Raw genomic sequence first — 72,089 nt, 5'->3', positions numbered from 1 at the left:
TGTATTACCCTCCAGTCATATTTTTCTGCCATGTCCGTCTTTTTTGTTAAGTGTATCAGCCATCCTTGTCCTGCCTAATTACATGGTGGAGTCGTGATGGTCTCTTTTCTCGTTATTCTAATCCAATTCCTTGCCAAATTATTTGGAATCTGTTTGAGAAAGAACATGGGGACTCTTCTTTCTTGTGAATTCATGCCATTCCTCCAACTCAGAACCCCTAAAGTTCTTCCGTGAACCACTGCCAAATTCACTTCTATCTTATACTGGTAGCAACTATTAAATCCCGGGCTTATGGGCACCTGGGGGGCTCAGTCAGTTAGGCGTCCGACCCTTGATTTTGGCTCAGATCATGATCTTGTGGTTCATGGGTTGTAGCCCCACATCGGGCTCTGCTTGGATGGTACCGAGCCTGCTTGGGATTCTCTCCCTCACTCTCTCTGCCCCTCCCCTGCTTGTTCTGTCTCTCTGCCTCTCAAAAACAAAGAAATGAACATTAAGAAAAAAAATAAAACTCCAGGCTTAAAACTTTTCAGTGTCCATAGAATAAAAGCATGTTTCCCCGGCATTCGGTGCTCTCTTGTTTTCTAGTTTCCCCTCACTTTCCATCTTTTCCTCTCCTGGGCTCTAAGCTAAACACTACCCAGCTTTCACATACTTTTAACTGATCTACCGCTAGAATTTGGAGTGTTTTTTTCAGTTACATGGATTACTTCCTGTTGTGGTTAACTCCTTTTTCTCATCCTACTCTTTCCCATAATCTCTGACACGGGTGATGCTTCATCTCTGGCAAATGTCCACATAAATTTGGCTGAAAGGTCTCAAGATTATTATTGCTTTTTTTGGTTTTCATTTTTGTTTTTTTATTTATTTTGTCCCTTCCTCTGTCCTTCATTATGTGGCCTTCTGCTTTGCCGTATAGAGTAACTGCTGGGATAGGTTTTATCCTACCGCCTCACAAAGTCCTTCAGAGTTAAATCTACGTACAAGCTACCATTTCCACCCCTATTTCCAAAGATAGTACTTTGAAACAATATGCCAACTGCACAGTGTGCGTTAAGCAAAGAACAGTTCTGTGCTCAGCAAATGGCTTGTTCCTCAAAGAGGTGAAATTACTAGAGAAATACGTTCATCATTTCAATGACTTTAGAAGAACAGGCCAGCGGAAAGGGCTAGCCCTCCAACATCCCTGCTGTTCAGACAGTAAAAGTGTTCCTTGATCACTTGCCCTACTCTGGTCACATTTATCAGATGTTCTGCCTGCATGTGGCGGGCGGGGGGTGGGGGGCGTCTGTAAGCGAATGTTCATTTTCAAGTAGGGAAAGCACAGACTCCCACAGGGGGCTCCGATCAAGGAGGAGACACGTGCGTACTTGTAGGTTAAAAGCCCGTTGCAGAAATGGCTCTATTGCTCTAACACTGGAGTCAAATTTCTTTAAATTTTTTAATGTTCATTTATTTTTGAGAGAGAGAGAGAGAGAGAAAGAGAGTATGAGCAGGGGAGGGGCAGAGAGAGGGGGAGACACAGAATTTGAAGCAGGCTCCAGGCTCCGAGCTGTCAGCACAGAGCCCGACGCGTGGCTCGAACCCACAGCCCGTGAGACCATGACCTGAGCCGAAGTCAGACACTTAACCAACTGAGCCCCCCAGGCGCCCCTCACATTTCTGTAGATCAAAATCCTGACTCTGATTTAGTCCTACAAGACTGCACAGGGTCTGTCCCTGCCTGTCTTTCCCCCTCTGTGTCTTGCTTGGTCCTGTCCGGTGCCTGTCACACTGGCCTCCACCCAGATTCTCCAGGATGCTGAGGAAGCCCTTCCTTGGGGAATTGCCCTGCCATTCATGCCCACGGGTATGTGCTTCCTGCAGGTACACTTGGGGCTCACCTCCTCAGTTCCTTTGTATCTGCACTTAGACACTCGTGTCCGTTTAGCTAGACAGGACCCTCCACTCATCCTCTGTGTTACATTTTCTTCCTAATTCTTTTTAACTGGCATTCTCTTGCTTATTTATTTAAAAATTTGTATTGTTTTGGGGGCACCTGAGTAGCTCAGGCAGTTAAGCATCCAGCTCTTGGTGTCGGCTCAGGTCATGATTTCATAGTTTGTGGGTTCGAGCCCCGTGTTGGACTCTACACCCGCAGTGCAGAGCCTGCTTGGGATTCTCTCACTCCTTCTCTCTCTGCCCTCCCCTTCTCTCTCTCCCTCCCTCCCTCTCTCTCTCAAAACAAATAAATAAACTTTAAAAAATAACGAAAATAATAAAATCTGTTTTATTTTACTTGGGGTATAATTGCCATCTAACATTAAGGCAGTTTCGGGTGTACAACATGATTCGCTGCGTGTGTACGTTGTGAAATGACGACACGGTAAGTCTAGTCGGTACCTTCCAGCACACACAGTCACAATCTGCTTTGCGTTTGCTCTCCACAAGGATCCTCAAGGTACACCCTGTCCACAACTTTCAAATATGCACTACGATACTATTAACCGTAGTCACCGTGCTGTGCCTTATATCCCAGTAAGGGGGTAAATCCCTGGTTTCTTGTAACTGAACGTCTGTTCCCTTTGACCCCCTTCACCTGTTGCACCTGCCCCAAGCCCCGCCCCTGTCAACCACCAAGCTGTTTTCTGTATCTCTGAGCATGGGTTGTTTTTTTGGTTTTTGTTTGTTTTTGTTTGTGTTTTGGGGATTTTTTTTTTACGTCATTCACCCTCTTCTCTGTTCTGTTCCCTTCATAGTTCTTACACTTACCTGGCATTATATTGCATATTAATTTTAAGTTGTCAGCCTCTCTCTATCTACAGCATAAGCTCCTTGAAGGAGAGGATGCTCCCTGTACCGGGAACAGTACCTGTCCTACGATTGTGTTCAGTCTGTTTGTTTGGTAAATGGATGGATGCCTGGTGACTTTCCGTAAATGGTCCTGTCCCTGTGTTGCTGGAGTAGTTTTAGTTCTTGCCAGCCCAGCAGAGCATCAGTGCAGCGGTGTAGGAAATCAACGATCACCGAGAAGTATGAAAAGATCCCTTACGATACAATACAGGGAACAAGATATTAATATGGGAAATTGTCTTCAAGGTCCAAGCTCCCTGGAAGGAAATAACCATAAAACCTTTTCAAAGATGATAAAGTGTCCAAAACCCTAGTGCTGTGGCTGTTGTTAAGAGACACTAAACAAAGGCGAAGGCAAACAATTTCCTCTTACTGCAGTCTTCAGAGGACAAAGTAACAGGAGAAAGGAAAGTCACAGTGCGGGTTCTGGCACTAGTCAGAGGCCAGCAGTAATGGGAGGACAGAAGGCAGAGAACTCCCCAAATCTTTGCCCACAGCTGTCGCATTCTTCCCGTAGTCTTGAAGTCTCAGTCTCAATTTGCTGAACGACCTCGAGACTGAATTTTTTACTTTTAGTCAGGTCAACAGTGTTCAAAGGAAGAGGCAGGTTTGAGGCTTAGCAGAGTCTTGCCTACCGTGGCCTCCCTGCAGGTCACCCCCAGACCCTCAGGATAGACCCTCCGTCTCCAAGTCCAAGGCCCAGGTCCAGCAAAGAGGGCAGGGTCCAGCCCTGTCTCTGAATGGGCAGTTGGGGCTGGGTTGGGGGACAGTGAGCTGGCAATTCCAACCAGGGAGTTGGATAAAGTATCAAGCAGCAGCTTGGGGAACAAAGCCAATGAATAAAATGAGCACTGGGGGAGTCAGCAAGGAATAATTAGGGTGGAACTGGCAGTGAAGGACACGTTATCCATCAGCCAACACTCTGGATAAGCCACAGTGCAGATTGCGTGGCTAGGAGCCCAGGTATAATGACTGTTTCAGACCTCCGATAATATGCTGTAACCAACCACTTGGGATAGAGCATAAACACTAAACAGCATGTTAGCATTGGTACCTGAGCACAAGGTGAGAGAAAATGGAGCTGGTAAAAGTCCATAGTGATACAGGAGATGCACCGGATTGGTGGTCATTTTGTCTACACCTCTCGTATGTGCCAACCCATGTCCAAATACTCTATTGAGAGCATTGTGCCCAATTTTTGCGAGTGTTATATACAAGAATGTGTAGCAGTGGAAGATTACATAAGTTAATAGTACACATTTTCTGTACAGTCTCAAGGACCTTATTACTTTTAAAGATGAATATTTGAATAATATTTTGGAAGAGTTACTTAGAAATTGTTGGAAATTTTCTAAGGAAATAAATGACTGTACCTCTTTGCTTCTATACAAAAAAAGGGGTAAAGCAAATGTCTAAATAATGAAAACCTTTTTGGCAAATCCCAAGTCTCCATAAAAATGTGGAATGATGAATTAAGTTGGATGTTTCTCCTTTCTTTGGCATTCAGGTTATAACTTTCTCTTTTATGATATGCAGTTAACATTTCTGTCCTTATAATAACTTTTTCACTGGATAAGTAGGTGAGGGCTAAAATATAGTATAGAGAAGTCTATTTATATAAGTTCAAGGAATAAGTAATCGTCAAATTTTAAAAGTAAAATGAAGATATGAATGAGCCTGATCAGCAACTTAACAATATATGATCTAAAATATAGTAACTAGGATAAGGAACATCAGCCAGAAACAACATCGCCATCTGAACAAGTCAGGCTTATGTGACTGTCAGTAATTTTTTTAAGTAGGTCTTTGAAAGAATACAAGATATGCTAAAATGACATATAACACTAAAATATTATTTTCAAAACTGGAGAATATAATGGGAATAAAAGAAAGAGGCAAATCTTATAGTCGCACCCTACCCACCTGATTGTGCTGTATTCCTAACCCAAGGAACATAGGAACAATCAAGGAGGTTCATTTCTACATATCATGATCAGAGGGAGGTGAATCCAATGTGATCAAATGACACTTAACCAAATGTGGTAAATCAGAGTTTCATCCTGGGCACTTTTGAGGGTAAGAAACAAAGGATGCCATAATTTGAAAAGATAATGTGCTTCCTGTTTCTGTCGTGACGGCTTGAGGGTTTGAGAACTGATGGATGATATGGTATGGGACTCTGCAATAAGGTAAGCAAAGTTCTACAAATACAACAAATGCTGGAAATCAAAAGGTTACCGCAAATTATAAATAAGAAGAGAAAATAGCATAAAATGTCAACTAGATTCTAAAAATTGCTTAAGAACCAGGAAGCAGTAGGTAGTCTCATACTACCATAGGTAGTAGCTTAATTCACTGCAGTATAAATATACACGTTTAATCCAGAAAACAGGAAACTGTTAACCTCCTGGCCTAATTCACATAAAACAGCTTCTAGTTGTGCTAATATAGCCAGACTAGAGAGGAGGAAACACAGTTTTGAAACTTTGTGCACAAGGACGTGCTGGCACGGATCATCTTCGGGATTTAGTCGAGGAATAGCCTGGACTGCCAACACCTCGTTGTCCAATAATGAAGAGCGATGGGCAGTATCCATGGTGGACACTCTCCCTAAGGGGTGGGGGTTGCGGGATGCTGGAATTGCAAACAGGAACAAGTGTAGAGAATGTATATTGAGTATCCATGTAACATACGTCATAATTTAAGCCATTAAAATCGAGATAGTAGCTCGGCACGGGGTGGGGAGGGGGGGTTGGTGGGGAAGAATAACCAGTGAAAGCTAACAGCAGAAGATTCAGAATTCTAAGGAGGCGGCAAAGGGAGGAAAATCTGCACAAAGTATAAGAAACTAGATGGTTAAGAGGAAAGGCGATGAAGTATCTTTATGGAAGTCAAGGATATATAGAATACCAGGAATGGCCACGTACGTGCAGTTGACAAAAATGCAAAGATAACGGCTACACGATCGCTGGATAGAAACTATTTTGCTATGGTCAGATGGTGACTAACATGCCCTATGGGCAACTAACGCATGCATTCCTAAAAGTTCCTATGTGTTTTGCTCGTCTTCTCTCATTTTTCTCTTAGATAAACAATTACATGAAACACACGCAAACATACACATATATCAAGTACATTTGAGAAATATTGAACAGTATATCCTGCACCCTACAGTAGGGCAGCAGATAACATCTGTGACCATTTAAATTTATATTAACACTAATTAAAGAGCAAATAGAACTAAAATCCAACTCCTCAACTGCACTAAGAGTTCAAGTGTTAATAGCCACATGTAGCTACTGGTAATCCAGCTGGTGAGGGCAAATATAGACTGTTCGCGACACTGCAGCAAGTTTCATTGAATGGTGCTGGGTGGGGGGGGGGGGGTTCACAATGAATGTTATCCTGTTAACTGTTCTGAGCAGGTGTAGAGGCAAAGGAAAACAAATGATGGCATGTTATTCAGTCGTAACAATGAATGACTATCAATACAACCACATGCTCAAGATAGTGATGCTGTGTGAAGGAAGTCACACATAAATCTTTTTTTTTATTTAAAAAAATTTTTGAATGTTTATTTTTGAGAGAGAGAGAGAGAGAGAGAGAGACAGAGCATGAGTGGGGGAGGGGCAGAGAGAGAGAGAGAGTGAGAGAATCTGAATCAGGCTCCAGGCTCTGAGCTGTCAGTACAGAGCCCAACATGGGGCTCAAACCCACGAACTGTGAGATCATGACCTGAGCCCAAGTCAGATGCTTAGCCAACTGAGCCACCCAGGCGCTCCATATAAGAGTCAACCTTGAATGATTCCATTTGTATAAAACACTAGAAAATGCAAATGAATCGATAGTGACCTCAAAGGGAGTAGTGGTTGCCTGTGGAGAGCAGACTTGGGGAGAAACAGCAGGGGAGATTGCAAAGGGCCCAAAGAAACTTTTGGGTGGGTTGGGTATGTTCCCTCTCTTGATGAAAGTGATGATCTTATGGGCATACATATGTTAACAATTTGTAAAACGGCACGTTTTAAGTACCCTATTTATTGTCTGTCATAAATAAAAAGTGATTCTTAAGATATGCATGGAAGATAAGATTTGGGAGATCAGATTTGCAAATGGTGTAAAAAAACCAGGAAGAGAGAGCATTCATCTACATGGCAGGGGCCAGTGGTGCTGATTGGGAGGTGGGACAAAGGGATGAGAATAGGGAGGAGGGCACTAAATCGTGTAAGGGATCCCAGTAATATTTGGGATGATGGAAATGTTTTGTATCTTGATCTGGGCTTTGGCTACAGAGGACCATATATGTGTAAAAATTCATTGAACTGTACATTCAAGATTTGCTTATTTTAGTAGATAAGATGTATCCTGATTAAAAGAAAAAAAAACACAATGGGGAATAAAAGACCATAGCATGTGTTTCAGAGAATGGTGGTGGGGGTGGGAGGGTGATAACTAGAATTTTTAGGAAATAATGGTAGGAGTATAAATGGATATCATTAAAAAATTGTCAGGGTCTACCAACCATATAACCAGACCATTCCATTTGTAAGTATATTCTTAAGAGAAGTGCTTTCTTGTGTGCCCAGGAATCATGGGAGATAATATCCATAACAGCCTACTTTCTTGTTTTTAATGTCTATTTGAGAGAGAGATACAGAGTGTGAGTGGGGGAGGGGCAGAGAAAGAGGGAGACACAGAATCCAAAGCAGGCTCCAGGCTCTGAACTGTCAGCACAGAGCCTGACGCGGGGCTCGAACTCAACCGTGAGATCATGACCTGAGCCGAAGTCGGACATTTAACCAACTGAGCCACCCAGGCGTCCCTTTAACAGCCTGCTTTCTAATGGCCAAATCGGGAAACAACCCACATGCTCATTAACTGCAGGTCAGATGAAATAAACTGGTATATTCATGTAGTGGAATACTACCCAGCAATAAAAATAGATGAGCTAGAGGTAAATGCACTTTGGGAGGAAATTCATAAATGTAATAGTGCCGGAAAGAATCAGACGTAGTAGAGTATTGTGTGATTAAATGTACATAGTGCTCAAAAATCATCACAACTTATATAAGGTGACAGAAGTTAAAAAATGTATTGAGGTGTATGTCAGCTAATGAGTGGATGTGAAAGCTTCTAGAATCTTATTGATGTCCTATTTCTTAATCTGAGTGTTGATGATGCAGATGTGTGAGCGCAGTTTTTGAGAATTTTTTTTATGTTGCACAGTGATGGTTCGGGCAACCTTTTAAAGCATATGTTTTAAATCATTGAAGCTTAAGATATTTTGAATTTGTTATAGAATTCAATATTGTTTCTACCCAGTAAAGTTTAGTCAGGCCCATAGTTCAATTAAGAAATTGACTTGAATGATTATAATATTGTAAAACACTACAGTGAAATTGTTCCTTTAGCTCTGTTATGGACTAGGAGTTTGTGTCCGTCTAAAATTCATATGTTGACATCCTAACACTCAGTGTGATAGTGTTAGGAGGTGGGGCCATTGGGAGCTGATTAGGTCATGAGGGGGGAGCCCCGGTGAATGGGATTTGTGCCTCTAAAAAAAGAAAAAAACCCAGGGGCTCCTGGGTGGCTCACTTGGTTAAGTGTCCGACTTCAGCTCAGGTCATGATCTCACGGCTTGTGGGTTCAAGCCCTGCGTTGGGTTCTGTGCTGACAGGTCAGAGCCTGGAGCCTGCTGCATCAGATTCTGTGTCTCCCTGTTTCTCTGCCCCTCCCCTGCTCACGCTGTCTCTCTCTCTCTCTCTCTCTCTCTCAAAAGTAAATAAACGTTAAAAAATTAAAAAACAAAGCGAAACAAAAGAGTCATCTAGTCTTTTCTCTGCCACGTGAGGACACTTGAACAAAAGATAGCTGTCGATGAGCCAGGAAGGGAGCCCTCACCAGACACTGAATCTGCCAGCAGGTGCCTTGACCTTGGGCTTTGTCTCCAGGACTGTTACAAATAAATGTCTGCCGTTGAAGCCACCCGTTACTTTTTACATTTTTTGGTTATAGCAGCGGGAGCAGGCTGAAACAAGGTCTTATCTCACAGAAGTTTAGAGATGGAAGAGGCTTTTAATGCAACTTTTGGGAACTAATCTCCTTACTTTTCAATATGACTCTGCTGCTTGCTGCCCAGGCAGGCTAAGTCATGGTGATAAGTTCTGAAACTGAGGCTAGACAAACTCCCAACTGCTATTCCAGTGCTGTCTCTGCATAACTGTTACCACGAGGAACTCTGTGCAGTCTGGTATAAATGTACAGGAGTAACAGGAAACAGTTTTCACCTCCTGTTCTTTCATGGATTTTTGTAAAGCTTAACCAGCAATGAATTGATTCCAGTATTTAACTTAGGACTTAGATTTGACACATTTTAGGCTTAAGAATATGCATGAGGAACTATGGCAATTATATCCATATCCATTAGTCAACCAAGCTGTGTCCTAATTTTATTCCAATAATGTCTGTATTCTAATTTTATTCAAATAATGAATTCAAATTATACAAAATATTGTGTACAGATTTGTGTGGTTTGTCATGGGTGGAAACCATTGAGTAAATACATTTATATTTCAGCAAAACTGTGAGTACTTGTTATATAGCAGATAGTGTACAAGTGCTGGGGATACATGATGAGCAAACTGGATCCTGCACCTGCCCCCACAGACCTGGCAGAGTAGTGATCAGTTCAGAGAGTCAACATAATCACACATGCACACACACAGAAACACAGACTAGAAAATGCTATAGGGGACAACTGGAGGGGTATGATATGGGCAACAAGAAAAACAGGAGCTTAAAAAGTTTCCTGAAAGGAGCAATTTCTATCCTGAAGGAACTTATACCATCTAAAGTTAAACCATATACAAATATTGGGGCACCTGGGTGGCTCATAGATTAAGCGTCGACTTTGGCTCAGGTCATGATCTTACGGTTCCTAGGTTTGAGGCCCGCGTCAGGCTCTGTGCTGACAGCTCAGAGCCTGGAGCCTGCTTTGGATTCTGTGTCTCCCCCTCTCTCTTTGCCCCTCCCCACTTGTGCTCTTTCTCTCAAAAATAAACATTTATATATATACACACACATATATATATATGTGTGTGTGTATATATACACACACACATATATATATATGTGTGTGTATATATATATATAACAGTCACGACTTTTTGTCACATGATCATATATAGAATATACTTAAGAAGGCTGTCCTTTCTTTAAACCAGCTCTTCAAGGGGCGCCTAGATGGCTCAGTCGGTTAAGCATCCAACTTTGGCTCAGATCTCACAGTTTATGGGTTTGAGCCCCATGTTGGGCTCTGTGCTGACAGCTCAGAGCCTGCTTCGGATTCTGTGTTCCCCCCTCTCTCTCTGCCCCTCCCTTGCTCGCAGTCTCTCTCTCTCTCTCAAAAATAAATAAACATTTAAAAAAAATTAAAAAATAATAAACAAGCTCTTCAAAATCAGTGAGGTCCTTATTAACATTGTCAGCATTAGAACACAACTGATTTTCAAACTATTACGTCTGACACTTACAAAATTCTCCCAAAGATCAGCACCATTTACAAGAATGGTTTCAGTTAATATCCATAATATTTCATCTTTTCTGCCAGGACTAAAATGCTTCATAGTGTTTCCAATTTAATTTGCCTGCTGCATAAATTGTGCCTTATCTTTTAATTAATGCTCAAAATGTTTACTGTCTCATTAATCAAAACATGTCAAACCACATGTTATTAACTAATGAAAGAAAGTCGCAATTGCCCTCAAATAGGTGTCCTAGACATTTAGAGTTTCCTTTAAATGAAAGCTTTGTGAGTGTAAATTCAGTGTCTCTCATTATAACTTTATGCTTCTTTTCAAATGCCAACATGAGACTCTCGTTTAGCTTGTAATACTTCCAAGGACAAATATGGTTCCAAATATGTATTCAAATTGAATTCTTGGGAAACTTGTGTAAGACACTTCTCTTTCATTCGTGTATTCATTCAGTGACTGTGTGTGTGTGTGTGTGTGTGTGTGTGCGCGCGCGCGTCTGTCTGTGTACAGAGAGAGAGAGAGAGACAGGGATGGGGTGAGGCAGAGGATATCCATTGCAAAAGAGAACAAATAAAAACTTTTTCCCGTGACTTTTATGTGCTAGAGACTCAGACATCAATAATGAAATAAATATACAATATAATTCATACATTGTCGATTATTTTGAAAATAGTTAAATACGATAAGGACCTCAAGAAAAACTGGACGGAAAGCAGCTATATTAGATAAGGCAAAGGGCAGAACATCAAGAGGGGTAGGTCATGTGAAAATCTGGAGGAAGAGGTGTTCTGGGCAGAGGGTATAGTAAACCAGCAACTCCTATTTATGGTAAGAAAAATCCAGTTTTCCTACTTATGATGGGAAAAATCCGTTTCTGCTCCAGGGAAAGATTTGGGGACAACGGTAGAAAGTAAGTTTGAAAGGATAAATAGAGACACGTATAAGTTCTCATAAGATGTGGTAAGAACTCTGGACTTTAAGTGGGATAGGAGAGCGTACCAGGGAGAGAGTTCCAGGAAAGGAGAGTGATGTGATGTTATTTATTTTTACAAAAGAGCACTGTGGCTGTGAGGGGAATGCACTGCAGAGCAAGGTTCACAGAGGGACTCAAACCGATCAGAAATTCGTGCCTTTTCCCAAGCTTAGTGTGGCTTGGACAGTGCCAGTGAGAGTGTTGAAAAAAATCGGTCAGACTTGGGTGCGTTTTGAAGGGAACCTCAACAGGATATGGTGACGGACTGGACGTGGGCTCTGGGCGGAAAGAAATCCAGAAAGGGCCTCCTAGATTTGAGGCAGGAGACACTGGAGGATCAGTGCCGCTTACTGGGCTGGGGACAGAGCTGTCGGGGGAGGGGAGGACCCGGGCACTCTGCTGACGATGATTGCACATCCATGGAAAATGCTGCGGCTTGCGGCTGGGGCTTAAGTCAGACACGTGGATGTTATCTCACAGATGTGCAATGGTTTCGGTAGTTTTTTGGTGTCACTTTTGTTGTGTTTTGTTTTGCTTTGCTGGACGGAAGAGACCTACTGTTGTTTTTTCTTCTTCTTCTTCTTCCAGAAGAAGGTAGGTCACTTCTCCTGTCTAGCTTCTTCCTAGGGACAAAAAGAAACCAAAAACAAACCTGTCACAGAGTACATTTTTATTCAATTGTACGGGAACAGAAGAAACGGGAAGATCACGAATCATGCGTGTAAATTTAGGAAAGGCCTGTGAAGCATTACGTTTTCTCTTTGAAGAGCGATTCTCCTGTTTAGCACTGATACAGATTTAATGACGTCTCTTCAAACATAGACCAGAGAGTTCGCCGTGGTGAAGATTGAGAATAAGGGTCCCAGACACCAGGTGGTAAAGCACAGGAAGGTCCCCGCGTGTCTGTCTGGACAGGAACACGCCATGGAGCCCGTATTGCCTGCCTGAGTCACCTTCCTCCTGTTGTGCAGTTTTCCGTGGGCCCCGTGCTGGGAACCGCACCCCACCCGCCAGCCTGGGTGTGAACGTGGGAGAGACGGCGGCTGACCATCGCCTTGGAAACTCCAAGCTGGCCGTGACCCAGTGCAAGGATGATGCTCGTGGGCAGCACAGGTCGCCAGCCTGGCTCTGGCGTCTGACCCACATTTCCCGCATCTCACGTTGGCTTCCAGCCTCTTCCCCCCAGCAGATGCTTCTGTCTGGGCTTCGACTTTCTCTTTTCTGTCACCTTTCACCTTTCCTTTGTGGCTCTGCGATTTCCCGGGTGTGAGGGACAGCAGAAGCGGCAGACCTGGAAGTGGGGGGGTGAGTGAATGCCCTGGGGACAGCCCCTCCCCACAGAGGCCTGGGGAGACTCCCCATCCTCCCCCAAGGGGACGATGATGCTGAGGCCTGCTGTGCGCTCCTCACGCGTCCCCTTCACCCCAAATGCTCCCTCATCCTGCCTGTTTCTCCTTTTCCATTGCATTCTCCTCCGTCCTTCCCCTCTGTTCCCAAGGCTCAGGTCCCAAAGAAATCTCATACATACCAGTGTGTGAGCAAGACTCTACTGCTGGAAAGTCCCCAACACATCTGTCTGTCTGTCTGTCTGTCTGTCTCATACATGCACACCCACACGCACACCCCTCACACATAGCCGTACCCCTAAAAGAAACATTCATTAAATGATTCTTTCCCTAGTTGATGCTGCCCCCTGATACTTTCTGTTCTCTGTGAACCCCTTCTAAAACATCTAGACTAGTCTGTTCTGTTTCATATTTTAAAGATGCTGAAACACACGAAGTTTATTCTGCCACATGCTATTGAATCATCACCTTTCATTTGAAAAAAAGTCTAAATGCTACCAAACCAACCTATCGACTCGGTTACTTGTATGAAATAATCAGTTGGTTCCATGACAGTTAGGCTTTTTTTTTTTTAAAGGTAAACACCCTGTCTTTTCCTTTCCATCACCAGTGCCTTGCACCAAGTAAACGGTCATTGAGCACTTACTGTGTTCTGGTGCTTTACGTAGTCCGACCTAACCCTCCCCCAAGGTTTTGGTGTGCACACGGCTTCCACACTCCTCCTTCTTGTTGCTCGGATTGCACACCGAGAGGGAAGACACTTGCCCACCGTCAGCTCATGGCTGGGTGTGAAATGAGCTGGCTGTAATTCTCATTCCGTAGCACATCCTGGTGACAGAATATTCTGACCAGACATATCTACCCCTAGGCTAGATGCAACTTAAGTAATTAAGAATGATTGAGGGGCTCCTGGGTGGCTCAGTTGGTTAAGTGTCTGACTTCGGCTCAGGTCAATATCTCACAGTTGGGGACTTCGAGCCCGACGTCGGGCTCTGTGCTGACAGCTGGGAGCCTGGAGCCTGCTTCGGGTCTTGTGCTCTGTGTCTCTCTCCGTCTTGTGCTCTCTGTCTCTCTCTCAAAAATAAATAAATAAACATTAAAAATATTTTTTAAACATATATATATATAAATAATGACTCCATATTTCTGAGTCTCTTCTGTTTTGTCCCCCTCCCTGTTTTTATTTTATTTTTGTTTCCCTTCCCTCATGTTCATCTGTTTTGTCTCTTAAAGTCCTCATAGGAGTGAAGTCATATGATGCTTGTCTTTCTCTGATGGACTAATTTCACTTAGCATAACGCCCTCCAGTTCCATCCACGTAGTTGCAAATGGCAAGATTCCATTCTTTTTGATTGCCGAGTAATACTCCATTGGAGAACAAACTGAGGGTTGCTGGAGGGGTTGTGGTGGGGGGGTGGGCCAAATGGGTAAGAGGCATTAAGGAATCTACTCCTGAAGTCATTGTTTCACTATATGCTAACTAATTTGTATGTAAATTTTTAAAAATAAAAAATAAAATTAGAAAAAAAAAAGAATGACTGACTACGAGGCCTGATTTTTCTAGCAATCACCAGATTAAGCTGGGAGCAGTGATTTCTAGAACCCCCCCTTTTCTTTGCGGTTCCAGGTTAGAGCTGACCAAACAGCAACTTTTCCGAAAGATTTGGAAGGTAGAATTCAAACAGAAATCATTGTTCTCTGGAAGTTGTCATGCTTAGATTGCACGGCTGTGGGTTTCAGGTTGTTCTCACTCATTCAAACTCCCTCTGTGCCCAGCTCCCTCACCCCAAGGGAGCCCAGGACCCACCAGCAGGTGCTGGACTCCAGCCCCAAAGGCTTCCCCACTCAGCTCCCTGGGGGTGGCCTGGCGTGCTTGCCTTCTTGCCTGGCTAGGGTGCCTCTCTTAATTCAGCCCCTCCTTTGAGATGTTCCCTTCTCCAGCTCTTCCTGTAATTGAATAGGACCTAATTGCTGTAATAAATCTTCTATCCTATTATTCAAAGTGGTTATGCTTCTCTGATTTAACTCTGAGTAATACACCTGTCAATGTATATTTATCCAAGAAAAAGTGAAGGCCTTAATCTTGTCCTCAAAGAAAATATTTTTCATTTGGGAAATATATTTATAAAGTGAAGCGATCATTTGGGGAAAAAAAATCAAAATGCAGGAAAATACATTTCAGTTGTCTGTCCCGGCTGTCATGTGGGGAGCGTATCAGATGTGTATCATGTTCCATGAATATTTCTGCATAAGTGCGTTTAAGCACTTCTGTTGCTCAGCGGGAAAAGAAAAGTTCACGATGAATGAGACATGACTCTCTAATACTGTTACCGAAAAGCTCCAAAGTTTTAGTCACCAGGAAGCTTAAAATCCAAGACTCTTGTGAGAGCCGGTGGTGTTGTTTGTTGTGCGGTGACAGGCTGTAGCTACACAGGCGTGAGCACAGCATAATGTATCCAGTTGTACAATCTCAGTGTTTTACAGCTGAAACTCACGGGACATCGTGTGTCAACCATGTTCAAATAAAAACAAAAGAAAAAGAAATGATGTTCAACTTGCCTAAGAAAAAATCAAGTCAGTAAATGGGTGCTGTACGTCATCACTTAGGTTTATACGTATCTACTATAGGCAGGACTTTGTCGAGAGCTATTTTACAATACTATTTAGAGCAATGTAACACCTTGTTTGAAATGATATACGTTAAAAATAATAAAACCAAATAGATCACTGCCTTCCTTACAGATGCAAAATAATATAAATTAAGATCACAATAGTAACTAATAACTGTATTATACTAAGCATGAATAGATACACGCCAGTGCTACGTATATATACATATGTATAGGTGTTTATATATATGTTACATATTTATACATTTGTATGTATCTATTATGTTAAATATTTACGACAGTGGAAATTATTTGGCACTCGTATTATTTTTCTGTTACTGGATATAGAGGCAGGAAGAGGATACACACCCAAACAGAGGAACAAAAATATTTCACTTAAATGGTTGTTTTCATATGTGTCAACAGACTTTGCAAATTGCGTTCTGTGAACAGGGGAAATGTCAACAAATTGTGGCTTGTAGTTAAATACACTTGGGAAAGCTGGGTAAGCAGAGCTCAGCTGGTGTTCTTACAAGCACAGGGCTAACGCCCTTTGGGGTTTCCAAGGTAGAGTAAGGGTGTGGCCCTCCCATGATGACAGCTTTTCTTCCATAGTTGTGTTCCACCAAATGTGGCTTCATTCATCTTGGAATAAAAAGCAAGTAATTTGCCCTCTGCTATCAGTTCTCTCCACTGCCAACCCAAGAAAGATATTTCCATATTCTGCAAATAACTAAAATTATATATTCTTATCTTTTGCAATTGTGAAAATAGCTTCCATTCTGCAGTTGGTTTTTGGTTTTGACCTAAAAACAATGATTTGGCAATCAAAAAAAAAGGGGGGGGGGAATCTTGCCATTTGGAACAACATGGATGGAACTAGAGTGTATTATGCTAAGCGAAGTAAGTCAGTCAGCGGAAGATAAATATCATATGGTATCACTCATGTGAAATTTAAGAAACCCAACAGATGAAAACTAGGAAAAGGGAGGGAAAAATAATATAAAAATAGGGAGGGAGACAAACCATAAGAGACTCTTAAATACAGAGAACAAACTGAGGGTTGTTGGAGGGGAGTTGGGAAGGGTGGGGGCGCTGGGCTAAATGGGTGATGGGCATTAATAAGGAAGGAATTTGTTGAGCTGAGCACTGGGTGTTGTATGAAAGTGATGAGTCACCAAATTCTACTCCTGAAACCATTATCACAACAAATGGTAATTAACTTGGATTTAAATAAAATTTTAAAAATCATTAAAAAATAATAAAATAAAAACAAGGATAAATTGCCTTAAAAAAATAAAAGTGATGGTTTGGGCACAGTGTGGGAAGGCTCTGAAGGTGTCTTCTGAATGTTTGGGTCATGAAAATGAAATCCTAGGCTGAAATCGAGGAGCTCACCCAAGTCAGTAAGAGCCTCAAGACCAGCTCGCTTCTGCAGAATAGGACAGGGTGGTCACCGTGGCCCCATCATCCTCTGCGTTTACACAACATTCACAACAGTGCTCTGCCTTCTGGGGCCGCAGGATATTCTGCATGTCCCTCGTCCCCGCGTGTGCGTTATAGCCAGCTGAGGACATTGGGGGCGCAGTGACACGCAGCCTCTCCTTTCCAGGACGGAATCTTAAAATTGCCGACCAGCGAGTGTTCCCCTTATGTATGCCATTCAGTTTTACTGAAGCACATACAAGTGATCTAGTGACATGGTACCATTGATTTCCAGACACGGGTAGTCCTTGCTTAACAGGAGCGTGAATCACCTTTCCCTAAACCAGTATTCATGTTAACCTTTCTAACCCAAGACAAGGGCTGTGCTTGAACCTGACAGAGAGTGTCCCCCCCCCCCCCCACCGCACCAGGGTGTTTAATTTTCAACGGGGGGGGGGGAGGGGGGGAAGAAATCACAGGCAGAGCTCATTTTGCAGCATTAAATCTTTTCCCATTTTCTCTGAGCTTTGATACACTTTGTGCTCACTCTTGAAAAATATAAATGCCTCCTTATATGAACAGGCGTCAGGACATGTGTGTGTCCTGTAAAATAAACAGACCTGCCTTTCCCACTTCTCATCTTCCTAATAAAACAGAGAGCAACTACCCCTTTGATAACATCTTCCTGGAAGTCATTGTCATGCAAAGTATCTTTTCCTATACTTCCTAAGGTGCATTTGCAAGTTAACAGATGGGTGTGGGGTTAGTAACAAAGGGATCTACCCTGTTTGCACAGGATGTTCTCTCTTCTCTATGATTTTATATTTAGTTGCAACTCTACTGAGCTTTTCATTTGCCTGGAAAGCTGGTGAATTCGATTCCATAAATCTTCATCAAGCTAAAATTGTCCGAAAATGTAATTAAAGCAGTCTGAAAATGGCTGCCTCCAAAAGACGTCTTTGTATAACGGGAACAGGAGTAAGTGGTCTATTCTCTGGTCTCAAACGTTCCCCCAAAGATAAATTATAATATTTTGTGGAAGCCATCTTTTAATTACAGGGCCATCATTAATCACCTAGCAAACAATAGCTACTGACAACTTAATAAAAATGCCTAATAGAAATTATTAAATCACTTGTATGCTCCTTTTTTTTATGTGAACCCTGGTAGTTTTCCAAGACAGCTGAATGTCCATGAAAAAAAAAAATCTTAATGTTTCAAATTCTTGTAACTCTATTAATTGTGACCCTCTTACCAGTGATCCAATTACACGCACGTTACCAGGACCAGCACCCCTTCTCTGGACTCGAAGGCAGCTGGGTTTTTACAGCGTCTGCCACTAAAACCTGTTTCTCTCCTACTGTCACGTGGGCTTTTTCTTTTCCTCCGGAAAATCTTGCCCACCCACTCCCCAGCACACGAAAGGATGATAACATGTGTCCTATAGAATATCTGTGCATTTAGTCCTGTACTCTGAAAATTGTTGGCATTTCTGTCTCCTTAAGTAAAATTTGAGTCGACTGACTGCACCTTTGTTACTTGACTATCTGTATATTTGCTCAGGGTGATTTGAGGGCGGGGAGTTAGGTCCCGCAGTGTAAAGTCACTTCCTGAGGGACTGGGACTCCATCAGTCCCAGGAGAAGGCAGCCAGGCTCTGGTGACAGAGCCCCTGTCAGAACTGCATGGCCACCTGGGACCACAGGCCCTTCTCTGGTCAGTGGTGATCGGTGTGGGCAGTCACACATCAGTGCCCGTCCCGTCCCCGTGTCCTGACTCCACAGGGACAGGACCGCTGGGGCGCACCTGCCCTGTGAGTCTCCTGAACTCGTGTCCTCTGTTACGATAATCTGTAACTGTGATGATAAAGCTTTCAGTGAGTGAATTGAACTTGAGGGCGGTTTTGTGAACTTGCCAGACTTGAATGAGCCACGGTGGTCTCCTGTGGATGCTTCTCTGACTCTCCAGCTGGCTCACTCCTCTCAGTAGAGGACTGCACGTTTCACTGTGTCGTGGCACGCCTTCTCTCTCAGGGGATCGGCGGGTAGATTACTCTCCCCACTTACTGGTCGGTTGCCTGACCTGTCACACTTACTGATTAAGGGACCGACAGACGGGAAGTGTGTGGGGCTGTGCTGTCTGCTGAGGACAGAAGGTGGAACAGACAGACGAAAGAGGCTACTTAGTTGTTTTTCATAAACAGTTTAGAAAAAAATTCAGGGCGTATGTAATGCAGAGCCTCTGAAATTGCATGAGAATGCATGTTTTCTTCAGCACCGAACAGAAGAAATGATTTGGATTCAAACCACTTCCCTTCTGTTTGGAAAGCATGAGTTAGAGACTTGTAGGGACGTGCCCCCCAGGAAGCGCTGGTCCACGGGGATTTAGACAAAGCACACAAATGATTCCATATTCCAGGTTCAGAACTATAAGCTCTAGTTCATGAACCAATGAAGAGTGTATAAAAGGGAATAAAAATGCCCAGTAAGAAGGATGTAGGAAATTTTCTTCCATATTTATGAAGAAAGGGATAACAAAGATAGAATTAGTACTGAAAAGTGGAGGGAAACCTCTCTGGGAAAAAAATCATTAAAATAAACCTTTAAATCTAGAACAAAGAAACCCCCAAATAGTCTCCCTTATTCAGTTTACTCTGGCGGATGCCTTTGCCAAGGACGTACGAGTATCTCCTGATCACTTAGATGTCTTGTCCTCATGTAGATACAGCGTCAGACTGTGTAAAACATCCTGGATGCTTCTGAGAGTTATAAAGACGTAATCGGTTCCCAGTGAGACCCAATCTGTCCCTGTGTAGCCGACGTGGTCTAATCGTTGACAAGCCACCCTTTCAGGGGCAGCTCTTGTCCTGGGAGTGAGATGGAGAGCCGTGTCCTTCCCGACGTGCTGTGTACATTCTGTGCTGGAGGCGTGTTCCCCACTTTCCGCGGATTTTAACTAGACCCACACTCAGAGTCTGTAAGCTCTCTCCCTTTACTTCCTCCTGGCAAATATAAAATAAACCTGAAAAGAAATGAGCTCATTATGCAGGTCCCTCGGAAATGAAAAGAACAGCAATACTGCTCAGGCAGAAGCTGCTTTTATAGCTCACAGCATTTTTTTTTTTTTTTACTGTTTCTCTCGATTTCCTCTGGAGTCCTCATGTATGAATTTGCCCAAATTCTCCAGTTGAAGTCAGCTCCCTGTTAAACTTGTAAAAGCTCTGATTGCACCTGTGAAAATTGCCCCCGGAAGCGAGGATTATATGCTTGGCGTTGACATCCTAACTACTTTCTGTTAGGAGACTTACCTTGAGTTTTTGCAACTCACCAGCTAAACACTAAGGGCTCCTACAGAGGCTGTTCTCCTGGAAAAACTAACAATAATTGTATCCTTGAAAAATGACTCTTTCCTGATTATGTGTGTGTAAGTAGGAAAGGAAATGTGGAGTTCACGTTAGATTATATTTGCCTAAAAACTCATTGAACCGTATCCTTATTGTGTTTAAGCAATTCCTAAAGTTAAAAGCAGGAACTTTTTTTTCAAATTAATGTATTTCTTTTTAGAAAAAGAGAGAGATAATGAGGGAGGGGCAGAGAGAGAGGGGGAGATAGAGAATCCCAAGCAGTAGGGCCCCAAGCAGGGCTCAAACTCACGGACCAGGAGATCATGACCTCAGCTGAAATGAAAGGTTGGATGCTTAACCGACCAAGCCACCCAGGTGCCCCAAAAGCAGGAACTTTTGATAGAGTGTATTAATTGTTTATTTTCCCAGATTTATTGAGGTATAATTGACAGTTACAATTGGAAGATTTTTAAAGTGTATGCCATGATGATTTGATATGCATACACATTGTGGAAAGGCTCCCTACCATCAAGATAGTTCATTCTTTTGGGAAAATTACATTTTGAGGGTTTTAGGGACCAAAGTATGAGGATCAGTGTAGACGATAAGGTTTTAAATAACATTAGACCATTTGATGATAAGATTCAAGAAAGAGTAATCATTTTATTTTATTTTTTTCATGTTGATTTATTTATTTTGAGAGAGATAGGTCAGGGAAGGGGCAGAGAAAGAGGAAGAGAGAGAATCCCACACAGTCTCCACTCTGTCAGGGCAGAGCCCGAGGAGGGGCTTGAACTCGTGAACTGAGAGATCATGACATGAGCCAAAATCAAGAACTGGACGCTTAGCTGACTGAGCCACCCAGGCACCCCAAATAGTAATCGTTTTAAAACCCAGTGTACTAGAGGTATAGTTATATCAAACGGTATTAAAAACCATTCTGTAATCATTTTATTGTCATGAAATAAAAGTCAACAGTCTTAGAGCTGATCTAGCATCAGAAAAGTAATATTCCTTGATAAATACAAATATCTACTGGTAGGAGTGATGAAGAAATTATAAATGATGTCAGATATTATCTCCACCCCCGAGGAAAATAAAACATTATTGAGATTAGACCTAAAAACAGTACCTAAAGCCAAGTGGTCAATAGCGGTGATAAAAACGATAGTATGTTACCACAGCACTCACTGTGCATCAGAGTCGCATCATCTGGGATGTGAACTGTCATCCATAGTCTAGAGAAGAGTCACCTAAGGTAGAAAGAGTTAATGTTCTCTAGGGGTACAGCTGGTAAATGGCAGGCTGAGATTGAAACCAGCAGTCAGGCTCAAGACCCTGTTCGTTGTCTGAAATTACAAGACAGTGAAATCATTGGCGATGGAGAGCTAGAACAAAATAGGAGAAAGAATGTGACTGTAACGTCAGGCAAAGTTAATTCCGAGCCTCAGTGTCACTAATTTTACCTGCGTGCCTTAAACTCACTGCACCTTAGTTCCATCATTCATAAAATTTTAACAGCTAACATTTCCTCAACACTTACGGGCACTGTTTTAAGCAATTTATATGCACTATCACATCTCATACTTTTAATGAGACCATGAGATAAAAGCGATTATTTCTTTCCCATTTTACAGGAAACGGAGGTCTTGAGAGATCTCATAATTTGCCTGAGGTCATATAACTGGTTGTCCCCTCACCCCAGGAGAGTGTGTGCCCATGTTATACTCTTCTAATTATACTCTTAAGCCCTGGTACAATATAGACCCTCAAAACAATAGTATCATCTTTGTTGTTATCTTGTATTGCATCATACCTGATTGTATGTTTATATACAGAAATTGGGATATCAGTGTAGGGGGGCCAACTTACATGAGAGAAACGAGACATGAGTCAGCCCTACATCAACCCACAATCCATTTCACTTTGTGACGCAGCCTTTGCCTAACCTCAAGACACTCACAGTTCCACATTCACCCTGGCTACACACTGTGGCCGCCACAGCCACCTGCTGCTCAGGGACCTCTGCAGTTAGAGAGGAAAGGGTATTGCCTGAGTTTTACTTACAAGGGATTGTGAGACAATCACGGTGTTACTGGGGCGTATTGGTGGCTTCATCATGGTCTCCTTGAGGCTTCTCAAGGGTAGGGTGATAAGGGATATCCAGCAAATGTTGGGGGTGGAAGGACTTGGGTGATGGGAAAATGAGAAAGATAATTTTCCTCAAAAAATTTCCTGTGTCTACTGCTGGGAAGAGAAAAATAGTTTACAGAGTCTAATCATTTAAACTATTAACTGTGCAGTGTGTGTGTGTGTGTGTGTGTGTGTGTGTGTGTGTGTGTGTGTGTTGATTTAGATGTGTGTCTGATTTGTTATAGAGGAATATTTCGCCTTACTCGTGGAGACACAAACTTTCAGAGTCCCGTGTTACCCCTTTAAGAAGTGTGACTAACTGAGGTCATCATTCTGTGAGGAAGCCAGGTGACACGGAGAGGTCACAGTTACGTGCACGGGTTGACAGAAGACAAGCACCGTTAAACTCCAGACATGTGAGTGAGGAAGCCTCCAGATCATAAGACTTCCTATCTAGTGAGGCACTCTGAGCAGAGCAGTCTTCTCTGCTGACATCCAAGCATCACAGGGCAAAGTGTGGGTCCTGTCTGCATCCCCGCAGAATCTGTCAGGCACTGACATGTGGATTCATTCATCATGTTGCAGTAGTAGCTACAGTAGATAGTCAAGCAGGGCCAGAGATGACGAGTAACCATGACTGACCCAATTGGGGAGCTCCTTACACAGTCCCGAAGTAAAAATCTCCAAGACGCAGGTTGCTTGCTGGGTGTAAATGTGGTATTTTGCAGAACACAGCTAGTATTAATTAAATAAAAGAAAAAGAACATTCTTTGGCAATCTGTAGTCCTTCTTAAATCTTTACCAGTTACAGACTACTCACATTACAACTACTCTTAGAGGAGATCAAGCAATTGAAACATTCTTTCAGTTAAAATGAAAATAAGGTGCCCATCTTTCCATATCCACTGCCTTCGAATTGTTAGGTATCGAGTTTTGAATTCAATGTGCCTGATGCATGGAACTCAGCTTCTGCTTATAAAATGCAATGAGGGGCCCCTGGGTGGCTCAGTCGGTCGGTTGAGTGGCCAACTTCAGCTCAGGTCATGGTCTCGGAGTTCATGAGTTTGAGCCCTGCATCGGGCTCTGTGCTAACAAATAGCTCAAAGCCTGGAGCCTGCTTCAGATTCTGTATCTCTCCCCCCACCCCCACCCCACCTTCCCTGCTCATGCTCTGCCTCTGTCTCTCAAAAATAAATAAATGTTAAAAAATTTTTTTAAAAAATGAAATGCAGTGGGTCTCTTGAACTAAGATGTTTCTACTATCAATGACAGCTTAGCCGGGCTAACAGTGTCAAAATACTTGATTAAGCATTTATTTGACTCTTACCTTGTCTGGCCCCAGTGTTAATGAAATAATATGCTTCCACCATTAGCTTTCGACAGATAACACACTTTCCTACTTGAAATGTGTAGCTAATTTCTGTTGTTTTCAAAATTCAGAGTTCAAAATTATGTGGTTTACTTTTGGAGAATTACCGAACCTTTGCAAAATCAAAACATGTTGGTACATTTCTCCCCAAATCAATGTAGGAAAATCCCAGTGCTATGTATATGGACAAATTTAAGAGCTGTCTGCAACTAAAAATGAGTAATTGTAACAGGAGATAAAGGTTGATTGATCCTTCTTGGTTACAATAAATCATAGTTAGTGTCCATTTAAGTTTGTTCCTAAACAGAAAGAACCGTTTCACTGAGGAGCTACGTTCAAATAGGGCAGATTATTTTATTTTCCATTACCTCTTTTGGGTGGTTGAGCTTTCATGTGAAGTCTTGTCAACTTAAAGTCGGTCGGTCTCAGTATGCCCCTGACAATGCTGAAAATCTCAGGAAAGATACACAAACTCTTTGAGCCTGAATTATCTCATCTGTGCATGAGGTTAAAACTGTCATCAGTTCTCATGTAGTTTAAATAAGAATGTTTGACATTAATTACATCACATCTGGCCTTTGGGGAAGAACTTAACAACAACAAAAAACCCCAAAACACTACAATTAATTTCTTACCATGACATGTAAATCTAACCGTAGATAGAAATTCTGGGGAAGTATCATCTGGGCTGGTGGATTCCACTGGGTTCAGTGGACTCATTGTACCATGGATCCCAGCTGGAGAGGATGTGGGTTTGAAATCGATCACACACACCCCTCCCGAGGCTCCTCTGACTGGAGTTGCTTCTGCCAGAGGCGTTCACACCTGCTAATTCCTAGACAAGCAACATAAAGGCCAGCCATGACAGGAGTCCTGCGTTTTGCAAGCTAATATCCAAATCACAATTCACGGTGTTTCTCCCTGAAATATTTCATCAGCCTAAAATAATGTCCATCCAAAATAATTTGTTAAAAAATGTTTTAAAGTTTATTTTTGAGAGACAGAGAGAGACAGGTTGTGATCATGGGAGGGGTAGAGAGAGAGGGAGACACAGAATCTGAAGCAGGCTCCAGGCTCTGAGCTGTCAGCACAGAGCCCGATGTGGGGCTCGAACCCACTAACTGTGAGATCATGACCTGAGCCGAAGTTGGATGCTTAACCACCTGAGCGACCCAGGTGCTCCCAGAATAATTCATTTTAAAAGAATTGAGCACATGCTCCTCAAAAGTAAGGTCAGAATCTACTTCTCCACCACTGCCTTAAAATACCTAATTAGAAAAAATGATATACTACTTGATATATACATAATTTTAAAATATGAATGAATCTTAGAAATCATTTTCAGAACAGGAAATACTACTTCAAGAACTGCCACTCTAAATGCTAAACATTCTGATTGATATTAACTCAGATATTTATAAACTGTCCTTTTTCCTTCCTAAACCCATTCTGATACCCCATATGTGGCCTCCTCAACAATCAAGTGTCCTGGCCATGTTTGAGGGTGCACTTTGATATTTATAATAGTATTTCCCCTGGTTTTGAACCTGTTTTGCCATTACGTTCCAACTCCACGTGTGACTTACGTCTTCATACCTCTTGATTCATTTGTCTGTGTTCTGAGTGTATCTGAAGTGGTCATACTTTTTATCTACCTCTGAAACTGTTGCGTGCTGAGCTATGAGTTTCATGCCGTCATCAATGAATTGATACCTAAATATGATTATACAGACTCCTTATCCTTGGAAGCAATAGGATTTTTATTTTCAGATAGATGGATAAAAATAGAATTAAATGAATTTGTTGTGCAGAGTTGCAGGTTGGCCCATGGGAACGTGATACCACTTAAAAACGGATTAGTTAAACCCACACTTTGTGGCACTCTTTACCCACTTTACTTTCTTATTTTTAATCACATCTGGGGACCACCACACCTTCATTTATGCCTCTGTTGGTACGACACAATTAATACATATGCAATCCAGGTTTGAGCTTAGGTTCCTTGATGGTTGTTGAGAGACTCATTAAAGCTCTCTGAGACCTTGGAGCCAGCCTTATGGGGTCTTACATGGTAACAATGACAGTTGTTTCTATTCACGTGGTGGCATTTTGTGAAAAACAAAACCCAAAATGTTGCAAACGTGTTTCCATGATGACTTCACCTGCTTGTGAAGTAAATTCCCAGTTTGGGCCAAGCAATATGTCATTTCTGATGCTGCATTCTCTAATCCTATTATTTGTCTCTTAGCATATGTTTAGACCGTCTTTAGGTGGGGTTTTGCACCTGTTCTCACTATCTTTGCCTTTTATGTGGAATATTAGAGGCATTTATGTTTAATACAGGTTTAATTCCATCATCTATTTCCTCATTATACCATCATGTTACTGTTACCCTTTCCTCTTGCTTTTCCTATCTTTTTAGGATCAATTGAATATTTTAATATCCTGTTTTAATTCCTCTGTTGGCTTATTGTATATATTTTTATGGTGTCCTTATGATTTAAAATACACATCTTTAGGGGCACCTGGGTGGCTCAGTTGGTTAGGCATTCACCTGTTGATTTTGGCTCAGGTCATGACCTCACAGTCTGTGAGATTGAGCCCTGAGTCAGGCTCTGTGCTGAAAGCATGGAGCCTGCTAGGGATTCTCTGTCTCCCTCCCTCTCTGCCCATCTCACGCACACTATCTCACTCTCTCTCTCTTTCACAGTAAATTAAATCAACCCATCCATCAATCAGTCAATAATGCACATCTTTATCTTATGGTAATCTTCATTTAAAAAAAATTATAAGACCTCCCAAATCCCACAAAATAAAAAGGACTTCAAAAGTAGTGTCTTTCTATTTTCCTTTCCTCATACTTTGGGTATTTTGTCATAGATCTGACTTACGCATGTTACCAAACCCAAATTATCGAGTATATTTAAAAGAAATTAAAAACAAACAATGTATTTTACACTTACACTTATATTTACTACATCTGATTCTGTCTATTCTTTATAGATCAGACTTTATTTTATATCATTTTCTATAGTCTGTAAAACTTCTGTTCATATTCTTTGTAAGTGAAAACCGCTGCTGATACATTTTCTCAGCTTTTGATTGAAAACCGTGCTTATTTAGCCTTCATTGTTGAAGATTTTAAAGACGGACACAACCTTCTAGGTTTCCATCCTTCCCTAGCTCTTTAAAGAAATCCTTCTAGTGCTTTCTGACTCCCACACTTTTTGATGGCACTCAGATCATTCTCATCTATGTTCCTTTCTACATAAGACATGTTATGTCGTTTCTTCAGTCTGCTTTTACATTTTTTTCCGTTGTTGTTGTTGTTGTTGTTAAGATTTTATTCTTAAGTAGCCTCTACACCCAACATGGGGCTCAAACAACCCTGAGACCAAGAGTCACATGCTCGACTGGCTGAACCAGCCAGGTGCCACATTCATCCTCGGTTTCTAACAATTTAATTTTGAGTTACTTTGGCGTAGTTTTCTTTTTGTTTATCTTGCTTTAATTTCATTAAATTTCTTGTAAATTGGGGTTTTAGAGTTTTCCTCACATTTGGATTTTAGTCACTTTTTTCCTTCCGATGTTACTTTACTTCTCCTCCTTAATCTCTATCTTGTTCTTTTTCTGTCACTACATTTATATGCATGTGAAACCACTTGATATTATCTCATGGGTCACTTCCGATATTTGATCATATCTGAATTGATCTATCATTTTCTTTTTATGCTTCTCAGGATCATTTCCGCTGTCCCCATTGTCCGCAATAGAAAAGCCTCAACCAAGTGTAAGGTAATATTGTGAAGAGCTTGAACAGAACATTTACAAAATAGTGAATGTACTAGAAATGTAATGAACAAGAAATAGCATGAATTGAAAGTCAGGTGTAGGAATATCAATTCCTAGAAGGGAGAAAACGGGAAAAAGAGAAATGGAACGAGTCTGAGCCTCAGGAAAATAGAAACAAAAGCAATTCCTTAAGGCTGGATGAAAGATAGATGGTTATTCCTCTGAAGGTGTTCTCGGGTACAAAACATATCCTCTGTTCCTTTATGCCGTTTTATAGACAAGTTGCAAGCATCCAAATTATGTTATTATTTATCATTCAAATTGTCAATATTTATAAAGTCCTTTGTTTTCCAAAATAAGCTGATGTGTCTTCAGACTTCCTATGAAATGTCACACATTCTTACTTTTACCCTTTCTAAAATTCATCCTTAAAGTACTGGTGAGGCTTCCTCAATACATCCAACAAATGCCTAGCAGACCCTTCGGCTCTCTCTTCCCTGGAAAACACCTTGCTAGGGTTTTCTGTGGCGATCGTTTGGAAACTCATGGTCTCCCGCACTCCACCGCTCTCTCAGCTGTTAGTATCCACCCTTCATAACCCCCCTCTGTCTTCACTCTTGTCTGGAAGCACTTGACATGACAGCAGCTTGTATTTCCCTGTCTGACTTATTTCACTTAGTATAATGTTCTCCAGGTTCATACCTTGCAATGGCACGTTTCCTTTTTTCAAGGTTGAATAATGTTCCATTATACGTATAGACTACATGCCACATTTTGTTTATCCATTCCTACATCGATAGACACTTAAGTTGTTTCCATATTTGACTGTTGTGAGTAATGCTGCAATGAACATGGGAATGTAGATATCTCTTCAAGATACTGATTTCATTGCCTTTGGGTATATACCCTGAAGAAGGATTGCTGGATCATATAGCAGTTCTATTTTTAGTTTTTTGAGGGAACTTTATACTGTTTTTCATAGTGGCTGTAGCAGTTTACATTCCCACCAAAAGTGGGCACAATTTCCCTTTCCTCCACATCCCTGCCAACATTCACGATCTCTTAACATCTTGATGATAGCCCTGCTAACAAGTGTGAGATGCTCCTTCATTGTGGTTTTGATTTGCATTTCCCTGATGATTAATGACAGTGAGCAGCTTTCTCTACCCCTCTTGGACACTCATATGTTGTCTTTGGAAAAGTGTTCATTCAAGTCATTTGCTCACTCTGTGATCAGGTTGGTTGTTTTTTTGTTGTTGAACTGTATGGGTTCCTTATATATTTTTTCCCAATCTGTGGTTTGCCGTTTTATTTTGTTTGTTGTTTCCTTTGCTGTGAAAATGATTTTCACTTTGATGTTGTCCTACTTGTTTGTTTGCTTGTTTGCCAGAGTTCTTGGTGTCCTCTATTCACACCAAAAACAAACCCAAAGCAATCTCCAAGGCAACATCCGGGAGCTTTTCCCCTATGTTTTCCTTTAGGAGTTCTGGTTTCAGGGCTTAAATTTAAGGCTTTAATTCATTTTCAGTTGATTTTTCTGCATGTTGTTAGGTAAGGGTCCAGTTTCATTCTTTTGCATGTGGATATTTTGCCGACTGGACCGGGAAGACCCCGGGCCCTGGGATGTCCTCCAGCCTGTCCCAAAGATGTCACTGAAGGCTCTTGGTGTTGTCATGAGAAAGAGTTCAAGGACAGACACAATACAGCAAGCAAATGACAGAAGCAGGAAAGTTTATAAAAGTGAAAGTACACTCTTGAGGTGTGAGAGCAAGAGACAGATAAGAGAGAGAGATGCACACCCTGGGGTTAGGGTTTCTGTCTTGTATGGGCTGTTGTTAACTAGGGGGAAGATTATTCATTACTTGAGGCATGATTTCTTGGAAGCAGGGTTTCTTGCTTTGTTTTTCTTCCTTATTTGGATCCAGGTTCCTGTCATGGCACCTGCCATCTTGGGTATGTCTGGTTTGATCCTGCCTCTTGTGGCTTTTTTGGGGAACGCTGCCAGCTCAGGCCTCTGACCTTCCCGATAGCTGCCCATGACTTCTTCTTTTCTGGCCTCCAGGTATCCTGTTAGAGCCTAGCTAGCTGCTTCTCACAGATACCCAGGGATGAATATAATTCCAAATCAGGAAATATTATGCCTCCAACTCCATTCTTGTTTCTCAACATTACTTTGGCCATGTGGAGTGTTGTGTGGGTCCATACAAATTTCAGTATTAATTTTTCTATTTCTGTGAAAAATGCCATTGGATTTTTGACAGGGATTGCATCGCATCAGTCTGTGTACTGCTTTAGGTGTTATGAATATTTTAACAATATTAATTCTTCCAGTCCATGAACAGGGGATAGTTTTTCATTTATTTGTATCTTCTTTCATTTTTATTATCAACTTTCAAGCTTCTCCTTTTCATTTTGTAGCCACTGTCCTTATTCAATTCTCTTTTATGAAGAGAAGTTATCCCAAAGTTGTATTTAACGCTGTTGTATGAATGCAAACTAAATACCCTCAGCCAAGAAGAGGGTAGAAAAGGAAGATCGAAGAAATAAAACAGTTTGTCACTCACACATAACACTCTACCAAGTGGATGTTTTCATGGAATGTAAAGTAATTCTCATAACTCTGTCTTTTGCACAATTCTTTTCTATCCGTGTTTCTCTCTCATTCTAAGTACTTCACCATACTGAGTTATAATCTACTTCTAACTCTGATGTACCAACTGAACATCATTTAACAACTTTATTTGCTGTTCAGTTGAAAAAAGTTTCATTGGACCAGTGCTGGAAGGAGATGGGGGGGAAATACTGGCTCTGAATGATTAAGAATGTTGCCTCGTGGGGCGCCTGGGTGGCGCAGTCGGTTAAGCGTGCGACTTCAGCCAGGTCACGATCTCGCGGTCCGTGAGTTCGAGCCCCGCGTCAGGCTCTGGGCTGATGGCTCGGAGCCTGGAGCCTGTTTCTGATTCTGTGTCTCCCTCTCTCTCTGCCCCTCCCCCGTTCATGCTCTGTCTCTCTCTGTCCCAAAAAAATAAATAAATGTTGAAAAAAAAAAAAGTTGCCTCGCAAATGAGTAATTCTAAGGGATTAAAAAAAATAAATTTGGCATACACAGTTCTGTCGATTATTGCCTTTACAAAATAAATTTAGAACATGCTTCCCAACTATATAAAGCAGGTGCTCTTATAGCTTTCTCACAAGATCGATCACTACATCAGACTCTTTGTAACAACTGGATTTATTCTCCTCTTCCCCCTCACTTTTACACAAAAATAAGTGTTTCCTGCAGATACCCACGTGATTCCACACGGATGCCGTGGTCTGCCTCTCTGGGCTTGTTGCCCAGGATTTGGGGCATACCCTTTCAAAAGGGGCTCTTATTTGTAGGCACATCATAAGCTTTGGAAAACTTAAGCCAGTAATTTGCATTTCTTTTGGAAATTATTCATAGAATCAATTGATATTCTCAAATGTTCATTTATGTTGAGGGGGGAGGCCAGAAAGAGAGGGAGAGAGAGAGAATCCCAACCAGGCCCCACGTTCAGCGGGGAGCCTGACAGGAAGGTCTGTCTCAAGACCATGAGATCATGACCTGAACCAAAATCAAGAGTGTGAGGCTTAACCGACTGAACCACCCAGGCACCCCGGAATCGGTTGGTATTTTTCATCAGGAGCTATCATCTGTTGGGCCTTTCTTTTGTGCTTAAGACATTATATAGTTCAATAGATGACTAAATGCTTATTGAATGAATCACCTATTAATTACCTCATCCCTACACTGAAAACCAATTATGGTATGCAATACCATATGGATAGTTTATTTGAAAGAGAAAGAACATGTTAATAAACACCCTTTGTTTCTTGAAGGGCCAGAGAGAGATTGTGTATAGTTAGCATATTGGGTCCTGGTCGGAGTCAGTAACTATTTTCTGAGATCATCCACAGTTACCTACCTCTAGGACATACCTGCAAACTGTCTGAATGAAATCAAGCTCCCAGTGATAAGGTAGAAAATAAACATTAAAATGCAATAAAATATTTATATCACTATTTTAATCAGTTACAGGATGGCCAAAATTTAATTGTTCTTGAAACATCGCCTTTTTAAACATTTGGGACATCAGGTAGCTCCATCAGAATATTTAAAATAAGTTGTAAAGACCAAAACAAAGAGTATTTGACGCCAAGAATAGGGGACCCTTTATAGTACTTTAGTATAGTTTACAATTCCTGTACCACAGCTATTTTTTTAATTGATACATGATTTCCAGGCAAATATTTAATTAGAGTAGAAATAGAACTATTTAAAAACTCAGGAATTATTTGAGTGAGTCATATAGCCCTCAGGCAGTTGATAACACATAGCAAACTAGTGGGGAAAAATGTTTTTCCAGGACAACACTTTTAGATCGAACTCCAACAATGAAGTTGCTCTCTCCCACAGGTGCCTATGTCTGTGGCACGTTTAGGACAGTCAGACATCCTCTCTCCAGAAGTAATTTAAACTAAAAGTCTGCCATGAGGCAGCCAACCTACCTAATCTAACAGACGGAAACATGTGTGGAGGCTATGCAAAAACTGGAGTCGGCCATATCAGATTCAGTGGCTGGTGTCGGGTACAACATTGTTACTTAAATCACAAAATAAACCTTATCTCCTCTACGGGTTCTCAGCTTCGTTCTGAAATATACAAATTCCCTTTTCCTATAAGGGAATTTAAGGGGCAGCGAGAATTTTACCTGTACTGAGCTCTTTCTCCATAACTGAAGGGAGACTGTGATTTTCAGATAGTCTAACGGAAGCTTAGGTTAAAGGTGAAACACCCGGTTAGCTAAATGTGATTGAGGTGATCTTAGACTTTGATTCTCTATCACAAGAATATGATCATGTTTTGTATGCTTTGAAAGATACAAGCTAAAATAAATAAGTCAAAACAAAAATCCCTCTGTGACATCCAATGGCACACAAAAAAGTACGGAGTGTTTCTGTTCCTATTGCCTGAAGATGTACTGAACCTGAGTTAACTTTTCCAGGACACAGACTGGGCCATTGTCCTGATTACAAATACTGGTACAGTGCGGTGTGCTGAGCTACCAGACCTGATCCTTTCAATATGTACATCGTCCCAGATTGGATGACATTTTTTAATGCTATTTTTAAATCCGTTTTTTAATGCTTTTGAAATTCAAGTCAGAAATTGGGGGTGGAAGGCAGTGCTGTTATCCTGTTAGATTCTGCAGAATTGGAATGGCTTGGGATGAATTCCTGGTCTCGTCCAAAGCCAACTTTAACTCTGTTCTCTAAACTCATTACACTAAAATCCTACAACTTGTATGAATATGTCTTTTACCTATCTGATTTTTCATCATTTCTCTATAAAAATATATGGGGTATTGAGTAAGTAGAAATTAATGTTGAAGGCCATTATCATGATATAGGAGATAGTAGAGATACAACTAGTTGTGGTGGTTGTTGTTGTTGTTGTTGTTGTTGATGATGTTCTTGTTTTCCAATTTGGTTTAGATTACTAATTCTGGAAATACTCTGTTTACCAGTTCAACTTAAAAATTAAAGAAAATAAGCTGAAATACATTTTTTAAATTCAATATTAGCAAATAATTTAAATTCCTCCTCTTGCTAAGGGTCAATTTCCAAGCATATAATCTCACTTGTGGCTCTTCTAACATTTCCTGCCCAGTGGATGGTGCCCGAGGAGAATGCTGGTTCCACTTACCAGCTCCCAGGCACAACCCAGAGTCAAATCTGTCATTTCAGATTATTTACAAGCAGAGGCACCTGGGCCCGACGGTAACGTAATTCAAGTTTTCCTTCCAGCCCCATCCAGCTTCTCATTCAGCATCCGTGTCCCAACTTCTGGCCCATTACGCTGTCCCTCTAGGCACACGGGGCCATGAGGCCCACCATTCCCAGACTCTCCAGACAGGTAGCCATCACCTGGGAAACATATCTTCCTGCACTCTTTTCCAAGGAATAACTAATTACCTTAAGACAAATTTTCAGGAACACATTTTCTAAGATAAATTTTTCTTTTACCTTTCTTTAACAAGGGATTCATCAATCAGCTATGCCTTCGATGAAAGGAAATATCATCGACACGTGGGCTTGTGGTATCACAAACAGAGTGGCCTATGGGTGTTCCCACAAATCGCATACCTCTGACAGCAACAGATTCTACCTACATTGGAGGTAGAGTGGTTCTCTGAAAGTTGTTTGAAGCCAAATCAAGCTCTGCGATTCTACTAAATGCCATTCTAGTTCATAGGAAGTCAAGTTCATGGCATACTAGTTTGTCTAATATATAGTTGATTTGTTTCTACCAAACATTGTGCTTTTCTAGGATGAAACTTTGCAGTGAAAACCGAGCAGATATGATGCAACTTCCTAGCTTCACGGGTTAAGTTTATTTCACTTCCAGAGAAAGGACTTTTTCCTCGAAGGGGCTAATAGTGAAAAATAAATGGTCATGACGAGACCAAGCATGAGGTCATTCTCAGGCATTTTTAAAAAACCAAAAGAAGACAGCCAGGAAAGGAGTGTTTGATCCACTTCCCAAAGCACCAGGGCTTGTTCCAAATATTTAGAAACACAGATAACACTCAGGTGCGCGTGCGGTTCAGAACAGTGCGATGTCCAAATGTAACTGAATATTTAAGGGCATAATCTTGAGCAACTCCACACGAATGAGATTTGTATGTTGAGCACACCGACGTTTACCCCGGAAAAATGTGAGGCTCGTAATCCAACACTTGGCGCAGGGATGGGACTTGTACGGGTGTCTGGGGCAGGACAGGAGCCAGGCAGTGGTCACTGCACAGCCACGCTACTAGCTTGACCCGTCGTCTACTGATGGAGAACGTGTGTGTACCAGCCGTACCGTGTTGTATTTCCAACTCCGTTTCATTTATCTGTAATTACATTGTTCACCAGCATTAGGAGAATCTTGAGTTTGTGACAGCCGTTGTGCTAACTAATTTGCATGTATCAACGATTCTCAAGTGGCCCCCTGGATACTTCCATGAATGTCACTGTGGCTCTTGATAAAAATGCATTTTCTTGGAGACATCCCAGATATTTTGCGTGAGAATATATGGGCTAAATCACAATTCTGCATTTAACACGTATACCAGCTGATTCTTATGCATACTACACTTTGAGAACCGTGGGTACATTCCTTCATTAAATCACTACATCAACAAAATGACATGGGTTGTATTATCCCTCAGTAAGGAAACCTATGAAGAAGTAACATAACTAAAATCAAACAATGAGCACAAATATATTTAGTGATTTGAATGCAACAATAAAAACCATAAGTTAGGAAAGCTAGTATTCAAATCCTTAAGTTGCGTTTTCGTTTTTGTTTGTTTGATTTTGTGTGTGTGCTGCTCTATACTGTGGGTTAAATCCTAGTCCTTTTATTGCACTACTAATACGTGATATGATATTATAGAAAGGATATTGGATTGGAGATACACAAGAGGCGCTGCGCTTTTCCGCCTGATTGGGGCACGCACTTCTTACCTCACTGAGGTGGAGCAAGGGCTGGTCCCCATATGCGAATACACCACCGGCCTAGAAACTAGCAGGTTGGGAAGGAAGTCCTGTCATGGGAATAGGAAGGCCTGGCACTAGGTTGTGGACCCGGAGCCCAGACACAGGAGACAAAACAGTGTTGGAGGCAACAGCTAGTTCTTTGACTCAACGTGGTAGAATATCCAGGATTTGGGCAGCTAGAGTGGCCGTTGCGTTTGTTGGCTGGAAAACAAAAAGACCCTCATCTCTAGCCGTCGACACTGGGCAAGTGGCCGTGTTAGAGATGTGTCTTTCCGGGCAATTCGAATGATGAAGGGTCAAGAGAGACACCAGCTCTAAACACAGGGAGGATTTACTAAAGTCTACAAAAGCACCGGCTTGATGGGCACTTTGGAGCCACTGTGCTGGGCGGTCTGGAACAAAGAATTTGTCAACAGTAGCCCTTTCCTGGCAAAGGCTTCAGACCAGACACTGGATTCTTTCACTCATGGCACTATGACCAGTTCACAGGCAAAGAGTAATTACAGAAGACTATGGTTATCAGGGTCTGCTGGCTGCTGACACTGACTGAGCCTGAACAGAATAGTGAATACAGTCGCATTTGACAACATCGGCTTCATGGCTTCCACCTCTGCTGCCGGCTTTGTTCCCAGTTGTAGGTAGGATGCTGCCAGTCCCTTAGGATCTGGAAGGTAAACAGCTTCTGCTAACATGCAATATCGTCTTTTTGCTAGAAAGAGATAGAATTAAATAGCGGGAAACAAATTCCATAGTCAAACTGAGTAACGTTTTGACCGTGGCATAAATTCAAATTAGATCTGGCAAAAGGTAGAAAGAAGCAGGCTTTCTTTCGCTGTTGGTGTGCCTCTCACATGAAGGTTTTGTTTGTCTGGATGTAAGTGATAGGGATTCTCTTCAGACTGAGGCAGTTCAAGCTTTGGAAACGTGGCAATGTCCCCTTTTGTAATAATTGCGTATTTTAGAACAGAAATGTGAAATACGGAAGAGATGATACCTGATCTGTGTTTCATTAAACACATTTATGAAAAACTGTGTACCTTGATTTGGTGAATTAGTGTTAATGTTTAAAGAATTACCTACTGCCTTTGCCCAAATGCATAGCAGTGATAGAAAATATACAAGCAGAGAAAATGTAAAATACAGACGTGAACAGCAACAACAAAAAGAATATCTCGCATCAAGAGTGAGAATCTGCAATGGCTTTTTTGTACTTTAAGCCCAGTTTGCCAAATGTTAAAACTTACTAGCAGCTTGTAATATCAAAACTTGTCATAAATAAACCAGTGTGCCGTTGGAAAGGTATAGACATGTAAAATAAAAAATCCAGACTCAAACATAGGGGAGGCTTTGCATATCATACAAGAGACATGCTACTGTCTCTAATCTTCACCAGTATCCAATTCTCTTTCTGTTATAGTCACAGCAAATTCTGTTATTTCTCTGCCCTTTTGATGTTGGGTAGCACATGCCAATGGGTTACAGCCAAGGAAATATGAAGTGAAAAGTCCATGGAAAGTTCTCCAGTTCCTCTCTTCCGCAGCTGCAGGAATCATGGATGGACCTCTCTGTCAATTTTTTTGAGGAACATCTACCTTGGAGAGCTATGCAAAATCACAGAAGCCTTTATGTGAATGGGAAATGCCATTTTCATTGTGTGAAAGCACAAAGATTGAGGAATTATTTGGTACCACAATGTGACAGAGCCCATCAGATGCATATTATTCAAATAATCAATTTTATTTAAGGTTAATCAAATGAGATTGATTAATAAGTACATACACGCATAAATTTATAGAGCTTTAGAGGGGGTGGGGTTGATATAGGGAAAACAAAGGCTCAACAGAACCCTGTGATGATTGTCTGGCTAAAGATTTTAAGATTAAAAGGTGATGCCTACTGTTCTGAATGGTTTGCATTAGAAACCATCTCCTTTTGTTCCCCAGGACATCCATAAAATCTACCGTTTACAAGTGATTTGGCATGAAAACAGAGCTAACCCTCCTATGGGTGCCAAAATAATAAATATAGAAACCATGTGTGTTGAAGCAGGAGTCTATTGTTTGAAGCAGTTAAGAGGATTGAAATCCACTGGGCATTTGCAAAAGACATAGATCCTTGGATTTCCTCAGACCCCGGTAATAAGAGTTGAGGGAGAAGTTTGGAACAGTTTTTATAGATCTTGAGGGCCGGTTGAATTGTAGCTGGCATTGAAGTTACTGAAATAAGATGACTGAGAGGGAGAAGATTGGTTGTGTCCTTAAATGATTGATTCTGTAGCAACATGACGACCTGCCCAGAGACCTTGTGGTTCTGCTGGCCGGGACAGAATAAGGGCAGGAGCAAATGGAGCCACAGCATAATTTGTTTTCTCTTGCTGGATAAGCTGCCCTCTGTGTCATCCCCGGCAGCTCTCCTAAACTCACCATCTGTTCAAAGCGAATATTACAGTAGGGAAGTCAGGAGTTCCTGATAGGATATTGCTTTACCTGTTTATCTGGAAGATAATGGTATCTTAATTGTTATTGATAACCTGTGTGTCTGTCCTTACCATTCTTCTTTAGATATGTGTCTCTGGCTTATTTACATTCATATTGGTGTTTCCCAATCTGACTCTTTAATACCTAGATGGGGCATGAGAAGGTATCAGACTGATTTTTCAGGAAATAAGCTCCATAACATGTCATTTCTAGTAAGTTTTTGATGGTTTTAGCTGGAAATGATCCTGAATCCAAAGAACTGCTGAAATTTAAAAAAAAAAATCAAGAAAGAAACTGGCAATTTTGCTTTGGGTTGAATTCCTTTAGAAAAATGAATTAATCAGTCTTAAAAGTACGATTTGTTGTGATTAAGGAAAACCACTTAGGTTATCTGGTTCTTGTCTTAATTTCAATTTGTTAAAGAGAGAAAGAAAGAAAGAAAGAAAGAAAGAAAGAAAGAAAGAAAGAAAGAAAGAAAGAAAGACAGGAGGGAGGGAAAGGAAAGAGAGAGGGAAAGAAAGAAAAGAAAAAGGAAGGAAGTAAGGAAACAAGCACACATACTTAATTATGTTTGTTTATTTTTCACCTAGTCATATGATATTTAAAGGAAACTCCCATAGGCATAAAAAGCTTTAGTCTCTATACAGCGAGCCATCAGTGTGAACTATCACTTCCTCTTTACCTGCTTTCACTAGTGGAAAACTTACATTGTTCAATGCCTATCAATTTTGGGGGGCACATGGGCGGTTCAAGTCGATTAAGCCTACAACTCTTGATTTAGACTCCGGTCGTGTTCTCACAGTTCTTGAATTCAAGCCCCGTGTCAGACTCTGCGATGACAGTGCAGAGCCTGCTTTGGATTCTGTGTCTCCCTCTCTCTCTGCCCCTTCCCTGCTCGCGTGTGTGCTCTCTCTCTCTCTCTCTCAAAATAAATAAACTTTAACAACAACAACAAAACGCTATCAGTTTTCTTTGACTTGGAGGGTACTCTTTGCACAGATAAACAAAACATTGATGTGTCTCCCCTGTGTGTGTATAGGGCTATTTTTCCCTTTCTGTTCTGCCATGATCCGGTTTTTAAATGTGACTTGTTTCATAGAGGCATGTCATGGATTTTCCAACATCATTCAGAAGTATCTATACTTTCAGAGAAACTCTATCTGGACACACTGGAAATCGTAATAATCATTCAAGTCTAGTGTTTATCTGTGACAGAAAAAAAACCACCATATTTTGCAAGTTGACTTATTCCTCTCATCTTTTTGACACCACAGAAGACGGAAGAATCCTGGTAAAGTTAGAATGGGTTTTGTGAGAGATAAATTAGCAAGTATTTTTGTAAGGTCAGTAATGTATTTAGAAATCCATTTCCATCCCATTTAAAAAAAGTGACCCAGTAACATTCCTACCACCAATTGAAACCAATATCCATTTACTTTAAGAGTCAAACTTGAGGATCACCCCTTTTGGGGTCACACGTAATGCCCCATCTTATTGTCCCTGACCCACGCCTCTAGATGGTATTGAACCAAAAGCTTTGAACTGAGTTTACTTTAGTTTGTTTCGAATATTAACTATGGTCTATGATTTTAATTTATGAGGTTTCCACATTCCCCAAATTCCAAACTTACGTGCTTTTTTTTCTTACAACCTGCCAATATTCACTCTACTAATGATTATAAGATTGCCAATCAGCTGTCATTTTGTGACTTCAGTACTCATCATTTTTACATTTATCTCTGGATTCAGAAAGATCATTAAAGTTAACTTAATACAAATGCAGTTGGAAAGCATCTTGGCCGGGATACCTATGCATCCGTTTGATTAATCCACAACCCCGTCTTTCTTGTTTAGATGAGCAATGTGTCTTAGGTTGATATTCTAAGAAATCATTTTGATAGGCATTCGGATCACGTACATATAATTGTTAAAAAATCAAATGTCTTGCCTTCTGTCACTGTGACACTTCTCAGGTGAGTCAGCTATAGCATAATGATAGACAGTGTGGACTCAGGGGCCCGACTGCTGATGTTTGAGGTGACCTACCACCTATTAGGTCTGTGTCCTGAGCTGAGGTACCCCGTTTGTCTGTGCTCCACTGTCTTCCTTTGTAATTACTAGTAGACAATTTGTCTTCTTTAATGAATTAAGAAATAAGAAGCCCCCCCAAAGAGTTTTAATAGTATTTTATGCAGTGACAATAAAATTTAGCAGTGAGGCACTTCAAAGTGACCATTCCAGATGTGAAGAATTAGATAATCCTTTCCTAGGTGGTTCAGCCATTTTCAAGTATTGTATCAATGGGAAATAGAAAAAAAAATGTGAGGATTCACATTTGTAGCTTAATTTTTATTTTTTTTAAAGTTTAAATTATTTATTTTGAGAGAGAGAGAGACAGTGTGTGCTCATGAAGAGGGGAGGGGCAGAGAGAGAGGGAGAGCCAGAATCCCAAGCAGAGTCCTTGCTGTTGGCACAGGGCCCAACACGGGGCTCAATCCCATGAACTGTGAGATCATGACCTGAGCTAAAACCAAGAGCCAGTCGCTTAACCAACTGAGCCACCCAGGCGCCCCATAAATTTATAGATTTAAATGCATGGACTATGCATCTCCAAATATTCAGGTCTTCAATACAATTATTTCATTATGGAGCCCTAACCTAACTTTTAAAACTAAATATTCATAAAAATGTCTCTGTTTTCAAACTCTACTAAATTAGGCTTCATACAAATTTGCCAGCAAGTACAGTTGGAAGACCAGTAGGTGGAAACCTCTTTGTAGAAACAAAAAGGAAATGAAGAACCACAAGATGAGACAGATCTTCAAATGGCATTCAAAGTACATGAGAGATAAGGTGTATTAAAACACATGGTCATAAAAAGTAGCAAGTATTTACCAAACTAAGGATTAAAAAAAAGAAACCTAGCCACAATGTTCTTACACTTCAAACATGGATTTTTATTCTATTTACATATTACTTTATATTTTTTATGTATTCATATAATTTTATGTATTTATAAATATATATTTATACATCACTTTACATTATATATGTGAATACTTTATTGTGTAATAAGCTTATTATATTATTATAATTCTATTTTTATTATAATTATATATCATGTATGGTATATAATTATGATAATTATATAATGGCTAATAGTGTACTTTTATTATAACAAGTATGTTACTTTGGAAGTACATACGTAATTATATGATTTTATATTATATTACTTTCCATATTTATATATATTTATAAATATGTTTTTATATATTTTTATATTATATATGTGCCTATTTTTCTTATAAATTCACTGATTGATTCTCAAAAGATTCATTGAAACTCAAGAGATTCATTGTGTTGTCTTCAAAGGACCTAAAGTTTGATCTGGATTTGAATTCTAGCTCTGCTGCTTGTAACTGTACCTTACGGGGAAAGTGCCTGCAGGTCACTTGACCTCAGTTTCCTCCTCTGGAAGGGGATGATGATTATATTAAAAGCTGGGAGCTGATCACATACCTGAAATGGGACACTGCTTTGCCCATCACAGAAGTTAGGCTGATCCCCCCACGGTGTTGCAGGTGCCGTGCTGGCCCTTGGCCGTTTCAGGATAAATGACCCATTGGGAACATACAGCAAGGTATATTTAAGCATTAGTGAAATCAGGCCGACTTCGCCTGTGTTGCTCAGTAGAATTTTTAACTGTTGTGAGCTATGGAAACACTGCCACACTTTCCTCGGAGCGCCACGCAGCGCTGTCCACGAGTGGAGATGCCGTGCCACAAATCCACACCTGTCAGTTCTCCTGGTGAGTTGACAGCCCTTTGAAGTCCCTCCAGCGCGTCTCAGAGCTGATTCAGGTGCCTGTGCACGCGCACGTGCATCACACCGTCTGTCCCGAATTTGGAGAAAATGCCTTCAGTTGTCTTTGAAAAATGTTGTAGCAGACAGACTGAAACTCATCTGTTTACAGCAGTAATGAACTTACTTGGAACCTGTCCTTGGAAATTTGGCACTCATGGTTTCTATACTATCCAGGGGGAGAATCTTGAATGGGATCTGGAATGAGGAAGTAGGAATTTAGACTGCCAGTGAGAAAGCGTGGAAATACGGAGTTGGTAGAAATCTGTCTTCACTTCAGATTAAAACTACATGTTGAATGATCCCTGAATGTCAAGTACCGGAGATGTAGCAGTAAAAAACAAAACAAAACAAAAACACACACAAAAAACACCTTGCACCTTAAGGTCATTTATTATGGTGTAAATGGGAGATAAATCAGTGATTGCAATATCCAGGAAGCAGTATGTTTATGGATCCACAGCAAAAAGGGTGTGTTTTGCGTGGTGCTGTGAGGTCAGGCACGAGCTTTTCACCTCATGTCGGGCTCACAGGGGACTTCCAAGGGAAACTAGTGTGAGGAGATGTATATATGTGTAAGGACAGGACAACCGGGAAATGAACCACATTTTCAGTAGGGCCGACCAAGTGTCTCTCTGGGCACACTGGAATAAGTGATGAGCCCATAATTTCATTCTTCTACTGTATTGACTCTTCCCCCACCCTCACTTTTATAATTTGCAATAATGTTGTTTAATGACTTTCTTACTTGTGAAAGTTACTGCTATAATTACCGCTGCACCCTCATGAAATAATAGAAAAAAATATATATCTCTATCCCGGTTCCTAGCACACAGCTTATAAGATGTTTATAATTTCCTAAGTGATTGGGGTGTTTCCTAAACCAGTCGGTATTTTCTGAGTGATGGGAACATCTTTTGTTCTAATGAGGAGTCCTTGGGTGGGCTTCTGCACAAGGACTGATCACCAGAAACGCCAAGCCATGACTAGAAGCTTGGAGGTTTCAGCCCCACCACCCATCCTCCAGAGAGGAGAGAGGGCTGGACCTCGAGTCAATGATCCATCATGCATACATGGAAGCTTCCCTACTCCAAAAATATGGAAGAGCTTCTGGGTTGGTGAACACACCCACATGCCCGGAGGGTGGGGCTGCCCAGCCCAATGGGGACTAGAGGCTCCTGAGCTCAGGACGCTCCCATATGTGTCTTTTCATCTGGGCAATCATCTGTATCCTTTAGTATATTGTTTATAATGGGCTGGTAAATGTAAGCAAGTGCTTCCCTGAGTTCTGTGAGCCATTCTCACAAATTATTGGACCCAAGGAGGGAGTCATGGGGAAGCAGAATTTATAGCTGGTCCGTCAGAAGTACAGGTGACAACTGGGGTTTGGAGTCCCCCTGAAATGGGGGAGTCCTGTCGGACAGAGCCTTTAACATGTGGAACCTCATCCCAGGTAGATGGTGTCAGAACTGAACCGTATTGTGGGATGCCCAGCTGGTGTCACAGAACCGCTTGGCAGGCGCGACACCACACATCTGGTGTTAGAAGTGAAGTGTCGTCATCGTGTGAGGGCAGAGGAGAAACAGGGAGTTTTCCCATACGCCCCCCAACCTCACCCCCCTGGGGGCAGCCTTCTTGCATTCTCTACTAGCTGGCCTGGCTGAACGCATGAGGCCACCATATAATTATTGTCTCCATTCTATCCAGGCCTTTTATTAGAGTTCTATTTTTAAACATCATTTCATTCTCTTTTATAGCTTTCCTTAATGCATCGAACAAGCAACCTTTGATTTACCACTGCCCTGTGCCTATGTGAATGTTCTGAAACACAGGTCAGATGTGGAGCATTATTTAAAAGTGTTCTCTCGTGCACTAATGTGCCGGCATTAAGCATGAGGTAGCAGCAGAGACGCTACTCAGCGAAGAGAAATTGCTTTTACGTGAATCAGAGCAGTAAATTCCTAAAATCCTCTACCCCTAAAATGATTAAATAAATGAATTTTTCAAACGTTGAATAAAACATCTTAACTCAGACTATTGCCGCAAACTCAAAACAAAATAAATTACTGTGCAAATCCAAAGTTAGTGAAGGAAATGCAAATGTTCAACCAAATGGCCTGAAGCATAACTATTATTTTTGTTTTACTTAAATGTTCCTCATACTTTAAGAAGCTATTATATTACCAATACACATGTTCCAGTAATATCAGAGGTGTTTTATGAAGCATGGGATTACTTGGCATCACTACTTAAATTTCCACTCGGTTGAACATTAGTCTCTCAGTTACACTCGGGGTGGCCTCCTGCCTGATGTGACATCTTCCTACCCTCTGGCATCCCAGCAGCCCCGGAATCCTGTCCGTGCTGTCTCCCAAATAATTCTGGGATCATCACCACTTCCATGCCCTGGGCTATACTACACTTGTATCTCACGTGGATTATGGGACTAATTTCTGGATTGATGGCCTTCAGAGCACAGGGAAGAGCTGTTACTCTGCTGGCCAAATTTGTCTTTCATTTGTTTTGGGAATGCTTACTTTCCAGGTGAAGAATACCTATGAGATGTTTCACGGGAAACTAAATTTTTCCCACCGTTATGTGGTTTCAGTAGGATTCATTTCACTATGGAGTATGAAAGGGTGAAAGGGAGGTGATCAAAGTATGTGCAAAACTTGATATGTAATATGTGATGTGTATTTATATGTAATATGTATATATGTAATAGGTAAAGACTGAAAGGCTTTACATTTTCATCTGTTCCAGGGGGGTTGCCCACACCATCTTGTTTAATCTATACCACAGATGTCTCAGATGAGCACCCATGATTCACCCTGGTATGAGAACATGAATGTTCTAGGTCACATAGTTAAGTGGTGGAACCCTTTCCCACTTTGTTTTCCAGATAGATGCTCTCACATGAGCATGAGACTTAGAGTCTTGAAGACCTGTGTTAAGTCCTGCTCCAGCATTTAGCACGGACTGCCACTAATTCAAATATTCAGTGAAAGTCCAAGAAACAAATAAGCAAACACACAAAACAAAAAAGGAGTGTGTCAGTATTACTCTTCCAGGAAAAAGCAGATCTTAATCAACTCTGGAAACATTTCAGGAAAAGGGAGGCAGGCCAGTAGAAAGATGAAGGACGGATTCAGGGACGTGTGGCAGATAGATGAATAAATGGATGTCTTAATAAACATTGATCTTTGACCTGTTTCTCTTCAATGTAACACATGTAAACCACATGGGTACTTCTTAGAAACGACTCCAGAGAGGCACAAAGCCATTGCAGGTGACATATAACCGTGACCATTTAATCCCTATTATCAGAAATCAGTTAGTGATTTTACCTATTTAAGTACAAAGCTGAGTCCAAATTGATATTCCTTTCTCTTTTTTGTTTTTAATGAATTTTTTTTCAACATGTATTTATTTTTGAGAGACAGAGAGAGACAGAGCGTGAGCAGGGGAGGGGCAGAGAGAGGGAGACACGGAATCCAAAGCAGGCTCCAGGCTCTGAGCTGTCGGCACAAAGCCTGACACTGACACAAGGCTCAAACCCACAAGCCATGAGATTATGACCTGGGCCAAAGTCGGACACTCAACCGACTGAGCCACCCAGGCACCCCACAAATTGATAGTCCTTCCCCTTTATTCACTCTCCCCATTCCTACCCACCCTAGTAGAGAACTTTTTTACTTTCACTAATACACATTTTCATCCAATACTATTTTAACATGCTTTTTGTATTTTACTTTAAAAAAATTCTCAAAAAATTAAAAATAGAACTACCCTATGACCCAGAAGTTGCACGACTAGGAATTTATCCAGTGGATACAAAAATGCTGATTCGAAGGGGGACATGCACCCTGATGTTTATAGCAGTATTACCAACAATATCCAAATTATGAAAAGAGCTCGAATGTTCGTCAACAGATGAATGGATAAAGAAGATGTGGTGTGTATGTGTGTGTGTACACACACACACACACACACACACACACACACACACAATGGAATACTACGTGGCAATCAAAAAGAATGAGATCTTGCCATTTGCAACAATGTGGATGGAACTGGAGGGTATTATACTAAGCAACATAAATCAGAGAAAGACATATGATTTCACTCATATGTGGAATTTGAGAAACACAACAGATGAACATAGGGCAAGGGAAGAAAAAATAAGATAAAAGCAGAGAGGGAGGCAAACCATAAGAGACCCGTAAATACAGAGAACAAACTGAGGGTTGATAGAAGCAGGTGGGTGGGGGATGGGCTGAATGGGTCACGGGCACTAAGGAGGGTACTTGTTGGGATGAGCACTAGGTTCTGTATGTCGTGATGAAATCACTGGGTTCTACTCCTGAAGCCAAGACTACACTGTATGTTAACTAACTTGAATTTAAATAGTAATAAAATCCTTCAAGTTTCTGTCTTACTCCTACAATGTATGGGTTGAATTACCTTTGTATGTTTAAATTAGATAAATTTCAATGCATGGAATTGCAATGTTGCTTGCAACCCTAAGGACTGAGAGCAAGCGAAGGCCTGAGATGCCTTTGGCATCTTGTGTGCGTCTGTGCCTGTGCCCACAGGGGCTGGACCGTAGAGATGTTATCAGTTTGCTTGGTGTGGGGTAGATGGGAACCATTGACTACAAAATGTAAGCTTATCTATGTGCAAGTCAGGAAAAATACGAAGTTGAGATTATGTACATTTCTTATGATTATATTTTCAGGTTGCAAACATTAGGTATTTTATAAAATCAAGTCTAGAGCTGGGCATTGAGTTCACCCATTGGAAAAGATTACATTTTCTCCAAAAACATAGATTCCATTTTCCTTTATTATCACAACAGTTTTTAAGAATTTTGATGGCAGATTTTTGTATATATTATTAATGTATTTTTTAAATTTCAGGTAACATATTTTTCAGTATGAAATAAATCAGTTAATTTTGAATTTCTGAACTGACTTTGCCGGTAGGGTTTGTTTTTGAAATTATTTTTCAATACTTTGGAAGTCTGCTTGGTGCTTGACTTTTAAATACGAGAAATATTGAAATCAGAATTTCAAAAAAATCATGAGAAATGTGAATACCTAAACAAAAAACTATAAGGTCGTAGACTATAGCTACCTCTCACTGATAAGGATTTTAAAAAGTGACTTTACTCCAAGATTGGGGTGCTTGGGTGGCTCAGTCAGTTAAGTGTCTGATTCCTGACTTCAGCTCAGGTCGTGATCCCAGGGTTTGTGAGTTCGAGCCCTGCACCTGGATCCATGCTGACAGTGTGTAGACTGCTTGGGATTCTGTCTCCCTCTCTCTCTCTCTGCCCCTCCCCTGCCTGCTTTCTCTCTCTCTCTCTCTCTCTCTCTCTCTCTCTCTCTCTCTCAAAATAAGTAAAAAATAAACTTTTAAAAAAAGTGACTTTACTTCAAGGTGATAAATTGATGTTCACAGTTAATAGTCTCAAAATGTTGTATTGACAATAATACGACTGAAGAAGCCTGGGAAGCACCATTAACTTTAACTCTATAGACACATTATTAGGGAGCCTGCATTGATGAGTACCCAAGGGACCTTCTCTGAGATTGTAGTATATGAAATTTATCTGGTTTATAACATGCCCACTTTCAAAGTAATTCTTTTAAATTAATGACTTTTCTAGGGAAGGCCCCCTCCGTGGGAGGCAATTCATTCATATTCCTTAGGAGATTTAATATACATTGTACTCCATTAATTTAATAAACCTCCCAGTTTTTACAAAGGTGCCTTTTGGGAGCAAGAGAACATAGATCTTGGTTTGGAGAGGAAGAGTACAAATAGGAAATATCACTATCCGAATTACAATCAGGACGGGCAGAAGTATGGTGGGGCAAGCCCTGAATATCAGAGAGATAGTTTCATGATGTCTAATAATGTGACACAGTTGGGGAATGGGAGGAGATGGAAAGTAGGAAAATAACTACATTTTTCATTTGGGAGTCGCAGAAGACAGTCTTTTACTGTTACATAGGTAACTGTGCGTGTGTGTGTGTGCGTGTGTGTGTGATAAACAGGCCATATGGTATTTTTCACATTAAACCAGTGGTTCATTCCTATTGAACCAGGTTAATTCCTATTAAATCCTAGTGCCTCTGGGTTGTACTGAACATGAAGAGACTGTCATCTGGAGAAGTTTAAGAAGGAGCCAGTAGCTTTTACACTTGCTGTGATTCTCTGCTGTAAGTCCTAGTTGGCTCTGCTTCTTTAAGAGTTGAACCCAGGGAGCCATCTGGTTGGCTCAGTCAGTTAAGCATCCAACTCTTGATTTCAGCTCAGGTCATAATCTCATGGTTTTCTTGGGATCGAGCCCCGTGTTGGGCTCTGCATTGACAGCACAGAGCCTGCTTGGGATTCTGTCTCTCTCTCTCTCGCTTTCTCTCAAAATAAATAAGTAAGCTTAAAAAAAAGAGTTGAATCCATGACCAAAGGAATACACCACGCTATCCATAAACACATAAAAAGCACACTCAAATAGGCAATTATGTGCAACAGCCGTGGAATGAAGCCGTAAAATGTCACATCTGACCTGTTTGAACCTTTTTGCGTCTCGACTTACTTGCCTGATTCCACAGTTCTTACTGTGAGTTGATTTACTGCAATGCTATTTGTATTATTTTTAAGGCTCCTGTGATAAAGTACCACAGAGTAAGTAGGTGGCTTAGACAATACAGATTTATTCTTCCACAGTTTTGAGGGCAGGAGTCCAAACTCAGGGTGGTGACATGGCTGGTTTCATTCTGAAGCTTCTCTCCTGCCGTGAGGACAGCCATCTTCTCATCGTACTGTCATGTGATCTCTTCTCCGTGCATGTGCCCTGTCCGTTCTGATCTCTGCCTGTAAGGACACCCTCATACTGGATCACGGTCATGCATATGACTTCATTTTACTTTCATTGTTTCTTCAAAGGCCTTATCTCCACATGCAGTCACATTCTGAGACACGGGGTCTCAGACCCACAACGTAAATTTGGAGGAGGGCAGCAAAATTCAGCCCATAACATTATTTTTCCAGTTTTCACTCATGTGAATCAATTACTTACCCTCCCACGATCGAACTCTTTCAAGTGGTGCCAACGAATGTGGTACAAGTTCAAGATATTCTAATGGGAAGACATTGCTCTAGGAGGCACAGACCCTGTTATAGAACATGTCCTCACAGTGTCCTCCTTTTCCATTACATCCTGACTCCCTCCTTGTGGAATTAAGGCAGAAACTATTTGTTCAGGAAGATTTTAGGCAATTTGAATAGCTTCTTAGTGTTACTCATGCTATGGATATTAAGCAATATCTAGACCAGATCTCTTGGATTGTTCATTCTGTGCAAAGACAGTCACCATGTGAGGAAAACACTCACGCAGCCAGAGCAGGGTTTGCGTGGAGGGGACTGAGGGGCTCCTCAGTGAGCATCAGCTGCTTGACTTGTGAGTAAACCTCCTTGCTCATGGATACTCCTGCCCCAGTCAAGCCTTTGAAGGACCGTAGCCCCATCTGACAGCTTCACAGTAGGCACATAAGAGACCTCATGCTAGAAAGATCCAGTTAAGACATTTCTGATTTCTCTTTTTGGCAAGAACTGCCATCTTCCAGTAATTCACCCAAATGACCTGCACAAAGCGAAAGAGGAGAGGCACCCGCTGTATGTTCCCTAGGCCCTTTAGAAAACATGGAGTTGTTCCTTTGGCCACATACATGCAAATCAAAAGAAAGGTGATTTTGGGCACATCAAGGGAATGGGCAGTGTTCATAAAGGAGAGCCCCCCCAGACGTCCCCATGGCAAAACTGGAAGGCTCTACCATGTTACCCAGCATGCTGTTGGCATTTGTGTAATCGGCCAAGCACGTTGAGGGTGAGACTCTTGTTGAGAGAATTAATGTATATACTGAGCATATTAAGCCCTCAAAGAGCCTTCCTGAAGCATGTGAAGGAAAATGATCAGAGGAAGAAGGAAGCCAAAGAGAAAGGTACTTGGGTTCAGCTGAAGCGCCAGCCTGCCCCACCCAGAGAAGTGCACCTTGTGAGAATACACAGAGAGGAGCCTGAGCTGCGGGAACCCAGTCCCTATGAGTTCACGGCATGATAAGTATAAAAAAAGATAGGCCTCGGGACTGTTAAAAGAAAAAAGAAGAAAGAAGAGGGAGGAGGAGGAGGAGGAGGAGGAGGAGGAGGAGGAGAAGGAGGAGGAGAAGAAGAAGAAGAAGAAGAAGAAGAAGAAGAAGAAGAAGAAGAAGGAAGAGGAGGAGGAGGAGGGGGAGGAGGGGGAGGAGGGGAGGGGAAGAAGATATTTCTGGTTTCTGGACCCAGGACACTTTGAGAGAATTGTTTCATATCATATTTTTACATGTGTTTTTGTGTTTTGTGTCCGTGTTGTCCCTTATTGACGCCTGAACCGGTTTTGAATAACTAAAATTTCATAGAAAGATTTTTTTACCTAATAAGTTTGAAACAATAAAAAATTTTTCCAGCTATGAATTTCAAGTCATTACTGCTTATTCTTGTTTTGCATCTCCACTGAATGCATCCATTATGATTTTTTAAAATCTCACCAATTTTGTTACTGGTTTATTTGTCCATGAGAAAGTTCTGAGCAAATCAGAGGGGAGGATCAAGATGGAAGTGATAACATGAAATATGGAATGGAGAAGTAGGAGGTGGGGCATCAGGAGAGGAAAGGCTGGAAAAACGAGATGGGGACAAAGATATTTGTTCTTGAAAAGTGAAGAAGAGGGGACACCTGGGGGGCTCAGTCGGTGGAGCGTCCGACTTGGCTCAGGTCATGATCTCAGTTTGTGAGTTTGAGCCCCACATCGGGCTCTGTGCCGACAGCTCGGAGCCTGGCACCTGCTTCAGATTCTGTGTCTCCCTCTCTCTCTGCCCCTCCCCTGCTCTCTCTCTCTCTGTCCCTCTCTCTCTGTCTCTCTTTCTCAAAAATGAATAAACATTAACAAAATTTAAAGAAAAAGAAAAATGGAAAAGAGGAAGCAGGAGGGAGAATAGGCAAACATTCTCAAATTCAGGAAAACTGGTTTAACATCCTGTCTTGGTCTATGTTTAAATAACCTAAAATGACCCATTATAAAAATTTATATGGATTTTTTAAAAGTTACTACTTCCCAGGGGTGCTGTGTATAGTCTGGATCTCATCTGTAATTTTACAAGGGATGCAAGGAAGCAGTTATTAATTTTAATTTTAATTCTTTTTTTTTCTATTTTTAAGAAAGAGAGATTGAGAGAGAGACAGAGAAAGAAAGGAATTCTGATAAACTATTGATTTGTTCCCTGCCTGAGTCTGGAAGAGTATTACAGGTGGCGGTTCCCTCGAGGCTCACAGGATGAAAATCTTGACCACGGTGCGGTCATTATCCCCTCATAGTTAAAGGAAAGGCTGTCTACATCGTTAAACACCCTGCCTGCTGACCGAATCAATAATAAATGTGCACAGAACTCATACATAGTAAATGTTAAATAAATGCTGGTTTCTGTTCTTACTAACAGATACATTTCTCTATCTAAGCTACCAGTAGCGAAATTCATGGGCAGAATATATTATAGAATGTGTGGTTTAAATGGGATTGGAAGGAAGGGGCGCCTGGGTGGTTCAGTCGGTTGGGCGTCTGACTTCGCCTCAGGTCATGATCTCACGGCTTGAGTTCGAGCCCCGCGTCAGGCTCTGTGCTGACAGTTTGGAGGCTGGAGCCTGCTTCGGATTCTGTGTCTTTCTCTCTCTCTCTGCCCCTCCCCCGCTCACACTCTGTCTCTCTCTCTCAAAAATAAATAAACATGAAAAACAAAATTTAAGTGGGGTTGGAAGGAATCTCAATACATGTAAAATAAGCCCATAGAGGGAAATTGTACCATAAAATGTATCTCCAAGATCAACAAATGCTGATCATTTTAGTTAAGTAACCTGTGGAATAAAGTAATAGGTAACATAACCGTGACATTCAAAAAACAATTGTCTTCCTCTGCTCACTGATTTCCCAGCAATAGAACCTAGGAATGTGCCTGAAATATGTAAGGTGTTCACCAAATGTTTTCTGAATGAAGAATTACATGTGTGTGCACACCCGCATGCTTAAACGCACGTGCACGTGTAACTGCCCAGGAGGACTAAGTGTCTCAGTTGGAGCAAAGGTGTTAAAAGAAATAAGGGCCTCGGGTGGCAACCACTTCACTAGAGGAAGTAAGATCTCTATTCGTGACAGGTGTCTCCATGGCCACTTCCCATCCGTCCCCTTTCTGTCCCTGCCGGCACCCCACCAGTGTCCTCAATCACACTATGTAGGCCAATGGGAATTTGAGGAGGCAGGTAATTTCTGTAATTCTCTTGCAATTTGAACGGTCTGGGACAAATAGCAGCAGGAACACTGAGGTGTTCACATCACCCAGCCAGCTGACTCCCGGTTGAGTCTCGTCATACAAGGTACCCCTGCCACTTGGTACCCAGATGTGTGCACCTCTCAGGCAGTGCTGTGACTGATTTCCTGCTGGGGCTCGTGCCATGGTCATCACTGGTGGCGGACTGCACACCGCGGAGCTCTTCGCGTGCTGCTTAGGCTCAGAGGGCTTCCATGCAGGACTCTGTGTCTCCTGTTGAGTGTTCATGCAGGATCGAAGGCTGGAGAGGAGAGAGGGTCCTGAGAAGGAGTCCATATTCTCCTATGGCGGAGTTATTTTCATATTGTTGCTTATTTTCCATTCATTCACATTTACCCGATATGAAATAGATCCAGGGCTAGACAGAGCCACCACAAGGCTAACAGTAATTAAGATGGCATAAATATTTTACTTGCACTGGTTTCCACCTGCGTTGTGTCAAAAGAACCCTGTGGAAAGAGCCACAGTAACAGCCTGCCTTCTTGGGGAAATGCTTTTCTCAGAAGAATCACATTTGGCTGACTCTTGTGCTCTTAAGTGTGAGACATCCACCTGTATTATTTATAACTAAGAACAATTATCAGCGTGAGAGGACTGCCCACACAGAGAAAGGTCTTCTTTGACTCGTAGCTTGTGAGATACCTTATAAAAACGTAATTTGGTTTTTATATAAAGTATTAATTGTGATAAAATTGTATTTCCGCTTCTCAGTCTTCCGGCTATTAGTACAAAAATTTGAAAATCTCAGCTTCCTTTGCTCTGTATTCGTTTGATTTGCGTGATGTCGTGTGAATTAAGAAATCTCCTTCCAACACAGGGCAATTTCTTGTGAAGGTCGCACACCGATATGCCATTTTCTCCTTTGAGAACATTTTCTTGTACCTCATCTTTTTTCTATAAAATGGAAATGCTTTTACATACAACTTGCCATTTCATACTGGTATTGAATGAATAACTAAGACATGTCTCAATGTTTTTTTTCTTCTTCACAAGGGAAAGACATACTGCAAAGGCTGCATTCTGTTGTTGTAGATTTTCTGTTTTACAGTGATTGTGCATTCTTTAAGGTTATTGTCATTTAGATCTGTATTTTGAGTTTTTTCTTCATTTGGCTGGATATTCTAAGCTCTCCTAGTTGAATAATAAAGGTCCTACTTGGCTTTTGTCTTCCTGCCATTACAAGATCCTTATGGGTACATATTACGCATCTTTTAAACAGAGGAAAGCCTGTCTATCATTCACACCGTCAGGATGGGAGGGAAATTTTTATATTGCTGGCCAGACTATTTCACTGAGTCCAATTTCACAAGCCATTAACACTCTGAAAGGGGGAATTAATTTGAATGTCTATCATAGTCTAGAAAGGGGGTCAAAATATTGGGAAATATTATTCGGTTGACCTCTTAGAAAGGACAGATGGATGGCAAAGATGAATTCATATGTTTAGTAAATAAGATGGGGGGAATTTTCTCACTTAAGTATTCATTAAGAATTTCAAAAGCGTCCTCGTTGTCCTTGGTGCAGTTCTAGAACAGATCCAGAAAGCGAGAAGTCTACACAGAGAGCTCTGAAGTGAGCTCAGAGACAAATACACACGTGGCATTCAGGTAACTAGAAAGAAACACACAGACGTGTGGGGTTGTGAAATCGGTGTCAGGCATCACAAACAGAAGTGATTGCCTTTACGGACATTATAACAGCCACCAATTCAGTGTATTAAGAAGCATAAATAGAAAGGGCAACCGGTTAGGAATAGAGTAGCCGCTCCTCCCAGCAGCTGTTATTCGATGGATGCGCAAGTCAAATGGAAATGGTCAGCTTTTCCTCCCCTAACTCCCCCTCCTCCTTCTCCTCCTCCTCCTCCTCCTCCTCCTCCTCCTCTTTCTCTTCCCCCTTCTCCTTCCCATCTTCTTTCACATTCATCTCTTCAAAGTGGGGAAGGACCTTACGATGAGAAAAACAGAACCCAGGATTCTCAGGTCAGAAGCAACGGGCATAGGGCCCAGTCAGAGACGAGCGGCGAGGTCCCAAGGTGAAGCCGGCATCCGCGGGGATGTTCTGATTGGCGGTAGTAACAACACTGCTGCTCTCCCCCTACTGTCACCAGCACTACTGGTATCTACAGTACCTGCTCATCGAGCACGTTGGCAGAGAGAGATTAAGTGGATTTCATGAGTTCTCCCTACAGGGAGTGTCAGAACAAGAAGGTGAAAGCAAAGCTGTCTGACTCCGGAGCCCGAACGCTTAATCACAAGATACCCCATTACAAGGAGTTTCAAAGAGTTGGTATTGTTTCCAGGGGACGGTGGTATTGTTACTTCTTCAGGAAGAAGTCCAGAAATAGTTTGCCTTTTTTTTTATTTAAAAAAAATATATATATGTATATGTATATATATATATATTTGTTTTTGAGAGAGAGAGAGAGAGAGAGAGAGAGAGAGCGAGTGAGCGAGCTAGCTGGGGAGGGCCAGAGAGAGAGGGAGACACAGAATCGGAAGCAGGCTCCAGGCTCTGAGCTGTCAGCACAGAGCCCAATGTAGGGCTCAAACTCACGGACTGCGAGATCATGACCTGAGACGAAGCTGGATGTGTAAGCGACTGAGCCACCACCCAGGCGCCCGATGTTTTGCCTTTCAATCTAGATTTCAAGACTTTGTTGAAGATCCTGAAACAAGAGGTATTTCAGGGAACATTATGGTTCAAGATTTGAAACCTTGTGTCTGAGACCATTTCTTGCCCTTAAGTGTGGAAGCAAAGTCAAGGCTTGGAGAAGGCTCTGTGCTGTGCATGAACTCTGCATTCTCCTCTGCATTTTCCACTTTTAATTGCCTGCTTATCCCTTCAGGAGGGGGCGGGTTTAGGCCGTCTTGTCACCAGTCAGGGGCACGAGCATATGGGGAACACTCTCCCAGGGCCCACTCTGGGGCCTGCACCTGGGATGAAGTTCTCTCCTCTTACTGATGACTTACTTGGCAAACCGATGGCCAAGAACTGCAGGATTAGATAGAAGAGTGGTTAATACATCAGATAGCCAAATATCTTAACAGGGTTGATTTATGGGCAGAGTATACCAAGATTGAATATAGAATCATATAACCAAAGTGAATGGAAACGTCTTCATTTGCATCTAGGTAAGTAACCACAAAACCACAAAATGTTGTGGTGAGGCTTCGCAGGCACTTGTGTGAAAACTGAGAGGTTTTATAGGATATAACACTCAAGGTGCATCAGCACCGTAAGAGCACAAACCCCCGAGTCAGCAAAGATTCCTTCAGACCAGGAGGCCTGACCTGCTATACACCATCTGTCTGAAATCACATTTCCTTATTTGCAGGATAGTTAATCTTATAGAGGAGAGACTGGGTGGCTCAGTCGTTTAAGCGTCAGACTCTTGATTTCGGCTCAGGTCATGATCTCAGAGTTCATGAGTTCGAATCCCACGTTGGGCTCCACGCTGACAGTGCGGAGCCTGCTTGGGATTCTCTCTCTCTCTTCCTCTCTCTGCCCCTTCCCCACTTGCTCTCTCTGTCAGTCTCTCTCTCTCTCTCTCTCTCTCTCTCTCTCAAAATAAATAAACTGAAAAAAAATTAAAACAATAGAAATTTCACCAGAAGAGATCATTTATTATAAATGCAGCTCCTGGCATAAAGCCACCATTCAAAAAAGAAAAAAAATCTGACATTGTGACTCTTTATCAGATCAATAACTCTTATGCAAAGTGAGCCTGCATTTAAAGTACTTAAATGCTAAGTACAGGGGCAGTCACAATCCTGCTTTATTGAGAGGAGGTTGGAGCAAGCGGGAATGACTTCAGAAGGGGGCTAATCTAGTTGATAAGACTCTCAAAATCATGGCACACAGGAAGCAGGGGAAAATGAGAATGTTAAAAAGATGGAAATTATGTACATTGAGTAGAGTCAATCCAGACCTCTTGATGTACTGGACATGCAATGCAGCACTGAGCTTTTCTGCATCAGGAGAGAAAATGTTCCCTTGGCCCTACTTATATGCGAGCTGGGAACTCATTTTGAAGGCTTAGGTTGTATTTCAGAAGTTCGGGTCAGAGGATGGTTGGGGGTAGTTGTATTGGCCTGGTGAGATGGCACATCACCATCAGGTAATGGAGAGGGAGGAGCCAGAATACACGCCCATCTGCGAGGACCGACCGCTGGCTTTTGTCTCATCACGCCTGAGGTGCAAGTCCACCCCCCACCACTCTGGTTCTCTATCTCCTGGTGGACTACAGACTCTTACCTTTAAAGCCTTTCAGGTCGGCAACATAGAGCAGCAGAAGTGCCGAAACGTTGACGTAGAGCCTGCACTGATGACAGAAGGGATCCCGCAGGTGTACCGCTGGAGAAGATGCTCCCGTGTTTTACTGACCAGTCTCAGGCCTGTAGACGAGGCCCAGCTCCGAGGCCAGACAGAGGGCGTGACACAAAAGAGCCTGCAGGGCAAAACGGATACACCACCACTCCCTGACCAAAGCCCGCACTTACCTACCGAAAATTTCTCTACCAAAAACGCTTGCATTTGTGCATTTCCCGGTAACCCTAGCCTTCAATACACGAGATAACCGGAAAGGGGGTTGCCATGGCAAGAACAAAAACAAAAACACGAAAATGAATGAAGTATTTGGTGTGTTATTAGCAAACATGCCTTTGTTCAAAAACAAGCATACTTCTAATGAAAATAAACATCTTAGTACAAGCAGCTGACCCATCTGACAGGCAGCTTGGCTCATTTTAATTAGGAGAGGTGTCCTCCTTTTAACCGCAATTGGGGCATGAACTGAACCCCAGCGGCTGTGTTCATCTGAGACAAAGAGTGCTCTTAAATACAATAGGTTTGGGGCGCCTGGGTGGCGCAGTCGGTTGGGCGTCCGACTTCAGCCAGGTCACGATCTCGCGGTCCGTGAGTTCGAGCCCCGCGTCGGGCTCTGGGCTGATGGCTCCGATTCTGTGTCTCCCTCTCTCTGCCCCTCCCCCATTCATGCTCTGTCTCTCTCTTTCCCAAAAATAAATAAACGTTGAAAAAAAATTAAATACAATAGGGCAGCTCTGAATGTGTGATACAGAAAAGAGGGCCTAAGTCACTTTATTTTCTCCATACAATTCAATGTGTATAAAATATTTTAATGGCCACAAAGGTATGATGCTCCCTGAGAACAAACAGCATCTAATTTAATTTAGATCCCCTTAATATTTTCTCTTTCCTCTATTTATATTTCTTCCATCCTGTTGGACACATTATTGTAGCTCAATGTGTCGATCTGGTCTTTCCTTCTAATGCTTCCTTCCCATGGATTGTAACTCGGCAAATTCCATCTTCATTAATCAGAAGTCATAATTCAGAACAGGTTTTCATAAGGATAATATTGAAGGTGATATTTTCTTTCTTTTTTTTCTTCGTATGACCAGTATCTCCAGTGTGATATAAACTGCAGGATTTTGAGAGGATGCTTGTTGTAAAATATTGTAATCAGTGAAATATTGTTCATACTTTCTGGGAAATTGTCTATTTGCCATTGCATGCAAATGAAATCTATTTACATCCTTCGGTTTTCTTTTTGTGGAATTTTATTGCTCTATTACTAACAATCAAAATGAAATGTTTATATTAACATTAATAGCTTGGATGATAGTTAGTACAACATATAATAATTTTTCTAGGTAAATTGCTTTTTTCCCCCAATTCCCTTAAAAAATCTGTGCCTGGGAGGGAGATTTGTTCCTGCAAGATAAGTTTTGGAATCAGAAAATGTTTTCTTGCTAGCTTCTTTTCAGAGTCAGCGGCGTTGTATTATCTTTTAAAAATTGGATATTTTTATTCTTTTTTTTTAATGTCAAGGAAAGTCTACCTGAGGACAGTTTCTGATACAAGTTTTGCTTATACAAGAGAAATGTAGACATGCACAGACAGGCAGAGGGACAGATACAGGTAGAACATAAATATTTGCCCCTCTCTAAGACCCAGAAATGTCTGGGCAGATCTCATGTGTGTTTGGGGTGGGCTGTCTGTAGCTTTCTATGAACTGAAGTGATTTTCTTGGACGGACAGTGCCTGCTGGACACGTAGTCCCTGCAGGCTGATAGGAGCAGCGTGGTCTCTGTGGCCTTGGGAACCCATGTCTGAATGTGAGGAGGAATGCAGGGATGAATGCTGCCTGAAGGGCTGGATTTTACAGCACTTTTTCCAAGATATATTGTGTGTCTTTATGTGGCTTTGCTACAGAGTCTAATACCCAGGAAACATCCATGAAGCACTTGTTAAATCAGTAAATTATGGAATGAGAGTCAATTAAATACACTAGGTGCATCCACAGAGACTGCCTTCAAACTCTAAATGTTTCAAATGCTGGCTCAGGGTGGTTGGAGTATCGTCCAAGAAAGAGCATAGGCCAGATTTAATAGTAAGTAATTTGCAGTCTTCAAATACTACCCCAGGAAGAACATTATGGCCCCTCCAGTAACGCTGACGTGTCATCTAAGGGTCTAAGTCTAGTGAACTTGCCTTAGGCATTCTATGCCCCACACTTTCGGGGGTCTCCCTGAGCATCAGCACTTGCAGATACTGTGAGACTCGATGTCTTCTGTCCTTGCTGGAAGCTAAAAATCAACAGAAGCCTCACCACCATGAAGTTCAACCTACTGAGGCTTGCGGTGGTCTAGAAAGGGCGACATGTACTTGAGGGCAGCTCAGACAGCACGATGCTCGAGGCCCAAAACACAGGAAGTCAGTGGGCTAGTCGGCCTTCGAGATGGATGCGAAGGGATCCCAGGGGCCAAGAAAATCTACTCAATTTTCCTCAAAGAATATAAGAGAAATGGTAATTTACTTTATCTGCATGTAAATCAAGCTGTGGGCTAAGAATCAGGGTCACCTGTCCAATTAGCTTTTCTTTCCTGTCTCTGAGAGACAACTGTGTGCTTTTGCTACATGATTAAGGAAGTACTACTGTTGAGTCCCAAGAAGGCTTGCTCTGGAGTGCTTTCCTGTTGTGCCGTGTGCGGAATGTGTTCAAATAGTTGACTCAGCAATTCCTTTAGACACCTGCCTCTTCCCACCTTCAAAGAGTATCCCTTTGCAGAGAAGCTACTGTAAATTGGAAAAACTGACTTTATTGTTATAGTCCAATGATCGTGAGACTGTAATTCAAACCCGGTTTAGATCTTCTGGGAATAAGAAAAATATCAGCAGCAAATCTTTAACAAGGTCCTTGGTGTGGTTCGTGTAACAGTTTTTCTCTCAGTCGGGTCAAAAATGCTGAGACTTGCTCCCCTTTTATACTTGGCTCTTGCAATCAATTTTAATTTTTTACTGTCAGAGTAGTAGATTGGAATAGTAGATTGGAAATAAATAAAATGTGAAATGTGAAGCATAGCAAATATGAGAAGTAGCTGTCAATTACTGTCCAGGCAATAAAACCAAAAAAGGTAAGTATATTAACAAGAATAAACAAACATCATTGTAGAGGATGATGTATAACTAATCATATTGTGGTATATTGAGTGCCCTCATGAAAGCAGGTTAAAAGAAACCATTTATTGTAGGGTTTTCATCAGACAGAAATTATAGGCAAGAGTTTCTGGGCTGAATACTTCATGGATTAAAAAAGAAAGAAAGAGAGAGAGGAAGGAAGGAAGGAAGGAAGGAAGGAAGGAAGGAAGGAAGGAAGAAGGAAGGAAGGAAGGAAGGAAGGAAGGAAGGAAGGAAGAATGAATGAATCAGGTATTATCCAGTGTTGGCTAGCTTTAAAAGGCTTATTATCAAGCCCTGTTGTCTTCAATGCATGGGAGCCGTGACCCACTCTGGCATTTCCTCAGCAATGCTCATTTGTCGGGTCACACTTAGCTCAGGCTGCAATGTTTTAAACAACAGAAATGCACCTGCTTTAACGTGTCCACCAAGCCATCACCAGGCTACAGAATGCTTTCTAAGGCCGTGTCCAAATGCTGCCGGGACAACCAGTCTCAGGATGTGGTCCAGGATCACCGTAGACCACACTGGGGCACCAAACACATCTGTTAGGATGGCACCCCCTCGCTTCTAGCCAGGTCTGTTGGGGGGTTCCTCTTGTATGATACCAGATAGACATGTATACTTACGTGATACCGTATGTGTTTGCAAACATGTGAGCTCTCGCCTTGGAAAATGTACAGCCAACACACACGAGTGCTGTTCCTCCTGGGATTGGAGGTCTAGTTAACATCCAAGGAAATTTGCCTTTTTGAGGTATACGGTTCTGAGTGTTGACAAACATTTAGAGCTGTAACCACCACCACAATCAAACACAGCATTTCCGATAGACCAGAGAGTTGCTTAATGCCCTTTCGGACCCTCCGCCTCTGCCCACTTCTTGTTCCATCTCCCGAGTGTTGCCTCTTTCCTCAGAATATCACATAAATGGAACCACATCATACAAATCCTCTGTCTTTGGCTTCTTTAACCCAGCATAACGCTTTGAAGATATACCCATTTTGTCGATTAGATGAGTTGTATTTATTTATTTGTTTATTTGCTTATTTATTTATCAAGTGGTATTCCGTTTAGGAATATACCGCATTTGTTTACCCATCCACAGGTTGATGAATGTTTTGTTTTTTCATACAATGCAAGTCTTTGTGTAGTATGCTGTCACTTTTCTTGAGTAAGTAGGGGACAGTAGGATTTGTGTTGTATGGTAAGTATCTTAATTAAAAAAAAAAGTTGTCCAGCTGTTTTCCAAAATGGCTTTAGCATTTTGCATTATCACTAGCAATGTGCAAGTGTCAGGCGCTCTGTATGTGCTCCATTTCTTAGTATTATGAGCTAGGGTTTTGTTGTTTGTTGTTTTGTTTTGGTTTGCTCTGGTTTTATTGATTTATTTAGTTTGGCCCTTCCAGTAAGTATGATTGGTATCGAATAGTGATTTCAGTTTGCATTTCCTTCATCATTAGTTATTCTCAATATATTTTCATATCACTGTCTGTTATTTGTTTCTTTTTGGTAAGGTGTCTCATCACGTAATTTTCATATAACTATATATGTATATATGTGTGTGTGTGTGTGTGTGCATGTATGTGTGTGACTGTATATTATGTTAGCACATGTGTTGTATACATGTTAAATCCTTTACCAGGTAGGTATTTTGAATATATCCTATCTCAGTTTTCATGTTTTTCTGTCCTTAACTGTATCTTTTGAAGAGCAAATTTTAACAATTTAAATGAATATCAGTTCATCAAAATATATGATTTTTTTGGTGGTTCATGCTTTTTGTTTGAACCAAGGTTACAAATATTATTTTCCAGGTTTCCCTGTAGAAGTCACAGGTTTCACATTCACTATTCGCTCTCTTTATTTTTACATGTCATAATGCGTAACTGCCTCATACCTTTTCAAAATTTGATCCATTTCATATTATTTTTACATGTTATCATGTATATTTTTATTTACTAAATGTATTATCTTTTAATTTGAAACATTATAAATGGATAAGAAGCTGTGACTGTTTTGTATAGGTAGGTTCCTTATACCGTGCCTTCAGTTTCCCCACCAGTAAAATCTTCCATTACTGTAGTATATTAAACACAGGAGACAGACATCAAGTTTATTCATATTTCGCCAACCTTACGGACATTCACATGTGCATGGTGTGTGTGCTCACGTGACATGTGGCTGCATGTGTACAGTCATGTAATTCTCTCTCACTAGCACCAAAATACAGAATGGACCCAGCACCTCACAGCTCCCTACACTATGCCTTTATTGCCCTCCGCCACCCAATTCCTTCCCTGAGCCTGGCAATCTCTAATCTGTCCTCCAACTCTGTAATTTGTTATTTCAAGAATTTTGTATAAGGAGAAGTCCACAGTATGTAACCTTTTAATATTTGCTTTAAAAAAAAAATTAAGGGGCGCCTGGGTGGCTCAGTCACTTGGGTGGCCGACTTCGGCTCAGGTCATGATCTCGCAGTCTGTGAGTTCAAGCCCCACGTCGGGCTCTGTGCTGACAGCTCAGAGCCTGGAGCCTGTTTCAGATTCTGTGTCTCCCTCTCTCTGACCCTCCCCCGTTCATGCTCTGTCTCTCTCTGTGTCAAAAATAAATAAACATTAAAAAAAAATTAAAAAAAAAAAACCTTAAGCATGGGACACCTGGGTGGCTTAGTCGGTTGGGTGTCCAACTTTGGCTCAGGTCATGATTTTGCTGCTCGTGGGTTCAAGCCCCACGTCGGGCTCTGTGCTGACAGCTCAGAGCCTGGAGCCTGTTTCAGATTCTGTGTCTCCCTCTCTCTGACCCTCCCCCGTTCATGCTCTGTCTCTCTCTGTGTCAAAAATAAATAAACATTAAAAAAAAATTAAAAAAAAAAAACCTTAAGCATGGGACACCTGGGTGGCTTAGTCGGTTGGGTGTCCAACTTTGGCTCAGGTCATGATTTTGCTGCTCGTGGGTTCAAGCCCCACGTCGGGCTCAGTGCTGACAGCTCAGAGCCTGGAGCCTGCTTTGGATTCTGTGTCTCCCCCTCTCTCTGTCCCTCCCATGCTCGTGTCCTGTCTCTCTCTGTCTCTCAATAATGAATAAATGTTAAAAATTTTTTTAAAAATTAAGCATAATAGCCTTGCAGTGCATCCAAGTCATTTCACATATCTATATTCTGTTCCTTCTTATTACTGAGTAGTATTTCACGGTTAGGATGTATCCTGGTTGGACTAATCACTCACTGAAGGACACCTGAGTTGTTTCCAGTTTGGGGATATCACAAAAGGAAGCTGATGTTAACATTCCTGTACGTATTATGTGAGAGGAATTTCCATTTCTCTGAGATAAACATTTCAGTGGCACAATTGCTGAGTCATACGGGTGGTCGCATGTTTAGATTTTCTAAGAAAGTGACAAAATCTTCCCTTCCCACTAGCACCATGCTCTGTTCCCATTTCCCCACATCCTCACCAGCAAGTGTTAGGCTTTTCATGACCTTTCGTGTAGCCGTTCCGATAGGAGTGTGGCTGTTTCTAGTCTCAGTCTTAATTCCCATCTCCTTAGTGGGATTGGTCCATTTTCTATGCTTGTCTGCCACTGGATAAAATATCTGTTCATGTCTGTTATACATTTTCTAATTAGATTTTTCTCCTGTTACGTTGTGGGAAATCTGTATATATTCTGGACACGAGTCCTATATCAAATAAGTGGTTTGGAAATACTATCTCCCAGTCTGTACCTTGTCATTTCATCTTATTTTCTTTTTTTTAAGTTTCTTTCTTTCTTTATTTTCAGAGAGACAGAGACAGCATGAGTGGGGGAGGGGCAGAAAGAGAGGGAGAGAGAGAATCCCAAGCAGGCTCCATGCTTCCAGCACAGAACCTGATGCGGCGCTTGAACCCACAAAACCAAGAGATGGTAACCTGAACTGAAACCAAGAGTCGGATGCTTAACCGACTGAACCACCCAGGTGCCCCGTCATTTCATCTTCTTAATGTTTTTCACACAGACCAACTAATAGTAATAACAATAATAATGTCTACAAACAATTCACCTGGCCCTAAATTTGAAGAATTTCCCCTGTTTTTTACTCAATTTTCTTTTTTTTTTTTTTTTAGTTTTACATCTTAAATATAAATCTGAGATCAACTGAGTTAACTTTTCTATAATGTGGGGATTAGGTAGAGTTTCTTTCTTTCCTCTCCTCTCCTCTCCTCTCGTCTCCTCTCCTCTCGTCTCCTCTCCTCTCCTCTCCTCTCCTCTCCCCTCCCCTCCCCTCCCCTCCCCTCCCCTCCCCTCCCCTCCCCTCCCCTCTCCTCTCTCCTCTCCTCTCCTCTCCTCTCCTCTCCCCCCTTCTTTCCTTTTTGTTCTTCTTTTCTTCCTTTCTTTCTTCCCTATGGATGTCCAATTGCTTCCTTACTGTTTGTTGAAAAGACTCCTTCCTCTACTGAATACCTGCCTCACACTAATGAAAAATCAGTTGGGCAGACTTGTATGAGTCTCCTTCTGGGTTCTTTGTTCCATGCCATTGACCCATGTGCCTGAACTGCCTCTGTTCCACACTCTACTGATTATTGTGGTTAAATAAATAGCTTAACGTTGGGAATTTTTTATTGTCAAATTTATGAGCATAAGCTTATTCATATCATTATACATTTATTCTTTTAATGACTGACATCTGTGGAAATATCTTCTGTCTGAGTCCTTCTATTGGTGATTTATTTTTTTTCTCTCTTTTCCTATTTGTCAATTTGCTAGAGTTTTATCAAGTAATAATTTTTTGAAGAACCAATCTTTTGATTGATTTTCTCTATTTTTTTCAATGTTAATACATTTCTGCTCTGCTTGTTATATGTGTATTTTGCTCTTCATTTTCTGTTTTCTTTGGGTAGGAACTTAAATTATTGATTTGAGACCTTTCCTCTTTTCTAAAGTAAACAGTTGATGCTATACAATTTTTGCTTAGTGTCACCTTAACTGCAACCCATAAATTCTGATGTATTGCATTTCTAGTTATCATCAGTCTGTGTATTTTTAATGTCCTACAAGGCTTTGTGTTTTCCTCAAGGATTATTTAGGCATGTGTTGTTTAGTCTCCAAATGTTTGCACATTTTCTTGTTCTCTTTCCAGTTTCGATTTCTGGTTGTATTCTATTGTGGTCAGAGAATATGCTCTGTATAATTTCAAATGTGTAAAATTTATGGAAGTGTGTCTTATGCCTGAGGATAATGTCTATTTTGGTGAATTTTCCATGGATGCTTGAAAAAATGTGTTTTCTGCTTTTGTTAGGTGGAGAGTTCTATATGTCACTTACATCTTGTTTGTTGCTGGTGTTTTGAATTCTTCTATGAGCTTGCTCTCATTCTGTCTGGTGGTTCTGTTCTTCACTGAAAGTGGGCATTGAAGTTTCCAACTGTCATTGTAGATTTGTCTATTCCTGCTTTAAATTTTTTTTTGGTTTCAAATCTTTGAAGTTGGGTTGATAGATTGTATATCACTATTTCTTTTTTTGATGTAAATTCTACTTAGTTAACATACAGTGCAATATTGGTTTCAGGAGCAGAACCCAGTGATTCATCACTTACATATACCACCGAGTGCTCATACCAACAACTGCCCTCCTTAGTACCCATCCCCCAGCCACCTCCCTCCATCAACCCTCAGTTTGGTCTCTATTGTTAAGAGTCTCTTGTGATTTGTTTCCCTCTGTACTGTTTCCCCACCCCACCTCCATATGTTCATCTGTTTTCTTTCTTAAATTCCACATATGAGTGAACTCATTTGGTATTTGTCTTTCTCTGACAGACTTATTTCACTTAGCATAATACATTCTAGGTCCATCCACGTGATTGAAAATGGCAAGATTTTATTCTTTTTGACAGCTGAGTAATATCCCATTGTATGTGGGTGTATGGTATGTATATATATCACATCTTCTTTAACCATTCATCAGCTGATGGACAATAAGGCTCTCTCCACAGTTTGGCTATTATTGATAATGCTGCTATGAACTTCATGGTGCATGTACCCATTCAAATCTGTACTTTTGTATCCTTTGATATACCACTATTTCTTCTTGGTGGGTCGATCCTTTTTTATTATATTATGTTGCTCTTTGTCCCTCATATTTTTATTTTGAAGTCTACTATATTGATATTCAAAGAGCCACCCTTACTTATTTTTCATGTTAATTTTAACATGGTATATCTTTTTCTATTCTTCTGCTTCCAACCTACCTATACCATTATGTTTGAACTGAGTGTATTACATGTAATTTTACACATTCCATTATTTTTCATTCCTATTGGAAATTCCAATCCTTCTTCAGTTACCATTTCTTCTCCATTTTGAGAATTTCCTTTAGCTTTTCTTTAGCGACATGTCTGCTGGTTGATAATCATCTTAGCTTTCTATTATCCAAGGATGTCTTTATTTCCCTATTCATTCCTTAAGAATATTTACGTTAGATAAAGAATATTCAGGAAACATTCTGGGTTTTTTTTTTCCAGTACTTGAAAAATGTTGTCTCTTCTGGATCCCTGGTTTTAGATTAGCAATCTATTGATACTAAAATTTGTATTTCCCTATAAGTAATATATTGCTTTTCTCTGGCTCCTTTCAAGATTTTTATTTTGCCATTAGTTTTCACAAGTGTTAGCTATTACATTTTTTTCAGTTTATTTATTTATGTAGAGAGAGAGAGTGAGCAGGGGAGCGGAAGAGAAAGAGAGAATCCCAAGCAGGCTCCATGCTGTCAGTGCAGAGCCCAATGCAGGGCTGGATCCCATGAACTGTGAGCTTCTGACTTGAGCCAAAATCAGGAGTTAGATGCTTTAGTGAATGAGCCACCCAAGCGCCCCAGCTCCTATATTTCTTATTGTGACTTTCTTAGGTTTACATTGTTTGAGTTCTGTCATTTAATGTGTATGTTTTTGTCTTTTGGCAAACTTTGAAAAAGCTCAATCCATATATCTTGGAACCCTTTTGCAGACCCCTCCCTCCCCTTTCCTTCTGGGATGCTGATGATACAGTGTTGGATGTGATACAGTGTCGGATGTTTGGTTATGGCCCCAAAGATCCTTGACCCTCTGTTCATTTCTTCTCTCGTGTTGGCTCCTGTCTGTTTTTCAGACTGGACAATGTTCCTTGTTCTAGGTTCCTATTCACCAGTTCATTCCCATCGTATTTATTCTGTCATCAGCCTGATTCAGGGAGATTTTTAGTTGTGTTATTTTGTTTTCAGTTTCCTAATTTCCACTTGGTTCTCCTATATATCTTCTATTTCTTTGATGAGGTTATCAGTTTGTTGATTTCTTTCAAGGACAGTTGTCATTGATCAGTGATACTTTTTTTTTTATGGCTGTGTTTTAAGATCCTTCAAGATAATTCCCCCATGTGATTCATGTCAGTGTGATTTCCTGTTGGTTGATTTTTCTAATTCATGTGATTGTTTTCCTATTTTCAGTGTGACAAATGATTTTTGATTGTATCCTGGGTATTTTTGATATTAGGTTAGGATACCCTGGATCCTACTCTCTCCCCATTTCAGGAGGTAGTCATTCTGACTGGATTGGCACGCAGGCCCTGCCCTGATCTGGGGGCTACCGGTCCAGCGAAAATTCAGGTTTCAGGAGCTTGCAGAGCTGCTTTGTCTCTGTTATGCTCTGGCTGCGACTAGGGCTCCACCTGCAGCAGCAGAATAAACTTCCCGAGCCTGGCACCCTCAGGTGAGAGTGAGGGGAGAGAAGCCAGGCCCCTGGGCCCTGAAATTCCATCCACAGGCCCCCCGGGCCAGTGAGCCCTCGCTGTCTCCACTGGAGCCACCTGAAGGGGCAGGAGGTCCTTCCATCCTGAGCTGTCCAGGGCTGGTAGTTGGGGGTTGAAAGGCGCCGCTCCTAGTACAGAGAGCTTTCCTCCCAGCCTCCTCTGCACAGCATCCACTACCAGAGGGACTCTTGTTCAATCCACGCTGGTGCTGTTCACAGCTGCGGAGTATTTATAATGATCATCAAAACAAGAGTAGCGTCATCATTAAAACCCAGAGAAGTAAAAAAATTATTCTCTATAGTCTCAGTTTTAATCAAGACAAAACCTTAAGTCTCTTTAACTTCAGTAATACAGTTTCTTGCTAAACCCTATGGTCTCCCTGGTACAGACAGTGTGGTACTAGAACTCATCAACTCTCAGCAGCGAGTTTCCGACGTTCTAGGTACATTTCCATAGAATTTCATCTCAGGTACGGATGAAAAATAATTATGGATGACTGAGAGAGTGTGTAAAGAAGTACTAATAATTACAGTGACTTTTTTAAAGTTTATTTTATTTGTTTTTGAGAGAGAGAGAGAGGGAGCGTGCATGCACTTGAGCAGAGAGCAGCAGAGAGGCAGAGAGAGAATTCCAAGCAGGCTCTGTTGTCAGCACTGAGCCCGCTTGGGGGCTTGGACCCATGAGCCACGAGATCATGATCTGAACTGAAATCGAGAGTCAGATGCTCAACTGACTGAGCCACCCAGGTGCCCCAAATTTAAGTGACTTTTAAAACATCTTCTCAAGATTTTGGTTCCTTGATATCTATAATGAACTCGAAAAGGAATTGGAAGCTTACCATGAGCTTATCAACAGAATGTGCAAAATGTTCCTTTAAATTTATTTTTTTATTTTTATTTTTTTTACATTACTTTATTTTTTATAAGGTATGTTTGTAAACATACATTTTTATTTTTTATCTTTGAAGACAAGATAATCACGGACCTGACCCCACAGTACTTCTTTTGCCAAAACCTTTTAAATTTTTTAACACTTTTAAAATCAAGCAAATCATTCATAGTAGTGAACTGAAAATTATGACATAACAAAGGGCACATGGATCAAAAAATTACTAGAAACTGGGGCTCCTGGGTGGCTCAGTCTGTTAAGCATCCAACTTCAGCTCAGGTCATGATCTCACAGTTGGTGGGTTTGAGCGCCGCATGGGGCTCTGTGCTGACAACTCAGAGCCTGGCGCCTGCTTCAGATTCTGTGACTCTGTCTCTCTCTAACCCTCCTCTACCCATGCTCTGTCTGTGTCTGTCTCTCTCTCTTTCTCAAAAACAAATAGTAAACATAAAAAAATTTTCTTGTACGAGTAGGAACAAAATAATAGTAACATATGAAAAAAGGGATTTTTCTATAACATAAACTCTGATGCTAGAATCAACACCGTAACCCTTTTCATTTTCATTGCCTTAAATTTAGTGCATTTGTATTTACTCATCAGCACCTGGGAGCGAGGTATTTGACAGTGAATCTTGTCTTCGTAGATTTCTCGTGTTTTATGGAAACTGCCTTGACGTTAGTGAAATGCCTGATCATAACAAGTCTGTATTATATCAGGAAAGGAAAGTGTGCACCTGAAATAATTTATCGGTAGTTATGAAAGGGTAAAATAACAAACAAACAAATACAGCGTCAAGAATTGGACTCAGGAAAGAGCAGACCCAGTTGAGTGCTTGTTGGTAAGGGTCATAAAATAAAAATGCCAAGGAAAATATGTATATATATAATTACAAATGATGGTAAATTCTGTGAAATAAACTGATACATTTCTGCCTTTGTTATTAACCAGGGGGACCCAGTCAGAAAAAGCTTCTTGGAAAAAGGTGGTACCTAATCTGTGACCTACAGGAGAGGGATGCCTCAGTGTGGACAGTCCAGAAAGAACAATCCTGGTTAGGGACTGTGAATATAAGAAGGTCTTTAAGCAGGGCTCCCCTTGATATTTGAGAAGAACTCACAAAAGATAAAGTAGCTGGTACTTTACCAATGGATGAACAGGGGAGGGGGGTTGACCAAAATTAGGATGGAGATTAAACCAGAGTGAGATCACACAGTAAGTACTCTGTTAGCTCAGTGTATTACTACTACTACTATTATTATTATTATTATTATTATTATTATTATTACTAGTATAGCTGCAAGCCTTTCAAACTACTTGTGCTTGTACATGACATGACCCAAATTATATTTTAAAAATTTTGTATGTTTCTTTATTTTTGAGAGAGACAGAGACAGAGTGTGAGTGGGGGAAGGGGCCGAGAGAGAGGGAGACACAGAATCCAAAGCAGGCTCCAGGATCTGAGCTGTCAGCACAGAGCCTGACGCAGGGCTAGAACTCATAACTGTGGGATCATGACCTGATCTGAAGTTGGATGCTTAACGACAGAGCCACCCAGGCACCCCCCAAATTATATTTTTTAAAGATTATTCTATGATTGTGGGAGAATGGATTTATACATGAAAGTCTGAAAAGAATTACATATAATTATATACATATATATACACATGTATATATATACACATATACACATATATATACACATATATATACATACACATATATAATATATATATTATCTATAATATATTACATATAAATATATAATATATATTGTCTATAATATAGATATAAGTATATAATATATAATAGTATAATATATAATACATACAATTGTGTGTGTGTATATATATATATATATATATACACAAAGACACACATATATATAACATATATTATGTGTATATATATAAGATATATATTATGTATTGATGGATAATATATGTACTCAGGGAGCCGTGATAATTCTCCATTGGAGGAGTCATGATGCCTTGAGTGGTAACAGTTGAGATGAAGAGAACAGAGTGAACTCATGGTATGTTTTGAGGGTGGATCTCAGGTATGCAGATCAAAGAGATTATAATAACAAATGAAATATTTTTTTTGTCTAGAGTCCCAGTAAACTTGAAATTCATTAAATGCCTGTATAAAAATATAAAACCAAATAAAATATGCAAAATTATCTGAAATTGTAGCAATGGCTTCATGTTTAAGCAGTCAAGGATAGATTTTTACCTGCTGGAAAGTTTAGGTAAAAAGATCGAATGCAGGACTCTTCTTTTGTATTGTTGGGCAACACATCGGCTTCTAATGCTCTGAAGATTCGACTACTTTCAGTTTTATCATTTCAGATACAACTATTTTTGTAATAAATACAAGCTTCATCCGTGAACCTCTTTTGTTTTCCCTCATTTCCTTTCAGTGTGCTACTTCTTTGTACTTTTAGTAACTAACTCGGGAGCATTTTCTATTTTACTTATTTTATTTTATTTTATTTTATTTTATTTTATTTTATTTTATTTTATTTTAAAGTTTATTTATTTTGGGAGAGAGAGCATGTGCATGAGCAGGCAAGGGGCAGAGAGAGGGAAGGAGAGAATCCCAAGCAGACTCCACACCATCAGCACAGAGCCTGACATGGGGCTCGAACCCACGAACCATGAGATCATATCCTGAGCCGAAGTCAGATGCTTGACTGACGGAGCCACCCGGGAGCTCCAGGAACATTTTCTAGTTTAGATTGTCTACTAGACACTCTATGGTGTAGTACTGTATTATTTGAAAGAGCAATGCTTCGTGCTGGCCTGTTGAACCTAATGTTCTGCAAAAGGCACAGAGGAAATGGGAGCTGATACTGCGTTCACCTGAGACACCAAGTTGGCCTTCCTTCAGACTTGGCCTGTGCTCCTTACATGCTCTTCCCCTAGTTGCATCTTCTTCTGAGTAATCCACAGCAGGAAGAAGGATAACTGCAGACTCAGAATGTAATTTTGATTAAAAAAAAAAAAGCATTCAGCAGCCCTACGTCAAGTTATTGATATATATATTTTTTCTCTCTAAAGTAGATACCAAAGCAAAGAAAGTGAGCTGCTTTTCGTTACTTCACTGTATGGGTGACAAAGTATCTTCTCAGGGGTTTATTTGGAATCCAAGGTAACCATTTATGGAAATGCTAAGAAATTACACTGATGTGAGAAAATTGATGTCTTTTCCACTGAAATCCCAATGCTGGAAGGAATTATCTTATTTTCTCTTATTATTAAAATTGGCATAAATGGTCTGGTTAATTAAGACCATGTCATTGCAAAGCAGGACTGCTCTGAAATGAACACTATATTAAGCTTCCAAACAAATACGTGAAAACATACGTTATCATAATTAGCACTTGGTCAACCTCTATGTCTGGCAGTGGTGTTTTGCATAATGGTTGAATTATATCCATTGAAGTTGTCTGATTACCTTCTTTTCTTCCCAAACCTTAAAAAAAAAGCAAGTAAATAGACAAAAAGAAAAGGAAAGAAAAATAATGCTCAGCCAACAGAAAGAAATTATTTTAAGTGATTCTCATGCAGAGTGGAAACAGAATGTTCTGGCAATGCAATGTCAAAACGAATTTTGTTACTGCGATATCGCCATCTAGACCGAATGCTTCCTGACCTTGATGTTGTCAGAGATATGAATGGGAAGGAAGTGCTTTGTCCCTCAGGACCCTCTGTTCACTAAATCTGATTGAAAAGTAAAATTCAAAAAAATATACTCTACTGAAATGGACATAGAGATTATGGCTAACTTTAAATTTTGTAACATTTAGTATAGGATTAAAGGGAAATTTTCAATCATGGAGTATTCTGTGAATGTAAAAATAGTTTAAAGCAGAAAATTTATATTAAGTATGGTATTCTGCTTATCCTAGAGGATAATAAAAACACCATCTGCATATACACCTTGCTCCTTTCTCCTCTACCTGTCACCACACAAAAGTTACTATGGATCTTGTGCCATATGTAGTTCGTTTTATAAAACACAGCCTTGTCCTATACCTAAATTGTTCTTGAAGATTCTAGTCAGATTTTTGTTATGATTTAAACTCTCCAAATGTATGTTTTTCTCATGAGAGACTTCACTCTTTGCAACTTAGAACAAATTTTCCTTTTAAAAAGTTAGAATGGCATTGTTAATGATTTATGAAGGAAAGAGGTAATATATTCTACAGTACAATTTTGAATTATCTTGCTTTCAAGTACTATACAGAAATACAAAGAAAAGCGAAAGAAAAAGATTAAGTCTCATGTCTC

General features: G+C 41.0%; 1 long non-coding RNA gene across 2 annotated transcripts; it reads left to right on the top strand.

Annotated features, from left to right (window-relative positions):
* The first annotated feature begins 31,223 nt into the window (after positions 1-31,223).
* On the top strand, positions 31,224-49,316 carry LOC125147971 (uncharacterized). Of its 2 annotated transcripts, none has more exons than XR_007145365.1 (3): positions 31,224-31,236; positions 39,790-39,798; positions 49,210-49,316. It is a non-coding gene; the product is annotated as an uncharacterized LOC125147971 (long non-coding RNA). The 2 variants fall into 2 exon arrangements; XR_007145364.1 differs by having other exon boundaries at positions 39,784-39,796; positions 49,210-49,315.
* The last annotated feature ends 22,773 nt before the right edge of the window (positions 49,317-72,089 follow it).

The sequence above is a fragment of the Prionailurus viverrinus genome, chromosome D2 (genome assembly GCF_022837055.1).
Source record: "Prionailurus viverrinus isolate Anna chromosome D2, UM_Priviv_1.0, whole genome shotgun sequence".
NCBI classification, from domain to species: domain Eukaryota; kingdom Metazoa; phylum Chordata; class Mammalia; order Carnivora; family Felidae; genus Prionailurus; species Prionailurus viverrinus.
The sequence above is the reverse complement of the archived record's forward strand: the minus strand, read 5'-3'. Positions and strand labels throughout refer to the sequence as shown.